This window comes from Phragmites australis, chromosome 23, assembly GCF_958298935.1.
Source record: "Phragmites australis chromosome 23, lpPhrAust1.1, whole genome shotgun sequence".
Classification (NCBI taxonomy): Eukaryota; Viridiplantae; Streptophyta; class Magnoliopsida; order Poales; family Poaceae; genus Phragmites; species Phragmites australis.
In genome coordinates this window covers 19635743-19696690 of record NC_084943.1, presented here as the reverse complement: position 1 = coordinate 19696690, position 60948 = coordinate 19635743, and the positions used below count along the sequence as shown (strand labels likewise).

Sequence of the window (60948 nt, the reverse complement as noted above, 5' to 3'; positions counted from 1 at the left end):
ACTGAATAATGACCTAATGCCCTCACTGCCAATGAAAATTTCGAGTTCCTTCACTGCCACATGATCTAATTTCCATGCCTTACGTACCATTCTATCCACCTCCGTCACCAGGGTGTGTCAGTTTTTTTTATAATAGCTATAGTGCCCTTGTCCCATGTTTAGTACTGACCAGTGGACCCTCTCTTTTTTTCTATCTGAAATCGAGGTCCGCATCTCGCATCCTCCAAAAAACAAATAGATGGAGCGAGCAGGAAGTGGAGGTCGGGTGGCGAGCGGCTGACAGGAGCAAGGCACGCGGCTACCAGAGGTCAGGCGACGCACATGGCGGCCGAGAGTGCGCGGGCGGCGCGCGGCTGTCATGGAGCTCGGGCGGTGAGCGGTTGACGGGAGCAAGGTACACGGCTGCCAAGAGGTCAAGTGTTCAGGAGGGTGTGGGCGGTTGTCGTGGAGCTCAGTCGAAGGGGGTGGCGAGTGCAGTGGGTAGTCCTCGGCATGATGGCTCCCTGAAGGTGCTCAACCATATCATTATCCCCATCATTAGACATTGATTGTTCAGCTCGATTATTAGGAAACACAATAGAAATGTATGAAACATGTGGTAGTGGTAATGAATTTAGTATCGTTTTGAGTCACAGGATGGATCCAAAAATGAGCTTCTTATTGGAAATCAAACTTATTGGTGACCCTAAAACCTGTAGGATGGATTGCAGCTGTTTTTGCATCGAGAAGGTTTTAGATTCTTACACCACAAATTTTAAAGACTTTGTGCAAGAGATCGTAGATCATTACCCACCGGGTTATAATGAAGCTGTAACTGTTTAGTTTTATGATGCTGGTTTGTAAGCCTTTCCACAGGTGTGAATAGACCAACAACTGCCTGCAATGTTTGACATACACATTGAGACAAAGGTTGTGCCCATGCTTATTACATACTTTGATCCGTCACAACCATCCCCCACTTATCATGAAGTGGCCTATGTCACTAGCTGAAATGGGGCATATGACTGATGGTATTGATCTACCAAGCACCTCATGTCCTTATCAACCTCATGGCCTCGGGACTCGGGAACCCCCCGGATCCCATATCACCGACAATCGTCGATATGGATGATTAGCTCATCCTCCTCTAGAGGGATTGGAATACCATCAACCTCATGCTGCAGGTCGAAGATACGGTCTTGCAAGTGATGAATGTACTCTTGGATGTTCTGTTCAGCAGGAGGATCAACCAATCTCATGTAGTGGTAGCTCTCGTCGTCTTCTAACTCCTGCAAATACCTAGAAATTAAAGATTAAAATATCCTACAATACGATACTAAACTTGTTGGCAATCTCACCCTCCCAAGAGGACATCGGAAGAATCGATAACCACCATTAATGCTACCATCATACATCTACACAACACAGTCGTATCCAAGGGAGCACTTCAGTCACTTCTCTTTCAGGTGGTCGTAAGCCCTCAGATGATGGGATGGCCGAAGCTCACTCTTCCCCTACAAAGGGAAGCTCTCGAGTGGCTCCTCATACGCACTAGGACCAAAGGAACTTGGCCATATCACCGGTGCCCTCCATGCGTCAGTAGACCATCTAGTTCTCCCTCTCCCACTTCTAGCATCCATTGTTTCGTTATGCCTACGGTTCGAACTATGCGAACCCTTTTATAGATGCACTATCGTGAATTAATTATGTTAACATTACTGTTAATCCTTACGTACGACGCTAATCATAACGTTTAACCCTAATCCAATGATTTAAGATATAGCCTTTTCAGAGATAGACTTTTCAAAAGTTGATGGCTTTTCAGAACTAGCCTTTTCAGAAGAGGCATTTTCAGACGTAGCTTTTTCAGACATAGTATTTTTAGATGTAGCCTTTTCAGATATATGCTTTTTAGACATATAGTTTTTCAGAAGTAGACTTTTCATAATTATCCTTTTCAGACTCAGGTTTTCAAACAAAATCTCCATGGACTCAGTCTATGAACCAGCACTAGTTTTCTATATAAATAGTAGCCTATGAGGCAACTTGTCCCAACAAACCAAAGCTTTCTCCTCTTACCAAAATGGCCTCTGATCCTCGCTTGAAGAAGTCAATGTCGGATCTTTTGCCTGCTGGGGTCAAAGTTCCGATGTGCTAGTGTGGAGACCTGAGTAGGGTTCGGAGGTCCAACGACTTCTCGAACACCTACATCATGAAGTTTTTCATGTGCACCAACTATGAGTACAACCCACTGGAGAACAACATCCATGGTGGCCACCGTAACTAGGTACTCATATATTGCAAAACTAAAACACAACTATTTATTATTTACCACTTACAAATTTTTCCTTCTTTGCTAGTCTCCGCCACCACTATGCGAGTTCATACAGTGGATCGATACTGAGCAAAGTGAAGAAGATGTGTTCCTCCTGCACACCCAACACCGGGTGGCATGGAGACGATTCCATGAAATGAAAGCCGACGAGAGGAGAGAGGCGACCCGCAAACGCCTACAACAGGAAGAGCAGAAGAGGAGAAAGGACCAAAACTGCCTCAAAGCTGATGTGCGTGAGGCTGATAGGGAGCAGAAGCGCTAGAATGCACATCGGAATCGTGAAGCTGGACCTGTGGCAGCGAGAAAGGGTAAGTACACATGCTGCACTCAGTAGAGTGTCAGTAGTAATTGACTAGTTTTAATTTATTAAGACATGTTAGATTTAGAATTAGTATATGTCTGTGTTACTTTCATAATTGTACTGTGTATGCTAAAGTCATAGTTACTTTTTGTATGTGGTTTATTTAAATTCCCTGTGGCATGTTATGTTTCTCATCGGTACATGTCTATAATGAAGTGAAAAATGTACCGAACATGTCACTATCGCTGTTAGAGTCGGTGTATGGTCTATGGTGATTTCCGCACTTTAATATTTCAATATTACAATAGGTATTGTTTAGTGTTGACATATATATACTGACTTTTGCTTTGGTTTTGCCTCATTAAATGACTATTTCCAAATTTCAAAATAATATTACTAAAAAAATGAAAAAGTTATTGAAATACCACATGTCGGCACTCTGTTTGTTGATAGACCTATCGGTATTCCATGTACTGGTAGGCTTGTTGGCTCTCCCATGACCGATTGTTTTATCGGTGTCCAATCGGGGGCTTGTCGACACGCAAAATGTCGATAGGACCCTGGGCCTATTGCCAAGTAGGATGTCGGCACGCGGAGTCCCGACAGGTCCGTAGTCGGCACTTCGTGTACCGACAGTTCACTATTTTTGTAATTTTATGAATTTAACTATTATTTTATAATTTTCTAGTAAAATAATATTATTACAAAAATTATGTGCGAGACGGTTTCCGCTTTTAATACTATTGTCCGCTTGGTCATAAGTTGTTGCCGAATCCTGCTGTTTGGCATCACTTTAGCTTTCTTCTTTGTGGTAATTGAAGCAGTTTTTGCGCTAAACAGAGCCATAGCTTATTAGTCGTTGATCGGGGTTACGGAGCCATAGCTTTCTTTTTGTCGATACGTTTCAGAAGGTTTCATAGGAATTATAAGGAAATTTGCTGCAAATCTCCATTAGATGTAGATGGCCGTGCTGAGTTGCTGGCCAGAAATCAGTGTCCACTCTCTACCAAATCAAAATAGAAAGCAACCTGTGTAAGATCGGCAACAACTGTTGCTCGCATCACATGTACGCAGTCCTTTCAATCTATACTACCTAAATTGCTTTTAGTCATCTAGCTCGACTTCTGAACAACTCTGCAAGTGATGTCAGAACTTCCATTGCAAATTATTATTATTTTTCTCTTCCTTTTTATCCCATTCCAAAATCGATACCATTATGTGAATATTTGAACTGCAGCAAAGTCATTCTACCTGCTACCTCAAATCATAAGCTAATTATAGTTTTATATTTTTTTTCAAAACGACCCAAAATTGTAATACGAGCATGGATTTTTCAATTTCGTTTTATATTTTTTTTCACCGTGAAAAGATAGAAATTCATGAAATTTCATCAAAATTTCATGAATTTTTCGTTCTCTGATTTTTAAGTCCCACAGGTCAATAAAGAAGATTCTAAAATTAGATATTTTGTTTCCCTCTGAAATTTCTAATATTTCAGTAAAATTTTAATTCCCGGTAGAATAGTGTGAACTACTTCAACAGGGTTGCTTTCAAATACAGCAGCGACCGATCTGAGCTCGCGTAGTGAGCAATGGCGGCAAATGGTACAGCATCTATTTAAGAACCTATCCGCCATGGCGATGGCGATCCAGCAACGAATCCAACCGATTCAATGCGCATCCAAACATGCAAAGCTGAGCACAGCGACTGCTCCAGCTCCAATTTAATTTCTCATTTGCCGCTCCAGTTACGCCGATTCAAGAATGCAGTAGGAGCGTTTGTAGCTCACGGCAGTAATTAGTCTCCATAAATATCAGTAGAAAAACGTAAGAACACACTCTGATCAGATGGCACAGATTGATTTGATTCGTAGTTTTTAACAAAAGAGAGAGATGGTACCAGCATCGTGCACGCGCGATTGGAGCAAGAGGTTAGAGAGATTTTTAACCGGTATGGATAGATTTCTAGCTTCTGGATCTTAAAGTCATCACAATAATTTCTTTAACCGGCATGGACAGGCCTCTGGACTTAGGATCACTAATCCACCATCATAATTTATTTGTTTCTTTTTTCTCTTTTTCAGATAATGTTTTGCAGGGGTTTAGTTTTGATGTACTTTGGACTGTGTACGCACTAGCTATGCAAAGATCGAGAATAAATTCTTATGCAGTTATATAAACTTAATGTAACAATAAAAATCAATAACACTAAAAAAGATATCATTGTAAGTTCCAAAACACTATCACTACTATTTTTAATTCTTACTTGACAATGAAAATTGGTATCTATCGCTGCCAGATCTCGGCTACCACCCCGCTGAGCTACGCCGCCGGCACAACAGCCGATGATGACGAACACCAACGCAACAAGAAAACACGGCGGCTCAAAGGCCACCGCCACAGCGTAAGTACAAACACGGCCGTCCCGAAGCAGTCGTCTTCTCGACCGCCCCGGCCCCCCGCTGGGCCATCCCCGCCCCCGCTGCTCGCCCGGAGCCTCGCTCGCAGCCGAATCGAGCACAGCCTTGCCTGCAAGCAGAACTCGGCGCGGTCGATGGCGCCGCTGTGGTCGGCGTCGAACTGCTGGAAGACGGCGCTGTAGAGCGTGGCGACCTCGGCAGGGAGAGGGGCGGGCTCCGCAGACTCAAACTCGATGCCGTCGAAGAGGCGGAAGGACTCAAGCGCCACGGCCGCGGCCTCGGCCGTCACGTGCTCCAGGCGGTAGGGCTTTGGCGACGACGCCGATGCAGCGGTAGGGGAGTAGGAGCAGGTGAGGGCGGCGACGGCCGAGGCGAGCGCGAAGATATAAGGTAGGGGAGCGGGAGTAGGTGACGGCGGCGACGACATGGGAGCGGGAGCAGGTGAAGACATAAGGTAAGCGCGAAGAGGTAAGGTAGAGAGATCTGACGACCGAGCTGATCGGATGCGAGAGAGCTAAAATCTTATTGAATGAAAATTTCGGATCCAGATTATGTATCAATGCGGATTAGTATTACAAAACTGCTCGCAATGATTAAGAAATGGCAGTATTCTGTAGCAGCGTAAAGCTTAAAAGTACTTGCATGCAATATTATTCTGAACATAAGTAATAGTTGATCAAAGTATCAAGCTCATCTTGATCGTCGTCGTCACTGATCTTGGCTTTCTTTTCCTCTGATGTGACTGTGGTAGACAGTGAATGGCCATGGCCATGGCAATGGATGGGTGGATCAGTTCTCGGCGGCCACAGCCTCGGCGTGCACCACCTCCGTGCTCATCTCCTTCAGCTTCCCGTCGATCTCATTAATGGCGGCAATGGCAGCGGTGTCCTCCTTCTCCTTCTTGTTGTTATCTTCCTCGGCGGTCTCTTTCTTGGTCTCCTCCTCTTCGGCCGTCTCTTTCTTGGTCTCCTCCTCCTTCTCCTCTTCGGCAGTCTGTTTCTTGGTCAGCTCCTCAGCAGCGACAGCGCTGCTGTTGCCGTTGGCGACTGCGTCGGCAGGCTTGGCGGGCGGCGGCGGGCCGTCGGCCTCGAAGGCCTCAACGGGGAAGCTCCTGGACAGGCCCCCAATAGCCTTGCACGTCAGCTTGCCGGTGGGCGGGTCGTCGACGCAGATCTCGTGGAGCGTCACCCAGATGAGCATCTCCTTGGCCTTGACCCCGGTGATCTTCTTGAGCCGGCCCTTCTCGGCGAAGGCCGAGACCTCGGCGCCGTAGCTGACGTGCCGCCCCGCCTTGGCGAAGTAGTGGTCCACCTTGCGGCGCTGCTTGAGCCACACGAACCCCGTCTCCTCCACGTAGCCGCACTCGATGATGTCCTTGAGCGGGAGCAGGCCGCTGGGAAGGCCCGTCTCCTCCAGCAGGAGCTGCGTCTTCTCCTGCCCCGCCGCGTCGCCCACGTACACCTCCGCCTTGGCGCGCACGTCCTCGGGGATCGTCAGCTTCATCGTCGCCGGAAGCTAAGGCTCGCCGGAGAAGAGCTGATGTGCGTGTGTGGAGGGGAAGGGGTTGGTTGGAGGCGAGTATTAACTGCGTGCTGGGATGGTGCTGGAGAGGAGAGCACGACGTGCGTGCTTTATATAGGAGAGAGATGGAGCTAGGGTCGTCCAAGGTCACTTACTCGCTTTGAGTAGATCAAAGAATGAATTCAATTCAGTTTGATTTGGTTTCGAACTAAAAGGTTGCCAAGTGTCTGGTATGCTACATTCTGGGTTTTTTAAAAACCGGGTCTCTTATCCGGGGTCTATATTGAAGACTAAATCGGGGTATGTGACACCCAAAAAGCCGAACTCAGGTGGACGTCCACACCTGTGGCTTCCGATATTAGGCTAGTCTTTGATGTGATCTTGTACATTGTTGTTACACACATGGGCGTATGACTCCTGATGTACTATCATCTTAGTCGCATGAGTGTCGTTCTGAATTTTGACACAGTAGAGTATTATTATAGGCGTCGATATGGTACTAAGACACTATATGCCAATTTCTACTGTAACATCTTCCTGAGTCTAAGTAACAATTCGAATACCATGCCGATGCAATCTTACTACATGAATCATGGAGGCATGGATAGTCAAAATTCGAAGGCCCCACTCACTGCAAAACGGGCTGTCTCTTCCGAGGAATTTCAATTTTGTTTTATAATTTTTTTATTCACTGATGAAATGATCGAAATTTCAAATTTTGTTGAAATTTTGGTTATTTTTCGTTCTTTGCTCTGTGGGTCCTAGCGATTTTTTTTTCAGAATTACATATTTTGTTTTCCACCAAAATTCACAAAAATTCTCCAAAAATTGGGCGAAATTTTAAGGAAGGCCGCTGTGACCGTTCGTCCCCACGAAGGCCTGGCTGTCCCATAGAGTGCAGTTAAGAATCCAGCTGGGAATGATCACGACCGTTGGTCTCCAGTCCGACGGCCGCGGGCGCATGCAACCGCTCATCCGCCGTCCACCTGTCCTGGCATAAATGGGCTACGTGCAGTACGTTGGGAGAGGTAATCAAGCAAGGCCGGTGCGCACCTTAAATTCTACCTACCCCCATCTAATCGCAGTGGAGTTGCATCATCTCTCTCTCTCTCTCTCTCTCTCTCTCTCTCATGAACAGTTGAGCATCAATGTATGAGATGATCTGATCGAAACAATTCGCCTGGTTGTTCAGGATTCTTCGTTTGAAAATACAGATTTCTGTAGAAGAGATCAACAGTAACAATGTTTCAGTTGCCGAGACACTGATTGACTAGCGCTCCCTCCGGTCACAAAAACATAAGTTTAGCTACTAATTTCGACTACAATATATTTATAAAACTACTACAATTAATCAATTATACAGTAAAAAATATTTTTTAAGATAAATCTACAGGTGCAAAGTGTAATGACCATGTTTCTAATCTAAATATTCCCGGAGATACCGATAGTTAAATTTCCAAAAGGTTGACCGGATTTATGTCCGAAACGACGAGGTAGCAGTTTTTTTAGCCATTATATTGTCTATATGTGCTTCTAAGTTATGCTGCATGGTTTTGAAGGAGCTTTTTATTAAATAATATTATATTATTAGAAAATTGTAAAAATAATAGCTAAATTTGATATTTATAGAAATAGTTACCTTCATACCTATTGGCACACGGAGTGCCGACTAAGGACCTATCGGCACTTCCTGTGCTGACATACTAAGTAGCAGTGGGTCTAGAGATTATGGACACTCCTATATCCCGCAGATAATATTTAAAGAAAAATTCATATTTTTTATATGATTTTGGATAGAGATTATCTTTATATTAAAATTATACTTATCGATGATATCTACAACTTTACAGTTGAATATTTTTCATTTGAATCTGTTTAGATTCCCAAAAGATTTTTCATATCTAAAATTTACAACTACTTTTTAGGTATCTAAACTGATTCAAATGTAAAAGTATTAAATGACAAATTTGTATCTCTTGTCTATTGACATAATTTTCATATAAAGATCATCTTCATCCAAGATCATATGAAAAAATTATAAATTTTTTCTTTGAACATCATCTGCGGGACAAGGTATCTATCGGTACACGGAGTGTCGACTGGCCCACGAACTCACCACCACGTAGCATATGGATACGTAGAGTGCCGATAGATATCTATTTCTGCAAATATCAGATTTTACATATTATTTTTTATCGATGTAAAGAATATAAGGGTCCCCCACCGAGATGGCCCGCAACGGTCAACTTTGGGCAGTACCCACTTTCGTTCTTTGACCCATGACCCCTGCGCGACCAATCGACGCCAACGCGACCACGACCAGTCCTTTCTGGTCACGGGGCAGGTACTCGTCTAAGCCAGTCAAACCTTATTTAATGCATCTACTCACATCATTTCCTTCCCCAGGTAGTCCACTCCGGCTGAGGCGGTATAGTCGGCACAGAATTACCTTATCCTGTCCCGCAGATATTAATTGTTGTGGGACGGGCCCGCAGACGTGACACGGGGCGCAACAGGCTCGCGTGGGAAGCCTACGATAGGATAGGGCAGGTTGGGCACTTTGGACGCGACAAACGGGGGTGCGACCGATAAACGGGACGGCCACCGCAGGGACCTAGGGCAGGCACAGCGAATGTAGACTTGTAATGATTACTTATATCGTTTCTCTAGGATAGGTATGGATCTTCTTGTTGGGTCCACTTGTAAGACTTCTCTCCCCTAGAATATAAAGGAGATATCTTATGTAAAAAAGAGGGATGAAGAAGAATACACAAGATGTAGAGCTATTACCTCACGAGGGGTCTGAACCTAGATAACTCTGGTGTTCCTGAGCAACAAACACACATATATTCCATAGGCACACCCGGAACGACGATCACGCACCCACTGTCCAGCATACCCAGAATTATTGTCATGGATTTACTCTCGACATTTGGCGCGCCAGGTAGGGGCGCGTTTTCGAGTTTTGGTAAGTGCCGTTAATTTCTTGTGGGCTATCCATGTTTGAATCCCTGACGACCGACGAGTCCCACCCGGAGGATCCGAGTCGCTGCGAGGTGTTCTTCATGGGATACGACCTAGACAAACCCGATGTTTCAGAGTCAGCATATTGGACCGGGATCCGAAGGCTTCAGAGGTCAACGAAGAGCAGCAGAGGCATCCATATCCAAGGCGCCGACGGGGGCTCACGGACCGCAAGTCCCGAGGGAACCAGCGCCATCAACGGCAACCCCACCCGGAGAAACGCTCACTGCGTTAGGACGGTCAACACCCAGCCCTGCGACGCAAAACGATACTATCGGCCAGGTATGATCCCGATCAGGTAAAGAGTATACAGAAACTAATCGGGGGTGTTGTTTATTCGAGCAAGTTCAACCCGAGGACGAACGAGGGGTCCACACTTCGCACTTCTAACATGGGTAACAACCACTCCCCATTGGAGACCAGGACCTCAGAAAGGTAACCCTCTCCTCCCCCAGTACTGATCACCCATCCATAGGAAGGGGGAATCTTTATCCTACCTTGCAGGATTTTAAGGCGCCATAGGCGCAGTACTGGTCCCTAAAGCGAGACATGCTTCCACCGACCACGAACGAGCACAAGACCCTGCGTCGTCAGGTACATGGTTCAATTATGTTTCTCCAATTAATAATAGCATTATGGAGTATAAGGGCCTCTTACCTGGAACGCGAGCAGCACCTGCGCGGAGGGTGTAAGACCTACTAGCGATGAGGGACTCGTTACTGGGTGTGACCCTAATGCTAAAGGGTTTTCCAGTGCTCGAACCAGATGACGACGACATACCACTCTGAAGTAAGAAAGCTAGAGCAACACACCATCAACCAGGAAGTCACTCACGTCCCTCGCAAGGACTACTTCCTTAGCCGATGGGTTGGTCCATTCGACCTCTTCTTGCGAACCCTCCCTGGTCGGAGTCTTTGGGAAAAAGGTTCACACGACCACCCACCGCGGTCTCGGGCCAACGTGGAAGGGATGCTCGGTTGGGAAATAGAACACCAGAGGCAACACCTTTGGAGGCAATGCTTCCCTCGGTACCGTCGACCTCGGGTGGCCATCATGTGGTCGCCCTGCTCGATTTAGGTACGACCTGGAAGGATTAGATCTTGGAATACCTTCAAAGTCAAGCATACCCTGATGACGATGTGTTAGTAGAAAGGGTCACGTGGGCAGACTACGAGAATCCTCCTTGGTAGAGGGACGCCTCTGCCACCAAGAGAGCAACAACTTTTTACTGAAATACATCACTCATGATGGGAAGAGCACAGCGTTCCCTAACATCCTTGGAGGGATACGTGGAGGCTGAACCTCCTACCGCCCTCCAGGATGCTTGCGAGCAGGTGAAACGGTGCGGGTCGTGCCAGTACCATGGCTGAAATACCAACCTACCAGCCCATGCACTGCAAACCATACCACTCTCTTGGCCTTACGCTGTCTGGGGGCTCGACACCATGGGACCCTTCCCTAAAGCCCCTGGCGGTTTTAATTTCCTACGTGTGGTAGTCGACAAGTCCACGAAGTGGATCGAATCCCAACTCGTTAAGGAGATCACCGCCAAAGCAGCGATTAAGGTCTATGCAAGCGTCGGTAGTGCGACTTGGCAATCCAAGTCACATAAAATCGAACAACGAAACTCAATTCGCCAGTTAGGAATCGCACGTTGGCCGCCTCAAACGGCCAGCCATCCGGGCTTGACCAAGTGGCTGGGTGGGAACGAAGATAAAAACTAGGCGAAGAGTTCCACGAACGTGCTCTAAGGCTCGAGTAGCCCAGTCCCAACAAGGCCTTAGGCACCGCCACGACCACTAGGCAGGGGAAGAGCACTGGTCATAGGTGACCTCGACCTGGGTTCAGTCCAAGGCTGGGCAGGTCGTAATAGGCTACCTACAGTTCCCCGACCTAACAAGGTTAGGTTTGCTAGGATGGTCGGCCACAAATTACACAACCTACGAAACGCCGGTCCTGTGTATAAGGCTGCTCGATGACGAGCCGATTTTTCTATTTTTCAAGACCTTCCTGACAAGTGTGGACATGACTTGTAAGTGTTTTCAAATCCAAGAAACCAGGCTTTCTGTGTTGTCCACAGAGTCGTTGGTCGTGAGGTAGATCCATTTGTCCCTCTAGCCCGACCACGAAGATTTGAGGTTCATCTCCAGCTAAGAGCTCGCGACACCGTCACGGAGATGAAAACCACAGCTCCTAGTGGCCGGCCTGGGCTGTGCCTAGACCGTGTAAAAATACCGGAAGAGATCAAGGCATGGCTCGATCCCTATGAAGTTTTCACACATGTGAGAAAATATGCACAACATGATGACGGAGTTGGGGTTGAGGTGGAGGTGGAGGTGGCAGATGTCGTTGAAGGAGATGACGGTGAGGATGAACTCAGAGAAGGAGGGGACAAGACCCGCCAAGAAGAACGAGGCAAAGATCACGATCTCCCCCTGGCGGGGAGCATGGACATCTCCCTAAAGCGATATCCCGAAGACAGGCGGCGCGGAAGCAGGCAATTCTCATACATCTGCTTTAGCTTTGTGACGATGCACTTTGACTTGGGGAAGTCAGGCTCCTTTCCGGTGCACGACGTCATGGGAGCTCAACAGTGGTTTTCGCAGGAAACACGGGATGTGGTTGGAGGCGATGGGCTTAGGTATAGAAGCTTGGAATGCGAAGGGGTTTCCATGGTTTCTGCCTTTCGATTTATAAGATCGGCTCGGTCCCGTCGCCTCAGAAACTGAAAGCCGTCAAGGTTTCTCTCCCTCACGATCTCTCTCTCTCTCTCTCTCTCTCTCTCTCTCTCTCTCTCTGACGGTTAACCTCCCATCGGTATGCGGTTTCCCAAGCCAAACACGGTGGTGGGCCATGTCGCCGGCCATTCCCTGGGCAAAGCTCTTGTCCACCCAGGACCTGAATGGTACGACTAGTTCCGATCTTAACATGATGAAAAACAGCTTAGATCATCACATCCACGAGAGAGCTTGGGGCTACTATCGATGTAAAGAATATAGGGGTCCTCCATCGAGATGGCCCACAATGGTCATCTTTGGGCAGTACCACTTTCGTTCTTTGACCTATAACTCCCGTGCGACCAGTCGATGCCAGCGTGACCACGACCAGGGCCTCCGCAGGGTTCCCCGCGATCAGTCCTTACTGGTCGCAAAGCAGGTACTCATCTAGGCCAGCCAAACCTCATTTAATGCCGCTACTCACGCCGTTTTTCTTCCCCATGCAGTCCACTCCGGCTGAGGCGACATAGTCGGCGCAAAGTTACCTTATCCCGTCCCGCAGACATTAATTGTTGCGGGACGGGAGCGCAGACGTGACAGGGGGCACAACAGGCGCACGTGGGAAGCCTGCGATAGGACAGGGTAGGTCGGGCGTGACAAACGGAGGTGCGACCGATGGACAGGACGGCCGCCGTAGGGACCCAAGGCAGGCACAACGAATGTAGACTTGTAATGATTGCTTATATCGTTTCTCTAGGACAGACATGAATCTTCTTGTTGGGCCCACTTGTAAGACTTTTCCCTCTTAGAATATAAAAGGAATATCTTCTGTAAAAAAAGGAAGAGAGATGAAGAAGAATAAACCTCACGAGGGGTCTAGACCTGGATAACTCTAGTGTTCCTGAGCAACAAACACACATACATTCCATCGGTACACTCAGAACGCCAATCACGCAACCACTGTTCAGCATACCGAAATCATTGTCAGCAATTTACTCTCAATATTTTTATATTTTTTTAATAAAATAATATTTTTTAAAAATCGTTTTGAAGCCCGTAGTTTCACCCTCCATAATTCAAAGTGGTGCAAGTCAAACAGTTTTTCGACTCAATCTTTTGGACAATCTCCGCCCCTGTGGACGGCTGTTTTGGAACATACGATGATGCCACAGATGGATAGATCATGACCTGACCAGCTGACCTACTTTAAATCCTCTGTGCTAACGGTGCAACTCGGCGCAATGCTCCCACGGCGAACCCTCAAACAACCGGAAGGAAATTCTATAGTACTAGATTAAAAAAAATTCTTTCTAATATAACACGTATGTTTATCTTTCTCTTATCTACACGTATCAACCATTAAATTAAAAAACCGATATATATCATCTTATATTTTTTTTCCTTCCCAACCAACCCTGCATTCAAATTCTCATCCAACGGTGGTGTCGAAGAGCTGTTGGCGCCGTTTTCAAAGCTCGGCGGCACTCCAGAATGGTTGCCATGCCCACGCATGCACCGCCATGCTCGGGCGATCCAGACAGTCCCTGCGTGATCCGGTCGCATCCGCTGCAGTTGGTAGCTGTAGCAGGCAGGCGATTCAATGGGAGGTAGCAGGCGACGCGTCGCATGGTTGAGAAAGGAGGAGAGCGGAGGCGCCACGCCATGCGTCTCTCTGCTGCAGTGCAAGTGCAGCCGATTCAATGGGGGAGACGGTCAAAACCGCCTTCTGGTACGTACCTGTGCCGCAGGCCTGCAGCTGCATGGACGCGGTTTAATTTCTTCACTGGATGCAGCTGGACCATGCATGCGCATCCATGTGCTGCACTACTTCTGTGCCGGGAGGGAGGCAGTAGTGCAGGTGGCACCACGCGTGCCGGACTGCGTGCCGGACCCATTTTGCCGTCCGACACTATTAAATCATCTCCAACGAATACTTAAAAATTTATCCTTTATAATATTATTATAACATCATCTAACACTATTACAGTTCTATTTATTTTTTCTATCTCCAACAGTTACCCTATTTACTACCCTATACTACTTTTTTTCTTTCTCCAAACCCACAGTCAACCTCTCTTAACAGCATTGCGGCTGCTACAGTAATTCGACAATTTTAGAGCACCAGATTCTCTCACTCAACACTGTAGAACTGGATACAAAATCTGCTTGATAGAGAATTGCAGTGCTACAGTGTTTGGGGTACTGTAGCACTAGATACAAACTCTGCTGGAGATGGCCTTGTAAAGGTGTTTCAGCGGGACGTCTCTTTTTACACGGTTATGTGAAGTTATTTGTGCAAATATTATTACAACGGTTTTTTAAAAAAACAGTTTGTAATGATGAAGAAATACGTTCGGAAGTGATAGGACACTTTTAATATAGACGATTCTTAATATTAATATAAATGACTCGTATTTGAAGCTGTCTATAATAATACAAATATTACATATGGCTCTAAATATGAATATCTGAGAAAATTGCACGGTGGTGGGATACTTTACATTAGTATAGACGATTGTCCGCTCCCTTGCTCGTGATGGGCCCGCGGATCGCACCCCTAAAATCCAATCCTTACCGTTTGCGACGGATCAAATCGAACGGTCAGCTTCACACATCACGCGGATTGCTCCCTTAAAACCCTATAAACGAAGCCCATCCAAATCACATCGCACAAAGAAAAAAACCAATCCCCTCAGATCCCACCAGATGGACGGTGCTGACGACAAGTTGAAGAAGGCAGCGGCGGTGGGGAGGAAGTTGGGCACCGACAGGGAGGAAGTTGGGCGGGTGCAGCAGGCATCGCCCTCTTCGACACGCCGCTCACCACACCGGCCTTCCGACTCTTCGTTAGCCAGCTGAGCGAGACGGCGCGTCGCTCGTTGGCGGACCAACGGCCGTGGAAGGAGTTGCTCAACCGATCAGCCATCTCCCGGTCGGACTCCCTCTCTGAGACCACCTTGCGGCTATGCCACAACCTCGACTACTTCTGCATGAACTACACCGCCGTGGTCACCTTCTCCCTCACGGCATCGCTCCTGGCCCACCCCTTCTCCCTCCTCATCCTCGGCGCCTGGTGCTTCCTCTATGTCTTCCGCACCTCCAACCAACCCATCGTGCTCTTCGGCTGCACATTCACTGATCGCCGCCTGGATCCGGTCGTCTTGTTGCTAATTTCTTCACAGGAGTAGCATTTGGTCATCTTGGTTTCCGGAGAGAAGGATGTGTTGGGAGGTAGAAGATGGTAGTGGTTTCTTGGTTAGGTGCTTTGGATTGAATGGATGTGAATACAACCAAGTTTTTGGGTTGTTGATGTTTAATGTTTGAAGAAATGTGAAAGAAGATGAAACTTTAAGCTAACTCTGTAATGTCTTCTTATGATTTTGACGTCTCCTTCACAATTCTATTTTGAACTCGTAATGCTCTCTGATTTTTCTTTGGTGAATTGATTTGATTGGATACATGGTCAGAATTTTGCGGGTGCAAAATCACTGCTCCATTCTTACGCGCGAGATGACAAGCTATTTTTATAGGCAGCTCGAAATACGAGCCGTTTGTACTATTCTAAATTCACGAACTGCTCGAAACTTCGAGCCATCTGTGATATTACCCTAGTACATTCGGCTCCAGTAACAAATCACCTGTATAAATATGATTTGTACAACATATTTATACAGATTTTTTTTATAGACAGTTGAAAAAATCGTTTGTACTAATATTTTCTCTGGTAGTGCGAGGTAACCAGATCCCGAAACGCCGTCCTCCGCCATCGGGTTCGGTCCGGAAAAAGATGGACGGACGGCCAGCTCAGACTTGATAGATACGACGCTGGCCAGGAGGAGAGATGGACCAGACGGTTCATCGGTTCCAGATTTTGACGAGGCGACGCGCCATGAACGGTGTAGTGTAGGACGGTAGGAGATTAAGCTGCAGTGCACTACCACCTGTGACTTGCTCGTTTTCGTCCGAAACGTGAAATCTTCGATCGCCCGGACATCACATGACTTGCTCCTTCTTCCGCGATGACGAAAATTCCAGTTATGTCAAAAAATAGGTAAAAAATCACAGAAAAAAAAAAGAGAGAATCAATAGATGAATAAGTATTATGTGAGAGATATGATCACCGCACAGTAAGTACGCAAAGCTGTGTGCATTTCTCTCTATGAAAACGAGACAAGGACATCCTGTCCTGATGCTGCCTGTTCCGGACTGAACTGAAAGGCGGAAGTTCGAACAGTCCGGAAGATATAACGCGGCACTGCGAGACCGGGGAGTGCCTCACACGCAAGAGTAGTAGTAGATCTCTCTCTCCGTGGCCCATGAGCGCATGCACGTCAGGGTCGGCATCCGGAGCCCCGGACGACGCGTCTTCCCTGTGCCGCATTCAAAGCGGCAGGTCGCCATGGATACGGCCGTGCTGCGCTGCCACTGCACCTCGCTCGCAATATTCTTTCTCCAGCTCGCTCCCATCCGTGCATGGCGTCGTCGTGGACGAACGCATCCAAACCGAGAAAGCAACAGCACACGGAAAACTAACAGGAGGGCAGGCACATTCATGGCTGCCAGGCTCGCAGGTCGTCGCCTGCCACCCTGCCTCCGGGCACCCACCGGCTGGGTTCAAATGGTTGCATGATGACGACATGGCCCTGTGGTCACGGCATGGTTATGTTCAGCCTTCGTTCGGCTAACCGGACGCGATGACGACGGTTAGCCGTGTGAAAGCTGAACCACAATGCTGCCCCGTTGCTTTTAGGTCTCAGCCTACAGCTTTCTGGCCTCCAGAAATTTACATAAATCGGGTCTTTTTCTCGGCGATGCAAACAACTTTTCTGAATTCTTGTTCTTGTAATCATACATGAACGGATGGAATGGATTTTCTGCAGTTTTTGTATTCCGACGTGCCCATATCAGGTGAGGCCTGCAGCACGGCTCGCCATCTGGCTACGACAGAAGAGTGAATGCGGACGGGGCGCAGATGCGGCGATCCTCGGTGGAAGATGGGCGATCTGGTCAGGATGGGCGAGCCTCTCAGCGACACGCAGCTCGCAGCTCATGGCCGTCCATCGCGGCGTCGCTGCCTCCCATGCTCATCAGGGTGGTTAAGTGGGGGATCTCCTTCGGCACCGACGCCGTCAGGACCTGCGATGAGATGACCACCGTGAAATGAATCTGTGATGGCAACTCTTACCATCCCAACACCCAATCTGTCCAGGATGAATGATGTTATACCTCGTGCCCGTTCTCGGTGATGAGGACCTCATCCTCTATCCTTATTCCAATGCCACGGTACCTGTCCGGCGCATTCTCGTTCAATATCGGGACCGGTGGGATATAAATCCCGGGCTCGATCGTTATTATCTGCGCACATGGAGAACATCCTGTCAGTGCCGGAACTTGAAAATGACCTGGAGGTACACTGATTCAGGCAAAGCATGAACACAGCTAGGCAGGAAGGAGGAGGACATCAACTTACCACGCCGGGTTCCAAGGGTTTGTCCTTGGTGAGTGTTACGGAGTCATGAATATCCATTCCTAACGAATGACCTGGAAACCGGGACACAAAGGGTTATGGTTGTCCCCAGGGCCCAATCCTTGCATTGAAGAACAAATCTAAAGAACAGACAGAGGGAAAGTGAAACCTATTGCTGTTGGATTCAAATAATTGTACTGGATGGATTTTCCCTTCTCCAGAATTCCAAGTTCTTGGAATCCTTTTATCAGCATCTTAACCTGCAGTTGCAGGATTTGAGACATGGATCTTTCGAAATTTCTCATGACATGTAAAATGCTTATTTCCAGGAAAAACAAAGAAATCAGTGCCAACACTGAAGACGTACCGAATAATTGTGTATCTCGTTAATGCTTGCGCCTGGTTTACAAAGCTTTATGCATTCCTTATTTGTCTCCAGTATTAGGCTGTATAGTTCTTCCTGGGATCAAGGCGAGGGAAACTCTGAGCTCAAGTCTTGAAAAGTCCAAAGTAAAGCTTTTTTTCTGTAGTATACAAGTATTGCATATCCCTAAAAAGGACAACAAGAGTTGAGCACTTACCTGAGCAGGTGAAAATCTGCCACAGGGTGGCCATGTTCGAGTCAGATCGCTAAGGTAGCCATGATACTCGCAGCCAACATCCATGAGCAGAAGTTCACCTGATTTGATCTGTCAACAAGCTGCATTAACTTTACAAGAAGATAGCGCTGAGATGTGCAATGAGCCAATGAGAGAGAAAAAAGTCTACCTTTCTGTCATTTCTTGAGTAATGTATAACACTACCATTTGCTCCTCCACCAACTACTGGATGGAACCTAAGATATGGCAACAAAACACCAGGTAAGTAATCTGAGACTAGCACCTTGCTCCATCAATAAACAATAATTAGTTCCTTGATCTAATATTGATCTCATATTGCCCATGTATAAGAACTTCATTCAACTACCAATTAACAAATGAATGGATAAGAAGAATAGACACAACAGAATGCTTACGCCATTCTTTGGGCACCTCTCATTTTGCACTCGTATTCAATCTTAGCCGCCAACTGGCTTTCCTCCTTGTGGGTCCTCGATAGCAACATTGTTTGTAAAAGAGACTGGTCAAGTAGAGAGAACAAGTCAGTACTCTGAAAAATTCGAGTTGTGGCACATATTTAAGTCAACCGTTACACCATTTGATCATTATGTATGTGTCTTGCAGAAAGTCAATCACTTGGTCTTGTGTTTTAGCCTTGAAACTTGTGTCTTGTATACTGCCAAGTCCCTACTAGAACTAGAAATTCCAGACGTAGTATATAAACAGAGCTATTTCCAGTGGCATCTTGTTGGAGGTCCAACCAATGGTAGGGAGATGTATTATGTGGGGTGTCGGAGTGCAAACCGTGAGTTATGGAGCCAACTAGGAGGCAGGGAAATATGTGCAGGATGGAGTGGTATGCACAATCAATAGGGAAATTATGCTTCATTGGTGAAGCGTGTACCTTTGGGTTTACCAAACGAAAAAGGACTACATATTGGTCCACACCTATCTCATTAGCTAAGGTACCTTGTGCCCCCCATCTAGTCCTCTAGCAGCGGTTTTACCTGCATCAACCACCATGGTCTAATTAAATACCCCCCTGGACCCCTTCAACCAGAATAACTCCATTTCCTCTTTAACTGTACCACCTGCAAGTTAGACTGATATTCTGAACTGGAATACCAACCACATTTCTCTACGCAGGGTTGAACTGAGAAAGATTCAATATGTCCTAACATCACGCGATACCAAAGGTAAAGATTTAACAAAATACCTGAGAAACAATAGATGCTGATTCCCTCATCAACCTAGTTTCCGATTTTGACTTGATCCACCGTAATTCATCGGTGTAATATGTAAGATCTTTTACTCTATTGTTGAGCGATGCCCTACGGAAGGCATCCAAGTTCCTATAAGAAGAAGATGATGTCTTCACATTGTGATACACCACTTTTGACCGCTCAATTATTTCAGGAAGGATCTACATTTCAGTAGTAGTGGTGTTAATGGTGGAGAATTCAGTAATCGACAACTAACAAAGTAGTATCACTAGCAGGAAGTAACAACTAGTGATCAAAAGTGATGGAATAAATAACGCTGAGAGAAAATCTGAGTGCTGACCTTCTGCATCTGACTAAGTGGAAATGCTTTATCTGCTTTAAAAAAATCCACGGCTGCCTCAACTCCAGCAGTCTGACCTTGCCAAAGTACATCCTAGCACAATAACACATTAATAAGAATTGTGTGCCTCATCTAGAAAAGGTATCAGAATAAGAGCTCATTACCTCCTTATCTGTATCTGGCATGAACATACATAATCCAGTTTCTTCACTCAAAACTGCTACACCACCGGGTTGTATACAACCTGTAATGTACAGGTAATCACCACTCTGTCTGAATGGATATGGCACTACATCAGTCATCATCTGCTGATCTGCAGAGGCAATAATAGCCAAGCTCTTTTCAGGCAGAACCTCCAAAAGCCTTGTTCTTCTAGAGATGTACTCCTCACTTGGGATGCCTGGTGTGATCTCCCCATCAGCTAATAACTGGTTCACAGTGTCACAATGCTTAAGAAAATACACGCCCAATTGGTTTATAAAAAACAATAATAAGAGTGAAATTTAACGAAATCTGCACAGAAAAAAAGTATATTTTAGTGTACTAGATTATTGCTCTTGTAACTTATAAGCTGGATTAATTAGTTTGTTTGACAAATAATGAAGTAGTTTGTGTAGATCCAGCTTATAAGCCTATACAAGATCGTAAGCAATGAGGACAACCTGCTACCCCAACTTCAACTTTTCTGCATGAGGATTATGGGCTCATGGCTAAGTCAAGCTTGAAAATGAACTGAGGTGCCAGGCCTTAGTTATAGATATTAGTACAGAGCAAGAGGAACATAAGGTGGCAAGATCCTATTTAGAGTGGCACCAAAAATGGCAATGTTACTATGTTAGAGATGCATATGTTTCCCTGGTGGTCCTGCAGCATATCTCACATAGAAACTGAAGTTTCCATTACAAGATGGGAAAGTATGCACACGAACTGAGTTGCACTGCCTATGTATATAAACTGATATTGAAATAGCTAAGAGGCAACATATTGCAGCATTCGGAAAACGGATGCCTTAAACATACTTTAAGAATTAGCTCCTACTTAAATCTACAGAGAAACACATGACTTGAAGCAGTGTCTAAACTCTAAATACCAAAGTACAGAGACACTAAACTGTCAGCAACTTAGCATGCCTGCGAAATTTGGCACCACCACAAGCAAGAAATGAGATTGGCAATACCTTAGGATGAGACTGGGGTGTTGGCTGGCCAACATCAACTATTCCTCCAGAGGTGTATGCAGCTCGCTGAACCAAACCGTGAGAAGCAGATAAAAATCGAGATGCTACCTGGGTGCAACATTGCAAGAAAGAGATGAATCACTATCCTGGTAAACAATGATAAAAGAGAGGTATTTGCTTCGTGTCCATACCATCTAACTGCGAGTACTAAGTAAACAAAAAGGGTCATGCGTAGTGACTCATGAGAAGAATTTGCCACTTTGCATCAGGAAAGAAAACCTATACGGCTATATCTAACAATAAGCTTGGGCACCCAAACTAACCAACGAAATACAATCATTCTAGCACTGTGGCAGTACTCTGATTCAGCTGACGATCAGGAAATACAAACGTAGCTAAGAAAGAAGACAAAGCTAACAACGTCCTTTTTACAAGAAAAACGACGCACATGCAATCCGCATAATTCAACACAAATTTAACCAAGAACAACCTCGAAATCAAACCTGGAAGGAAGCTTTACTGACACAGCACAGAGGAATTTTCATCAACAACTACTAATCCAACCGAGGCCAAAGCATCCGAAACTACCTCGCCTATAAGGTAACACCACCAATCTTTACCCAGCCATGCCACGCATCACCAAGATTTCTAAGGGCCAGCAACAAATTGAGCAAGGAGCTCCCTGCTTTGGACTGAAGCATACAACTTGTAACAGAATAGTAAAACTAGTGCCTTCAAGCTACACGCGCCCAATTCAAGCCTCAGGAAACTACCTTCAAGAATTATTTCGCTAAGAAAGCGTCCGGGAGATCCGATGAAGGGATAAGGAAAGCAGCAGCCGGAAACCCCCTTCACCTTCTCTACCCGGGAAAAAAACAGAAAAAGAGGAAAAAAGAAGGGACGGGACTACGGGAGTGGGCTGCTCCGACGATCTGGTTACCTCGCTTGCTAGCGCCGTTCGTCGCAGCAGTCGCGCCGCCATGGCCATGGCAGCAGCCTAAAACCTTGCTAGAGTTGGACTCGCCTCTTCTTCTCTCTCTATCTGTCACCAATCTTAAAGCATATGTAGCAGTCCAGATCGTTGTGCCTGTTTTTTTAATGGAAAAAAAAATCCATTGGTGTGTTTTGGTTGCCCGAATTTAGCCCAGCCTGTCCGGAAGATGCGTATAAAAAAAAAAGCATAATTGGTTATTCGTATTTATTGTTATAGTCTGATTTGGTTGATATAAATATATATTTTTATTCTAACTTAAAGCTTTACTCTACAATTTGGTCCGACGAATGTAGACTCCTGCATTCACTCATACAGATGAATCTATTTGTTATTATCACAAAATCATCTTTATATGAGCAATTAATAACAATTTCAACTCTTACATTCACTCATACAATTTTAAATTCAATCAATCATACAAAAACTTAACTTAAAAAAATAGATACAACTAACTAAATATTTTTATTTTTAATAAATATAATCCTACTCAATTAAACTATACTATACATCTATATTAAACCCCGTCCGAAGACCGAACACACCTTTAATCATTGTAAAAAATTCTAGGGATTTGCATTTTTACCGCTGGCTCAAATACTTGACACAAATGCCCCTTTCTGTCAGCCTCAGCCGCTTTCTCTTCCTCCCAGCGGCCACCAGCCCCGCCTCCCTTCTGCTCCGGCCGTGGCGCTCCCTCGTATCCCACGCCCGCCCTCCAGCTCGTCGCCCGTGGGCTCAAGCTGGACGACCCTCCACTCAGCCGGCAAGCAAGCGCGCCGCCTCACGAGGTCGGGCAAGCTTTCGTACTCACCAGTCGCCCGCCTGCAGCTCCTCCCGCATCACGGCCTCCGCCTGCGCGTCCTCTCGCCGCCGATTCACCCACGCTCCAACGGTATATTTTGTATCACTGGAACGTGGGCCCTGACACATCTCATATAGCCAGTTTGGCTTGGAACGCACGAGTTTCAATTAGTATTTTTCTATTAGAATTTGTCCAAAATTTCGTAAATAACAGGGAAGGCTTGCGTGGACGGAGCCGCAAGTTTTTTGAATTCAGAATTTGTAATGTCAAAGGATATGATTACGCCGCACCGGCGAACAACTCAAAATATCACAAATTGGTTTGCGCAATTAAACGCAAAACACAGGCCATCAAAAACACGTTGAGTGATCCAGAACGCATCTTATAAGTTACAACTTAAGGTAGGGCACCAAAGCAGGTTGCAGCTTATAAGTTACAACAGAATACAGTCACTTGCAAACATTTCACTGGAACTTACAAAGAAAATCTTTAATCTGATCAATGTAGGGCGGCCGCGTGGGGATTATGTGTCCCATGTCATGCTCAACAATGGAGCAGCAATCCTGCGCAAACAGACCAGCAAGTTCAATGCTTGCCCTGTTTGCTATCTGCCTGTCATGGCCTTCCGCATTGCCGAAACAATGGAGTGAGGGGAGCTTGATCCATTCGCTGTCGAAATCACCAACTGGTGCTGGATATCCAGAGCAGAATATACCGAACCTGAATTTCAGAGAACCAGTGGTCTTCTGTTGCTGCTTGCAGAATAAGGCAGCCATTGCTGCACCCTGAGAGAAACCAAGAATTCCATCGAAGCTCCTCACCTGAGAGATTGCATTTTCAAGGTACGCATATGATTCCTCAAAGCCTTTGGTTTGTTGCTGATACTGAAGAGGGTCAAATGGCGCATCTGCAACCTTCCAATCTTGCTCCGCATTGCAGCTAGAGTTCGGAGAAATGAGCCATGCAAATTTTTGTTTTGCTGTCACAGACGGAGGTGAGGGTTTGTCAGAGCAGTGGCCCTGGATTGGATGGTATACAAAGGAAAGCTCATGAGGAGCATCTATAAAAACAAGCTCAGCAATATGCTTCAGTTTCTTGGCAAGTGCAGATGTTCTCCCTTTAAAATTGGATGCATTCTGACGGAAACCATGCAAGCAGAGGATCCTCAACCTTTTCAGCTGCTCACTACCTGCCCAACGTCTCACCAAGTTAAAATTGCATGCTTAATAGCCCAGACCACAGCAAATTGAAGAGCACAAATGATTGGGTGTGAAACGATACAAATGGACTCAAACAGCATGCAATTATGTTGTCAGAGTTGATAGATGTCTCATGAAGTTAATATTGATCTTATGACTTGTGATTACCAAATCAAATATTTATCTGTCTGTCTTGTTCAAGCCCCGTGCTTCAATTCAGTAATTCTAGCTATAGCATATGACTGGAAAGAAGACATGGTGTAAAGTCAAGAGGCTGCAAAGGTAAACTGATACAGACCTTACCATTACTCCTGGGAAATTTGGAGGTTGCAAAGTCATTGCTTATGGATGTTTTTTCAAAGTCAGAAGATTCAGATAATCCTAACTGTATTTCACAGTCTTGCGTTGGTGATATTCGGCAGGATTCTTCTCCATTCTTCTGACATAGCTCACATACATATTTCTTAGTAGAATCCTGGAGCATAAAATGAGAGGATTTAGCCCATAAATTCAGTTGCATGGAGAAGATGTTGAAAAGAGCATAATTATAAGGTGACAATCACCAGGAATTTTTTCAAGAGGGTTTGCATTTGAGAGACCTGACATGTAGGACACACTAAGACCAACATTCTGCAATGGCTGCAGCGACAACAGGCTGAATAGTCATCGTACGAAGAACCGCATATCAAACACGTTCCAAGTATGTTTTCTTTCAGGCTTCCCACTGAGATTCTGTTAAATGACATTGTATGAAGTAAGAGCTAAGGAAACTGAGGAACTGCTACAGGGATATTTTGAGGTTCGAGAAGACTGTATCAGAACACTACAGACCTATGGTCAAATACAAAATTCTTTCCATCAAAATAGCCACCATCTGGGAATTGCTCTAGATATCTCTGAATGCCACCATATAGCTGATAAAACATAACAAGAAACTGTCGTAAAAAAGGCAAACTACTCAACATGGACAAGAACTAGAGATTAAAGACAAATTTGTCAAAGGGTTGCAATTTACCTGAAAAACATTCTCAAAGCCTTCACCTTTTGAGCGAATATAAGCTGATGCCATCTCACAGCGTATACCTCCCGTGCAGTACCTATAAATACCAAAAAGGTAGTTAAGCAGATTGCTTGCCAAATACATCAGCCTAATTCAAAAAGTTATGTCAGAGATCTTGCCAAACATACATCAGAATTGACTTCCCGCGGAGCTTCTCCGTATGGCCATCTATCCACGATGGCAAATCACTGTACTGCCTGATTTCCGGATCTAATGTCTCTACATTTGGTACATTGAACTTGCCGATCCGTGTCTCATACACATTCCTCGCATCCAAGACAACTACTTCATTCTTCTCCGCAGGTGCCTCAGCATCCAAACTATTTCCCGCTAAAAGAATAGTCCAGCTTTGCAATTATGATTCGCTCCTAAGCCAAGAATCAGCAATCCATACAAACATGGACAAACTTTGACAATCCACTCACCGACACTTTGTAGTATCGAGTTGAACTCAGCGGCCGACAAGTGTCTCCCAGCGCTCGAAATCTCTGGGGGTGCCACCGTCGGGTTGGAACACAGAGTAACTAGCTCCTGCCAATGCGGCAACAATTCAAAACCAGCTGTAACGGATAACTACTAAAGGGTGACCTTCTACTGGATGGAAAGGCAATAACCTTCACGACCCGAACGGAGAGCGAGGTGAAGCCGCACTCCCTCGCGACCCTCTCGTCGACAGGATCCTCGCAGGACGCCAGCTTGAAGTCCGTGCCCTCGAACAAGGTTTTGGAGCTCATCTCCGCAATATGCTTCTCCAGCGCCGTCATCCGCCCCCCAAGCTACCAACACCAAACGCAAGGCCCGCGAGGTCACCATGAAAGCATTCAAGAACACTACAAATCCACAAAGCTCGATATTTTCGCTCTCAAAGGCGCCGCCTTCGATGGCGAGAAGGGGGAGTGAGAGAGAGGTGGGGGGAGGGGGAAGGTACTACCGTGGCATTGACGCCGTCGGGGCCGACGCGGACGCGGCCGACGAGTGCGAGGCCGCGGCAGTGCGCCTCGTAGAACGCGGCGAGCGAGGCGGCGTCGGGCACCTCGGCGTACTTGTAGTAGAGCAACACGCCGCACCGATCGCCGTCTCCAACCCCGCCTCTTCGCTGCTGCTGCTGCGGCGGCGTCGCGTCCATCGCAAAACCCTAGCGGCGGCGGGAGGAGGACGAAACGAAGACGACTAGGTGGCGCAGTGGTGGTGGGGCCTTCACAAGTCTTCAACACCCTATGGGCCGGCCCAACATGCAATGAGACGGATCATTAGGCCGAACCAGTTACGTATCCGTACGTTGTAACGAGAACTAAAAATTTACACATAATAATATTATTAACTTATTTAAAATTAGTCATAACAAGCTGACAATTCAAAGAAATCCAAAAAAGCGTCTTTGAAAGAGCGTCTCTGAAAAAAATGTCATGAGAAAACGTGTTTGCGGACGTCAGAATATGAAAGAGCATATGAAATACCAATATTTGGGATGAAAAAAGAATCCAAAATCCATTACCATGTTCACAAACTTTTTTAATATGATTCTTTATTTAAACAAAATTATGTTACGCTAAGGGCTTTATGATGATAACTTGCAGATAACTACTCAGATTTGAAAGGCAAATAGTGCAAGTAAAACAAAGTCCCTATCTTATTATTAGCACGTACGTAACTAATTAGCTGCTTTGTGTCAAATCCAGGAGCACCCTTAGCGACAATGGCTACGACTCTTATTGTTGGTTGCTTCAAAGCAGACATTGAAGAAGCTGCTGCACTGCAAATTTCGCAAATACAATGACTATGTAATTTCTTCGGATCATGCAGCCTTTCCAAAAAAATAATATTGAAATGCTAACTAACCTCCGGAAGGACACAAAGTTGATAAATACATCAACAGTTGGGTGCGCATTGCAGATAGCTTCAATTTTGCAAGAGGTACATAGGTAAAAACCTCATTCAAATATGAACATTGTGCTAGCAACTCGTTAATGTCCTCATGTCTAATGAATAAAGAACTCCTTTCTTGTTTAATGATATAGCTTATATGATGGAGTAGATGACCCACGTATGGTGAACCGGAATAGCAATTTATTCTTGTCTAAAGAAAAGTTTCTAAAACCCATCAGAACCAGGATTGATTATTCCAGCAACAGATGGTGTTTCTCTCCCTATCAAGAAACATATAGTCAATAATGAATAGAACAACTATACAATACATGTTAATTAAGAATCCAAGAATATAAAATGACACACCACAGAGGAAGTCAAAATAAGCTTGGGGCCATGCGTTGGATGGGAAGTTGCTTATAGTTATAGAATAACGCTTGGGTAGTTTTCGAGAAACTTTGGTCCATCGCTATGATTTACTTCGCTTGTAAATAAAACAAATTAGCGCATGATACAAAAGAATAGACCTTGTACAACAATGTTTTGCACTAATACTACTACAACAAACTGTAATCATGTTGCAAAAAGACTATGGAACAAGAAAAGATTCCATGACTTTATAAATAGCAGGCGACTTTTCAATTTAATATTTATTATGCCACAAGTGTATAGCAGATGACACCTAAATGCCATGATGATCGGATCCATTTTTAGTAACTGTAACATTGGGCTATCAAAAGGACAAAAACCAAAGTAACAGTGAAGTATTATACTATTATCAATCCCAATACAATAAAATGCTACAGGAATATGCTCAAATGTTAGAAAATAGGAAAGATGAAAGCTCTATACCTGCTAGAGGTTAATTTATTTGATTAATTCTGGTAAATACTTTTTAAAAATCCAATATTAATTTAGGGAGAGATAAATCATCAAGCTAATAAATATCAGGAGAAGTTGGATCACACAAAAAGTAAAAGTTCACATAGCAACTGAAACACTAAATCAAGGAGCCCATATACATTACGCAACATGGTAATTCGGAAGCATTACAATGGAAATTGTACCAGGGGAAATCTTTTGAATAATCTCAAATTGATGATTTACAGACATGACTTATAGCAGATGAGAAATATAGATTTGCAGTATACATCTATAGCCTAGGGAACAAGAAATATAGCATCATATCAACTATCGTGAAGTCCTAATATCAATGTAACATGTTCCAAAAGATATCTTCCCTTATGAATTCAATGTGCTCATATTATTTTTATAATCATTCATAAAAAATGTTTACGGTTAAAACCAACTTACAAATATTGATGTCTTAATCACTCAACTCACACAAACAATAATAGCATGGCATCAAAAGGGGACACTTAGTGACGAAAAAAGAGAGGGAGGCAACCGATCAAGAGCGGCAGAGGGAGGTGGAGAGGGAGGCGACGGGGTCGAGAGCATGCGATCGAAGAAGGAGGCTCTACCGTGACCCAAATTTCGTGGAGAGGAGGCAGCGGGGAGGCGAATGAGATCGAGAGTGCAACCAAGGGGTTATGCTTCTTGTCATCGAGCCCTACGAGCACACACTTCTACTTCTTGTCACCATCGTTGAGTTCGGTGAGTGCAAGCTTTTGCTTGCAGTTGACGTCGTCAAGATCGTTGATCGCGGCTTCGTTGGCTCGAGCGCACCCACGAACATGCGCATGGCGTGGCGATGCCATTGCTTGTTGCGTCGCGCCTCTCCCACGGACAGCTCACGTTGCTCCTCTCCCAAGCTCTCCAAGTGCCGTGTTTTTAAAACGAACCATGCATGCAGATGGGGGTAGTTTCGGGAGAAATCAACGCAAATTGTTGAAGCGCCATGTATACTTGGACACTGGCAAAAATTTAAAATGCCCTATATACTGGGAGTACCTTAGTAACATTTTTACTAGGGAGTAGGAGATACCATTTCCCGCTTTATTTACTGGTGAAACTTGGATTACTAGGTACTGACATGGCATCATTGAATAGCTTACATGATTCAAACCATGTGATGACAAATTGAAGATGTGAAAGATAGATTTAAGGGGGACCTTGTCTAAAGTTCATTAATGATCCAAACCTAAGGAATGTTCAACAGTTGGGTGTTGGTTGTCTCACAAGTCCTATAAAGGTTGAGATGAATGATTTAATCAATAACTAGCATTAACTTAGGGAATCTTGTTCATGTCTCAACTGGCTTTTTGTGTGTCACCTGCAGTGTTGCTACTTAATAGACTTGATAAAGATTTGCATTAATCCAACCAACGAAAGGTCATCTTTGCATAATGATGGTGATCCCTCTTCTCATGTACTTGGTTGTATAACATCTAGCTGCTTCCATATTTTCATGACCTTTTACTAACAAAATAAGAGCCAGTTACACCTCATTTTTTTTTCTGCCATAGCTTGCTTTTTGTTTCAAATCCATTATAATCTCAAGTAGTGAGGTAGATAAGAAATCCCTGGGAATCCTTCAAAAGTCCTGCTCATGAAATAATCTGAAATGGATAGCCATGAATTTCTTAATCGTACATCATTACTAGACATTATCATGAATTTGCTATTAATGAGATGAATGTTCTTGATTGATTAGCCTATTTTCGCCATAATCATCTGATTTATGTCATAGTAATGAGCAGTTGTTTAGTCATCCTCAAGTTCACTATGCTGCTACAAATTATCTACATATTCTGTACCTGAAAAGATCTGTATGAGAAGTAACAGTTCATTCTGCCCAACTGTTTTTTGCAAAGAGAATCACTACTGCAGGATATCTCATCAGTGTTGGTTCAAAATCATCATCAGTAGCGGGTTTTGAACTAACACTGATCACTGGACACTAATAGTCAGTGACTATCAGTGTCGGGTACGAAACCGGCCAAAATGCATCACATGCACATGCATTGATCCATTCTTCTAATGTTTAAGTCACGATAAACACTTAATACATTAATTCAAACTGCATGCATTTTTAAAATTACATCAAATACCATTACATGCATAGTTAATATCTAAAATTTCAACTCCAAATATTACATTAAAATGATTCAGTGCATAAATGAACGTGCTAGCTGTTGCTTGAAACAGAAGTTCCATTGGACTTCCATAAATAACGAAACAGTTACTATCACACTGAAACTTAAGGTTTGACTGGTACTTTCCTTCCCGGACCTTTCTGCATTGAGGACCAAGTAATGTGTACCCCCACTGCTGGATAAGAAGATATAAGATTGAAGTCAAGCTACAATCCATCCACATCCGAGTGTTCCAGTAAAAATCATATAGACAAAGAGCAACAATATAGAGGAAAATTTTAATATTATTGAAATAATCCTAGCTACAAACTACAGGTTCATCTCACCAACCGTTTCAGCTGCATGTAACCATAAGAGCCTATGAGTCATTGCAAGCACATCCTCATTCTGTTGAAGCGCTTTCAATTTGAAATAGCTGTAATCCAAAAACATGTATCTAAGTTGCAAATTAACCGATTGTAGAAGTGCATGAATAGCAGATCTTTCAGCTATAAGTCTTTGGTCTGTTTCGGAGCTTGATGCTGTTAAAGTGATATATCCTTCTGTGCATTGGCCTTGCAGATACGCTACACACCCTGGCGCATCACCTTGATCACCTCCCATGCCTCCTTTTTGCTGTGTTCTTTGTCGCCAATGCCTGCAACATCTCCTATGAAACAACACGCAAGATCGCCGCCAACGCTAGCCGATCTGTGTGGCACTCTGTAGTTCTCGGCCAAGGCATGGTAGTAGAGGCTGTAGTTGTTCGAGGAAAGGGTGTTGGGCACCCCATTTGGGAGGTCGGGGAAGGGCAGAACGTTGCTGCGACTGGTGGCGAGCCTCGCGTGGACAAGCTTGAGCGAGTACATGGCTTCGACCACATTCTCAGCTCGTACGTACTCTTCCTTGGCCTCGCGCAGGACGCGGGAGATGCAACGGCCGGCCCATTCAACACTCTGTAGAATGAAAGAACGATTAGTTCCTGAGGAAAGACGATCTCACTTAGGATAGGAGTAGTGTTTGGATGTTGCCGAACTTACAGGGACGATTTCGCTTGAGAAGTAGGGTTGCATGCGTCGTAGATTCCGAATGAGAACCATACCCTGCTCGGCGCTACTCTGGAACTTGGAGACATGTAAACCATCACGGTTGGTCATGCAGGTAAAGTGAAGCTCTTCCTTCTTGTCCCCCGGCTCACCGGAGGTGGCGGCCACGATGAGGCCACCGCGGGGGGAGTGCCCGCCTGCGCCGATCAGGCCGGCCACCACCGCCACAGACGCGATGCCGAAGCCGGCAGTGGCGTGACCCCTGCGGGAGGTGTGGCTACCCGCACCGGCCAGGCCCGCCAGGGAGCGGGTCGCCGCTGGCACCGTAGCGGGCACGACATGACCACCGCAGGTGGAGGTGCGGGTCGCGACGCCACGAGCGACGGCCACCGTCGCCACGAGTGGCAGGAGGCGAGCCTCGCAGGGGCCACTGTGATGAGAGGCGGCATTGAAGCAGCCCGTGGGGAGCACCAGGCAGCCGCCGGAGAGAAGTAGAGTGATAGGCATAGCCATGGGACCAACGGCAGGTGTGTGCTTGTGCGGTGAGAGCGGAGAGATGAAAAGTGGAGGGGGTTTCGGGCTGGGAGCACGGGAGAGACGACGAGAGGGAGTAGTGGCGGGTTATACAGAGGCTTGATTCGATTTGCATGCGCTCAGGTCGGGGAGGTGAGGGACAACCATGCAGTTCGAGCGCATGGGTCTATGGGCGTACCGCGTACGGCGAGCCGAGTGCTTTGCCAAAAGCTAGGGCAGCTTGGCAAATGCATGGCAAGCCAACCATTGACCTCCTAATGTCAAAGGAGAGTCTGGCGTTCCAAGAAATTGTTCAGCAATAAGTATTTGGGATTGGAAAGTATATATATTTTTGACGTTTGGACGGCTATTGTTAACCAAATGATTCAATATGTAAGAAATCAACATTGTTGACACAACATTAGTGACGGGTCTAGTGGCGACACCTGACTAATATAACCTCAGGCTGGGATCCAACCAAGATCCATCACTAAAGATAGTAGTGACGGGTCATTTAAAAACTCGTCACTAATGACTATAGTGATGGGTGTTTAAAAGACACCCACCACTAATGTGAATATCATGGTCTTTCGTGTATAACCTTTTAGTGTAGAGTACAACTTGGGCCTGGACCGCTGCGGCCTTTGAGCTGGCCCATGGGCTTCTTGTTGCCATCATCAAGTTCATCGAGCACGACTCCATTCGCTCGGACACGCTCTGGAACACGCACATGGTGTGGCATTGCCATTCCTCCAAGCGTCAAATCAAGCATTCCGGGGAGAAGTAAACCAAGTGTCGCGCATGTGTCGGTGTCGTCGTCGTCATCATCGAGCCCTACGAGCACACGCTTCTGTTTCTTGTCACCATAGTTGAGTTAGGTGAGCGCAAGCTTTTGCTTGCGGTTGCCATCGTCGAGATCGTTGATCAAGGCTCCGCTGGCTCAAGCGCACCCACGAACACGCACATGGCGTGGTGGTGACATTACTTGTTGCGTCGTGCCTCTCCCCCGGGCAGCTCGCGTCGCTCCTCTTCCAAGCTCTCCAAGTGTTGTGTTTTTAAAACGAACCGTGCATGCAGATGGGGGTAGTCTCGGGAGAAATCAACACAAATTGTTGAAGCGCCTTGTATACTTGGACACCGGCAAAAATTTAAAACGCCCTATATACTGGGACCGAAGGAGTACCTTAGTAACATTTTTACTAGGGAGTAGGAGATACCATTTCCCACTTCATTTACTGATGAAAGTTGGATTACTAGGCACTGACATGGCATCATTGAATAGTTTACATGATTCAAACCATGTGATGACAAATTGAAGATGTGAAAGATAGATTTAAGGGGGACCTTGTTTGAAGTTCATTAATGATCCAAACCTAAGGACTGTTCAACAGTTGGGTGTTGGTTGTCTCACAAGTCCTATAAAGGTTGAGATGAATGATTTAATCAATAACTAGCATTAACTTAGGGAATCTTGTTCATGTCTCAACTGGCTTTTTGTGTGTCAGCTGTAAGTGTTGCTACTTAATAGACTTGATAAAGATTTGCATTAATCCAACCAACGAAAGGTCATCTTTGCATAATGATGGTGATCCATCTTCTCATGTACTTGGTTGTATAACATCTAGCTGCTTCCATATTTTCATGACCTTTTACTAACAAAATAAGAGCCAGTTACACCTCTCTTTTTTTTCTGCCATAGCTTGCTTTTTGTTGCAAATGCGTTATAATCTCAAGTAGTGAGGTAGATAAGAAATCCCTGGGAATCCTTCAAAAGTCCTGCTCATGAAATAATCTGAAATGGATAGCCATGGATTTCTTAATCGTACCTCATTACTAGACACTATCATGAATTTGCTATTAATGAGAGGAATGTTCTTGATTGATCAGCCTGTTTTTGCCATAATCATCTGATTTATGTCACAGTAATGAGCAGCTGTTTAGTCATCCTCGAGTTCACTATGCTGCTATAGATTATCTACATATTTTGTACCTGAAAAGATCTGTATGAGAAGTAACAGTTCATTCTGCCCAACTGCTTTTTGCATAGAGAATCACTACTGCAGAATATCTCATCAGTGTCGGTTCAAAATCACCATTAGTGGTGGGTTTTGAACTGACACTGATTACTCGGCACTGATAGTCAGTGACTATCAGTGTCGGGTACGAAACCGGCACTGATACTGATTATCAGTGTCGATCCAAAATAGAACCGGCACTGATAGATCTCGGCAGTAAAAAAAGTTGCACAATCCAAAATGCATCAGATGCACATGCATCGATCCATTTTTCTAATGTTTAAGTCACCATAAACAGTTAATACATTAATTCAAACTACAGACAATTTCTAAAATTACATCAAATATCATTACATGCATAGTTAATATCTAAAATTTCAACTCCAAATATTACATTAAAATGATTCAGTGCATAAATGAGCGCACTAGCTGTTGCTTCGAACGGAAGTTCTATTGGACTTCCGTAAATAACGAAACTATTACTATCACGCTGAAACTTAAGGTTTGACTGGTACTTTCCTTCCCGGACCTTCCTACATTGAGGACCAAGTAATGTGTACCCCCACTGCTGGACAAGATGATGTAAGATTGAAGTCAAGCTACGATCCATCCGCATACGAGTATTCCAGTAAAAATCCTGCAGATAAAGAGCAACAATATAGAGAAAAAATTTAATATTATTGAAATAATACTACCTACAAACTACGTGCTCATTTCACCAACCGTTTCAGCTGCATGTAACTGCGAGAGCCTAGGAATCATTGCTAGCACATTCTTATTCTGCTGAAGCGCTTTCAATTTGAAATAGCTGTAATCCAAAAACATGTATCCTTGCAGGTTAACCGATTTGTAGAAGCGCATGAACAGCAAAGATTTCATTCATAAGTCTTTGGTCTGTTTCAGAGCTTGATGCTATTAAAGTGATATATCCTTCTGCGCATTGGCCTTGCAGATACGTTGCACACCCTGACACATCACCTTGATCACCTCCCATGCCTCCTTTTTGTTGTGTTCTTTGTCGCCAATGCCTGCAACATCTCCGAAGAAACAACACACAAGATCGCCACCAACACTAGCCGATCTGTGTGATACTCTGTTGTGCTAGGTTCTATCGCCTCCCATGTTCCTTGCACTTGCAAATTCACTCTCATCAAGATAGCCCAATCAACATAATTTGTGCGCGTCAGTATGGAGAGTGATAGCATGATGCTTGATTCTCTCACCACCTTCTAGACCATCACCTGCTAGCTCCCACACGGCTCTGTATGTGCCTAAACCATCGTTTTCGCCAGCCGTGCAGCTGCCGGACCAACCATCGTTGTCGGTGCGGATCCTGATCGAAGGAGGGGATGTTGTGGAGAGAGAACCATCACCGGACATTGTTGATAGTTAACTGTGGCTCTAATACCATTTGTTGGGATCAAATCATGCTCGTGCTCAAACGTCCGCTCTCTTTCTGATGTACTTCAGATTTGTATCGGATGATGAACAGTGAAATCAGGATTCAGAGTTTCAGAGTTCGTAGTAGAGCGGAAGCGAGGAGTTTTTTGGGGGGTCTGAATTGATCCCCTCTTTTTGGTCTTTTCTTTTATTCATATATAGCACTTAGGCTTCACACAATTACACAATTGCACGACCGATGCTACCCAACTCCCACAAGGGCCGCTAGACTCGGCATGCTCTCACTGACTCACTCACCAACCGAAACAAACGTTGTCAGGTGAGCACACACTCAGCCACGAAGGCACGCACACGACCATGAACACATACACACACATATTTTCTCGAAACACCACTTCACTCAAAGAAACTCTAGACGGCGCGCTTCACCGCGACGATTGCCTCGACGAAGCTCTCGGCCAAGGCATCGTAGTAGAGGCTGTAGTTGTTCGAGGAAAGGGTGTTAGGCACCCCATTTGGGAGGTCGGGGAAGGGCAGAACGTTGCTGCGACCAGCGGCGAGTCTCGCGTGGACAAGCTCGAGCAAGTACATGGCTTCGACCACATTCTCAGCCAGTACGTACCCTCGCATGGCCTCGAGTAGGACGCGGCAGATGCAACGGTCCGCCCAGTCAACACTTTACAGAATGAGAGAATGATTAGTTCCTAAGGAAAGACGATCCCAAGTAGGATAGGAGTAGTGTTTGGATGTTGCCGAACTTACATGGACGATATCGCTTGAAAAGTAGCCTTGCGCGTGTCGTATTTTCCCAATGAGATTCATACTTTGCTTGGCGCTACTTTGGAACTTGGAGACATGTTCACCATCACGGTTGGTGATGCAGGTAAACTGAGGCTCTTCCTCCTTGTCCCCCGGCTCACCGGTGGTGGCAGCCACGATGAGGCCACCGTGGGGGGAGCGCTCGCCTACGCCGGTCAGGCCGGCTGCCACCGCCACGAACACGATGCCGAAGTCGGCAGTGGCGTGGCCCCCGCGGGAGGCGTGGCTACCCGCACCGGCCAGGCCCGCCAGGGAGCGGGTCGCCACTGGCACCGTAGCGGACACGACGTGACCACCACGGGTGGAGGTGCGGGTCGCGGCGCTACAAGTGACGGCCACCGTTGCCATGGGTAGCAGGAGGCGAGCCCCGCAGGGCCACCGTGACGAGAGGAGGCGTTGAAGCAGCCCGCGGAGAGAAGTAGGGTGGTGGGCATAGCCATGGGACCAACGACAGGTGGGTGCTTGTGCGGTGAGAGCGGAGAGATGAAAAGTGGAGGGGGTTTCGGGCTGGGAGCACGGGGGAGACGACGAGAGGGAGTAGTGGCGGATTATATAGAGGCTTGATTCGATTTGCATGCGCTCGGGTCGGGGAGGTGAGGGACAGGCATGCAGTTCGAACGCAGGGGGTCTACGGGCGTACTGCGTATGGCTCTTTGCCAAAAGCTAGGGCAGCTTGGCAAATGCATGGCAAACCAACCATTGACCTCCCAATGTCAAAGTAGAGCCTGGCGTTCCGAGAAATTGTTCAGCAATAGGTATTTGGAGCTTGGAAAGTATATATATTTTTGACAGTTGGACGGCTATTGGAATGCCCAACACCCTTTCTGATATGGAGCGCCTGATTTGAGATGTTTGGGTGCCACTGAAGTGTTAAATTTTCCTCGTGGCTTGCATTCTAGAATTGAATTTGGATTACGGATAGGCTCATAACAAGGGGATGGCCGAACCAAAAGGGGTTTGCCCATCCGCCCGCACAAGAATAAAAGGGGAACGAATTGTGGTTAGGTTTAGGTTTCCCCGCCGAGCCGTCGCCCCTGCCACGCCACTGCGTCACCACCCTTGCCTTTCCTCGTCGCAACACCGTCGCACGCTCCTCTCTGACCAGTTCTGCTCCTCTCTCACTCCCTCTGCGGTTGCCAGCCAGATCTCCTCCTCGCGCACACGGTGGTGGTCTGGTCATCGCCTTGGAGGGGAGCAAGGAGGAGCCAGCAGCATTGAGGGATGGGGAGGGAGGTGGCAGAGAGCTACATCAATGGGGTGGTGATGGAGACGGTGGCAGCCTACTGTGGCCGCTTCTACGCTACCAAGCCGGAGCTCACCATCTCATTCCCCCATTCCCCCGCTCCGCGATGGTGTTGGCGTCACGCACGCTCCGCTTCGCCAGACTCTCCTTGCTCCTCCACGGCCCCGTCGCCTCCCGCCCTCTCTGCCAGCTTGCTAGCGCGGCGGGGAGCCTCCTCCCTGCGGGTCATGGTTGATTTGGTTTGTTGCTTGATAATTGAGGGGGTACGGAACCAGGTCATGGTGCGTGAGTGATCGAAATTTGTATTGATTGATTAGAAACGATGATTCAGTGCCGCTCTAATCACAATTTTAGGTCTATTGTGATATTTGATTATGTTTAGACAAGGATTTATTAGGGATTGTGATTGTATTATCGGTTCTTCTATTTTTGTTGTGTATGCCATAGACTATTGGAGTTTCCTGTTTATTAGGGATTGTGATTATTAGGTTTGACTAAATGTTTATCTCATGGACGATCTTAGAACCTGTTTGAAATAGGCCAGATCTTATTAACGATATGTAGGACTATATTCTTAAGTCTTACATGTATTTTCTTAGTTGATTTCTTTGAAAGGTAGATATTTGTTCCTCTCAGGTACAAGTCTTTTTCCTAATTAATTTATTGATAGCTGCTTACCAAAAAAAAATTCAGGTGGTATTATGGTTGATTCATCCATTGTCATAACGGGCTAAAGAGAAGGTGAATCTTGCTTAGGTTGTTCAAGTGCTCGTTATTCCCCAGACGATGAATTGCTCATTCATACATATGAATTTAGACATGTCTTTCTATTTAGGAGTAACTTTCAGCTATATGATTTTTCTCGAGGAATTTTATTTCACTTAAGTGAGGACTATGGGTTTATTATTCAAGTTTATGATGACACGATGGATTTTTTTTTCTTATCTTTTTTCAACAGGGAAATGTTATTCCTACTCCTGCAATTAAAGGAACAATATTGTCTAGTATAACAAGAAAAAGTATCATTGAAGTTGCTCAGAGCAAAGGCTTCAAGGTATATTTTACTCATAAGTCTCATGGATTCAAAGGAGGAAGAAATGAGTGCCTGAAAAGTGCATTTTAACTGCAAGTCTAAGGTGGTCATATATATAGTTTTCACACCTCAAGCGCTTTGTGTCTAACTTTTTTTATGGGTTTGTGTCGGTAACTTGTTAGCATATATAGGTAGCAGGATATGTGGTGTAGGCTCAACTTTATCTATGCTATTAGCTAGGTCCTATTTTCTTATTACATAAGCTAAGCCTTGAAGGCCTGTTGTTGGCCCATCGTAGAGAGATTGCTCAAAGGAAGTTAAACTATTTTTTAAACATGTTAGTGCCATATGTTGCCTTCAATGTTATGTTGAGGAGCGCCTGGTGTCCGTAGATGGGTTACTTGACGCTGAGTCACTGATGAAGTTTTCTGCATGAGAACTGCTGTTGTGGTGTCACCTATGGGCAGTATAACATATATGGGGAAAAGATGACACTCCTTCCTTGCTTGCTAGTCTATCTATTACCTGGTGTTCGTGTGCGACGCACTGGAAGTTTGAAGTTTTTAGTTGAAAATAGATGTTGATACAAATTCTTGAAATACATGTCTTGTTTCATGAAACAACACCAAGAATCTTCAACGGCATCAAATGTCATGTGATTTTAATGGTAATTGCAAAATATTCTTAGTTGAAGTTACCCATTAGTTTTGCATTAACTCTTGAATTGGCTTTCTGTTGTATATTGTAGCGATTCGAATAACCTAATGATGTACTATATTTGTTCATTAGTGGCTTTCAGGCTTCTGTATATTATAGCCATTTTCTCTTCTTTTTTGTTGGTTTTCAAGTGCTCATTAGTGACGGGTATGGACCCAACTCGTCACTAATTTATAATCATTAGTAACGGATTTGGATCTGACCTGTCACTTATGTATAGTCATTAGTAACGGGTTTAAACTCGACTCGTCTCTGATGTATAGTCATTAGTGATGGGTCTGGATCTAAATCCGTCACTAATATGTTATTAGTGATGAATTCAAATCTAGACCTTTCACTAATGTGTGTCATTAGTGACAGATCCAGACCCATCAATAATACGTTTAGAGTGACGAGTATGAACATCACTAATGACGTTTATCGCCCGTTACTGATAACCTTTTCTGAGGTAGTGATGGTTGTTAATTTAATGATGTGCGTATGGTGTGAGCTAGGTTTATACTCAACTTAGATACCATCAGTTGGTAAGAAGATAAATTTGTTTCTCCACCAATTGTAGCTCTATTATCTTTCTGGAAAATGCACTTCTCTCATTTTCCACTCTTGTTTTAGTGTAATTCTCTCCTTTACCATCAGGATCCGGTCAATGCTAGTTCACTGTCGATTTTTTTCCATTTTTAATGGATGTGACAATTCCTTATTTGCTTTTAAAAAAATATTGCAATCCCATATTTACCATTGATGTGTCAATGATATGTGGGACCACCTGTGTCAGTGACAATGGCAAATAAGGAATTGTGCAAAATTGCAATGGCATGAAAAAATATTCCTTAGAAAAATAGTGCCAAAATTTCCCAACAAACTATTATGGACTTTTAAATTCATAGGAAACCTTTTAGTGCCAACCTTTAAGTACAACTTATAGAGTTCCAGAAAAGTTAGAAATCCGTATGCTTCTCTTTCAGTAGCTCTTCGTTTTTTAAGCTACCTATCTAAGATCTACAAGTCATGGCTTTTCCATTGTCCTTAATTTATGTTTAATGATAACAATACTAACGAGTACGGTAAATCAAAAAGCGTTTGTAGTCCAACGGTTAGGATAATTGCCTTCCAAGCAATAGACCCGGGTTCGACTCCCGGCAGACGCATACCTTTTTTAGTTCGGAAACTGTGTGTGGAACATTTATCTTTTAGCCACTTGAAAGTTTGATATATTACGTACTGTTAGAAAGAACAGGGGTGAAGTATGAATGTGTATGTATTGTTAGCAAAGGATGAAGTTCAATTTAAGCTATATATGATTCGGTAGCAGAATATTAACTAAAATGTACTTTTTAATGTATAACCTGAGCGTTTCTAATTCAAAAGGATATGATCATGCAACCATCCAGAGCCTACAACTATTCATCACCTTCTTCAGCTTGACACGCGCTCTAGACTCTAGTTGCGCATTGCATACATTTTCACATGCAGCTCATATAATATAACAAATCACCTAAACAGTTAGTGGGAGTCTCTCCGTTTTTGAACCGCCTATAGAAGTAAATTACCACAAGTAGTTACGTATGACAACTTACTTATGATAATAGAATGATTACTACAGATAGGTCATATAAGGAATTGTTTCTGAAAATAATTATTATCATAGATATTTTCTTATATGACTCACTTGTATATACAGCAAACATCGCCTCACTCCCCCACCCCACCCCGCCCCACTATCCGGTCTCCACACTTTTATGATTAAATATTACCTATCGAAAAACAAGGAATGTAGTTTTGACAGGAAAGTTACTTTTGATTTTTTTTATTAAGTGTCACCATTAGATATGCGATGCGCCTTTGATTTTTTTTTTCTTAAGTGTTACCATTAGATATGCGATATGCGGTCTCTCGATAGACAAGGATTGCAGTTTTGACGTGAAAGTTACTTGATTTTTTTTCTTATGTGCCTTTCATTGGACAATCTCCGAAGAGGTTGCTAGATTAAGGTGACTAAATCTTGTAAAATTTAGAGAAGGGTTAAGTTTAGGAGAGGGGCGGGAGTAGGCGTTGATCGGGATTGTTGACTTTTTTTAACCCAAAGGTTTAGAATAGGTGACTTAAGGATATGCAAATTCTAAGTCTCGACTTAGAACTAGATGCACTCTTGGCCAAACGGATAAAAGAATACAAGTTATGGTTTAGAAAAACACACTTTCTAATTATCAAGCGCTTGAAAATGAGCCTAATATCTCAGACGATGAAGAATGATAGCCGGTGATAAGGTTAGGGGAGTGGGGGCTTCTTTTGTCGCCGAGCTTAGAAGAGCTCCTATAGAGAAAGATCAGTTCAATTGTGCCACCATCTGTAGGCGAGGGAGTACCACCAGATAGGTTAGTGTTAGAGCGAGCTAGGGGAGCTCTAAAACGGAGAAGTTACTATGGTGATAAATTGTGAGTGCTGATTCGATAGTGGAACGCCGCTGGAGATGACAGGAGGAGGGGTGAGATAGGGGAGCACGATATCCGCTTCATCAGGGTCTTGTCAGTCTACTGGGAGGCTGAGAGGTTTAAGAAATAGCTCAACCTTCATATCTCCATCAGATGGTCGCGATTTGTCATTAGAAACAATTATAAAATAGATACATGTAAAATAGCATTACCTTAGAAAAGTAATTAGGCATGCACACGTGTATAGCCCTACTTAATTAGGCAAGCACATTTCAAATTTTCCTTGTTTATATACATGGAAAGATGTAGCTAGCCAGGTGCAACAGTAGTAGCAGAAGCTAGCTCTTCCTTCCTTCATGGCCAAGAAGACGATGGCGGCGGCGGCTCACGAGCTCTTCTCCACACTCTTCCAACCCCGCACCACCGCTCCTCGGCCGCCGCCCCGGCTCTCACCCACCGTACACAGGTGCGCCCCTCCGGCGGCGGGGGTCGCGGGCGCCGGGACAACGCTGGTCGTCGACGTCGACGGCGCCCTGCTCCTGTCGCGCTCCCTCTTCCCCTACTTCATGCTCGTCGCCCTCGAGGCTGGCGGCTTCCTCCGCGGCCTCGTTCTGCTGCTCCTCTGCCCGGCCATCTCCAGCCTCGCCGCCCTCGCCGGCCGCGACCTCGCCCTGAGGGCCATGGCCGCGGTCGCCTTCTGCGGGCTGCGCGCGTCCTGGTTCCGCGCCGGCCGCGCCGTGCTGCCGCGGTGGCTCCTGGAGGACGTGGCGGCCGAGGCGCTCGAGGCGGCGCGGAGGGTGGGAGACCCGGCAAGGGTAGTGTGGGCGAGCGCGATGCCGAGAGTGATGGTGGAGCCGTTCTTGAGGGAGTACCTGCAGGTGCCGGCGGCCACCGCCGTCGCGGCGAGGGAGATGAAGACGGTGTGGGGGTTCTACACCGGCCTCATGGAGGAAGACGGCGAGACGATGTCGGAGCTGAGGAAGAAGGCTGTTGAGGGCGACGACGACGTCGTGGGGTTCTCTGGAGGCTCCATGGAGTTCCTTCGGTCTCCTCTCCCGTCCGTTTGCAAGGCATGGTTCATTTGTTTGAATGCTGCACGTGTGAAACCCAACAAAAGGCTGCACGGTTTTTAAAGCAACCACCGGAAGGAATTTTGCATGCATTTTACATGTTTTTTTCTTGAAAACGGTGTGGAATTTTGCATGCATTTTATATCTCACTCACCGTGAAAATTCAAAAATATTAACGTATCTCAAACACAGAGTATCAGTCAAATATATACAAAGTGGAGATCGAGGTTTAAAATGAGGTTGCCAAAATCGACATTACATGGTCGTCTCTTTAGGGATATCCGATAAAATTGAAATGATATGATGTGACATTTCGGTGTCATTGTCCTTGCTAAGTACTGCATGATGTCTCCAGGAGCTGCATGTGGTGAGCCAGGAGGAGAAGAGCAAGTGGCGGCGCCTGGCGCGACGCGACTACCCCAAGCCGCTCGTCTTCCACGACGGCCGGCTCGCCTTCCGGCCGACGCCGCTCGCCGCCGTGGCCATGTACACGTGGCTCCCCCTCGGCGCAGCTCTCGCCGTCGTCCGCCTCGCCGTCGCGCTCGTCCTGCCGTACCGGCACGCCACGGCGATCCTCGCCGCCACCGGCCAGTCGTGGCGCCTGCGTGGCGCGCTGCCGCCGGACAGTCGTGGCGCTGGCGCCTCCGGCCAGCTCTACGCCTGCAACCACCGCACGCTCATCGATCCGGTGTACGTGTCCATCGCACTGGACCGGCCCGTGCGCGCAGTGTCCTACGGCCTGAGCCGCGTCTCAGACTTCATCTCCCCGATCGGCCGCACCGTGCACCTCGCCCGGGACCGCGCCCGCGACGGCGCCGCCATGGCGCTTCTCCTCAGCGGCGGCGACAGCGTGGTGGTATGCCCCGAGGGTACCACCTGCCGCGAGCCGTACCTGCTCCGGTTCAGCCCGCTCTTCGCCGAACTCGGTGGCGATGGCGGCGTCGTGCCCGTGGCGCTCGCCGCCGAGACGAGCATGTTCTACGGCACGACGGCCGGCGGGTGGAAGGGCGTCGACCCGTTCTACTACCTGTCCAACCCCAGGATGTGCTACACGGTACAGTTCCTTGACAGGGTGGACACGGCGCCGCTGAGGGAGGGGAAGGCGGCGAGCACCGACGTGGCCAACCGCGCGCAGCGGATGATCGCAGAGGCGCTGGGGTACGAGTGCTCCATGCTCACCAGGAAGGATAAGTACCTCATGCTCGCCGGCAACGATGGCGCCGTGCGCCACGGCGCCAAGTGAGCGCTTGCGGACATGCATGCATGTACATGTATGCAACTTTTGTATTTTCTAGTCCTATCTACTTTAAGATAGGCCATTTGTATTAGGAATCTCTAAAACCTTCGTAATCTTATCACTATATGTACTATACGTATGTGTTCTTACAATATTTATTGAAGATCAAAGATAGAGACCTTGAAGATTGAAGAAATCATCATAATCAAACAGACGTATTATCTATCACTAGAAAAAAATTCACCTTAATAAGACATAAAAAAGCAAACATCCGGTTTAATCTCTAATGGTTAGGATGTAGTGACTATTCAAGTCAATGCTTGGTTCTTATATTTGCATTATTTACTAATCATGGAACACACTTTTGTCTTCCACGTTGTAAAATTTGCTTGTACTTTCGACCTTCTATCATTTCAAAGATGTGCAGTTAAGTACCCTCAGCACTCTGTCCGTCCTCTCACATCTAACCAGGAGTCAAAAGTTTAAGCTGACAACAAAAATGTCTAATAAACCACTCGTACTTCAACACGTAACCATTGGCTGGACGAAGAAAAAAGATCCCATGTGCCTGGAAAATGCACGGCAGAGGAGGGATTCTCACAAATTTTGTTTTCCCTTATCATTCCAAGAGTAAATTCCATTGCTGGATATATAGCAACATGATATAGATCTCAAGGTGGGAGACAATTATTTATAACGTTTCTTGGCGAGATAAGAAATGCCATAAATATAATGTATGTGACGTTGGTGTGAACTGCAAGTTCTTCCACTCAAAAAAGAAAAGAAATATATATATAAGTTCTCTTTATCAGAATTTGTGATAGCATTGCAATGACCTGATCCGAAGGCAGTTTGGTTTAGTTCCTAGTTGGTTACTGACACTGTATCGTACAAGTTTCTCAGTTCTTTCGACTGAGAAAATTGTACAACAACTTGGAGCAACATCAAAATGAACCTAAAACACTTCTATTCTTGGTAGGAATATTGGATGGCATTCACGTCAAGAAACCCATAAATCGTACCTGCAAAGAAGAACAAATGAAATACCATGATTGTGTGATCATCCTATCTAGGTAAAACTTCTCTCTAATCTTAATTGAAGACAACTCTCCTACCAATTCACGTCGAAAATTAACTGCGCGGTCGTCCTTTCTATGTAATGATTCCAGGAATTCAGAATGAAAACTCCGATACTAAAACTGCATTTTACCAGATTTTTTTTGCCTTTATCCACCTTCAGTTCCTGATACACATCTCGCAGATTGTGATAAATTTGCTGGTAAATGGTCAGCTACTGACTACTGTAGTTCAAACATTCTTCTTGAAATGTTTGGAAGTAGGTTAGCATGGTCACTAATAAATGAGTTAGATAAGATTCTTTTCTTCCAAGATTTTCCATTCAAGGTTTCAGAAAATGCTGACTCAATTTCTGTAGCTCATAAAGAACCATACTGTTGGACTTAATCATCCACGGCGATCAGATCAAACAAAAATTGCAACAGGGATGCCGATATGCCATGAATGGATGCCAACCGCCAAGATGCCAATATTATGTTACGTCCCTCTCAATCACCATTGGGTTCCACTCGATATCATCACAAGTTCACTGTACTGGATACAGATTCTAAGGAGGAAGAAGGCTCTTGGGAAAGAAGAAAGAAACGGGAGGACGGAAAGAGTTCAGGTTTGTTAGCTTTCTTCACACCCGCAACACTTCGACCTCATCTTCATATAGTGCCAGCGCTCGATCATTTGGCCCAGATATTTGGCAGGTACAGCACCGTGGGCCTTCTGGCCAGTTACCCAACTCCTTGGGCCTCTTTATCGTTCCTGCCTTCCTCTTCCGCTCTTCCCTTCCTGACAGCCGAATGGTTCACCGCCATAGATGTTGTGACATTCCCCCCTCCATCAGAAGCAGCTTGTCTGCAAGCTGGCACGTGAGGTAGACGATGATGAAGCTTCGGGAGACGCTCCCAGGTCGCTAGATCCGCTGGTTGTCCCTTCCATTGGACCAAGGCTTGTTCCGTCACCTTTGACCTGTGGCGGTGTAGTCGCCGTGCGAGAATTGCTGCTGGTTCCGCCGGTGATGTCCCATCCGATGGTTCTAGCAACTTGTCATGATGCGGCATTGACGGAGGCAGTGCCTTGTGTAGCTGGGAAACATGCACCACCGGATGGATACGACTCGACTTCGGCAGCAACAACTTGTATGTGATCGTCCCAATGTGCTGAATCACCTGAAAGGGACCAAAGAAATGGAAAGCTAATTTGTGGTTAGCTCGATCCGTTACTGAGGTTTGCAGGTACGATTGAAGCTTCAAATACACCCAATCACCCTTCACAAATGAGCGTTCCAATCTTTTTTTGATCCGCTTGATGCTTCATGCGTTGGCAAGCTCGGTGCAAATGCTGTTTCAGCACTTCAGTGTGAAGCTGGCACTCTTCCATCAAATCGGCCATATCAGGAACAACGCACACTGATGAATCCAGAATATCAAAATGGTGAGGGCTATGACCATAAAGGGCTTCAAATGGAGAACAACCAAGAGTAGAGTGAGAGGACGTGTTGTACCAGAACTCTGTGAGCGCGATCCAATTGTGCCATTTTGTCGGACAAGCATGAACAAAGTAGTGGAGATACGCTTCAAGGCATTGATTAATGCATTCGATCTGCCCATCCATTTGTGGGTGGTATGAGTAGCTCATGTTCAATTCTGTTCCTGACAATTTAAACAATTCTTTCCACAAGGCAATAGTGAACAAGCGATCGCGATAAGAGATAAAAGTTTGGGGCAAACCATGAAGCTTATACACCTGGTTGAGATATACTTGCACAATCTGCCAAGCGTGTAAGGATGTGAGAGAGGGATGAAATGGGCATACCTTGTAAGTTTATCAACCACAACTAGAATGCAATTGAAGCCAGCAGATCGGGGAAGCCCTTCAATAAAATCGAGAGAGACGATCTGCTGGGTATAATTGGGTACAGGAAGCGGTTGAAGGAATCCAGGATACCTCACATGTTTAGATTTCGATTGCCAGCAGATTGTACAAGCATTCATGAATTACTAGACTGATTTCTTCAATCCAGACCAAGCAAAGAGTTTGCGCACTCGAGAGTATGTCACTTGAATGCCTAAATGTCCCCCAATCACACTGGAATGTAGTGATGTACGTATGTGTGCTTGTGTTGTCGGATTTGAACCAACACATATACAACCTTGGTAGCGCAAAATGCCGTTAGTCATTGTAAAGGATGATACTGCTGTAGGATCAATACTTAATTTGGCAATCAACTACTGTGCATTGGTGTCTTCTTTATTGTCACGTCCCAAACTCGTAATCATGTATTTAAGTATAATAATGCAGCATTATCATCATGTTTAATTTTGAGCAATTTTATTTTTGGAGCACTAGAGCACCTCGGTTTGGGTAATAAAAAGAGAGAAAGAAAATGAGAGAGAAAGAATAGAATTTGCAGTTGAAATATCTTGTTTCTCTAACGCATAGGATCCACTAGAATTGGCCAACCACCCCTCCCTCTCCCTCAGCTGCAGCCCCACCCCCTCACTCCTCCCCATGCCTCATCACCCTCTCTCCCAGCCGAAATAGCAGCATGAGAGATTCTCCCCCTCTCCTTCAAGCTCTCTCTCATTCTCCGTTGGATTCCTCCTTCAAGAAGCAAAATCGAGGTACATGTGTGGTACCCTCACGGTTCCTAGCTTCTAGGTTTCCCATCTATCCAAGTATTTTGTGCATACATGAAGGATTTGAGCCATTCCTGACCCCTTTTGGTGTTCTTGATGTTTGGATCTAAAAGAGGGTTTTGGATGGGTATGAGCTAGGAAATCGTGTTGTTTGGTTAGTGGATGAAGTGTAGAACCTATGTGCTAGTGCAAAACCCTTAGTCTCTTTGAATTGGTGAGGTTTGAAAATCAAATCAACCAAAATTTCTCATGAAACCCGTGTTCAGCCTGAACCCGGAGGTTCCAGGTGCAACCTAGAAGTTCTAGGTACCACTGGAAAATCCCGTTGAATTGTACTCAGAAATCGTGTGGGTTTAGTGTGTAAATTGAGACTAGAAACCTTGGCCTAGTGCATACATGTTTATGTGGGATAGATTTAACATGCAAGATGAATCGGCAAAGAAATCAATGAGAACGTGTTTTTTCTAGAACCCGGAAGTTCTGGGTGATCCTAGTTAGAGTTAACCGAGAACCCCCACCTGGAAGTTCTGGGTATAGCCCAGAAGTTCTGGGTAATTCGATTTAACTTTAACTAAGCACCCTCGCTCGGAGCCTCACCTGGACAATTCGACCCAACCTGGAGGTTCCGGGTATAACCCGAAAGTTCCAAGTTAAACCGAAAAAAGCCTAAACAAGAACCCCTGCTTGGAGCAACACCCGAATGTTCCGGCTCGACACGGAGGTTCTGACCTCAACCCAGAACCTCTGAGTCAACAAGAAATGTGTATTTTTCAAGTAGGGAAGGGATTATGAGCGATATTTGCTCCAATTGGAGAAAGTTGATATAGGTTGTAGGTCGTATGTAGATGGAAAACAGTAGGGTCCAATAGGTGAGTTAAAGCATTAGCTTTTGCAGATGAAGCAGGAGATGAAGCAGCTAGTTCTGGAGATGAAGCCAAAGAGAGGATTTGTACTAGACAATGCCTGTGCAGTTGCTGTATTTGTAGGTGTAATGTTTGGAATCATTATAAACTCTATGTGTAATGTTGGTAGATGAACAACCTCTGTTTGTTGTCAACATGTTTGGATGAACAATCTGTGTTTCAGTCAGTTGATCATATTTGTGCTCCCTTTGTTCAGTTATGTAAACATGTTCAAATGTTCATTTTGCTACATATGTGTGCTTTTGTTCGGTGAGGAGACTAAGATTGTACATATCTGTGCTAAATTCTGAACATATATGTGCATATATGAGATTGTACATATATATGCTCACTTCCAAAATTAAGATATATCTTGTACAGAATTTTACTATATATGTGCTTCTAGAGCATTCTTGTACATAATTTTAATGTTGATGCAAGAACTGTCACACACAAACACATGTCAAAATAGAGATGGAAAGTATACAAAGTACTGAATATGCATTGAACATTCATATTTATATGTCCATAACATGCACTGCATAGAACTGGCATCATACCATAACATATGTCCATACATCTATACACACCATAACATACCAATAGATTCGGATGTCCATACATCCATACACACCATAACATAACAATAGATTCAGATGTCCATAAATTCATAACATCATAAAAACAGCACACCATACATCCAGATGGCACAAAACATTCACATGCTAAGCCATTCTGAGAGCTTTCTAACTACTCGCACAGGAGGTGCACTTGCAGTAGCTTGAGCCTTCCTCTTCTTTGGCATATTCTTCTTCTTTGTAGCATGGCTATCACCCTCCTGAGTGCCACCTTGTCGCTTCGTACACAGTTGGAAAGTTAAATTTAGATAGTTATAAGGGCAAAAAATTAGTGATTTAGACAGGTTTTTTTTTTTACAATTTACCTCTTGTTTGGTATTGATTGACTAGCTACTTATCTTGTATTAGGTGCTTTTGCAAGCTTTCAGGTTTTCTCAAAGTGACCAAAACCTCCACATCTTTTACACATCACCTTTCTTGCCCCAGGTTCAAGAATCCCCTTATTCTATGAACTCTAAGCCTCCTTGCTCCTCTTTTTTGTTTAGGTGTAAATACCTTGAAGCCCAGGTCAACCACAGGCCATTGTAACCTATCTGGCATTGGTGGAATCATAGCAGCATACGCAGCTCTAAATTTCTAGATAGAGTAGTATTTATGAACAAAATCTTCAATTTTTACACCTCTGTTGGTACATATCCATCCCAATACATGGTTACAAGGTTTTCCTGTTAGTTGCCACTATTTGCGTGAACATTTGTGGTTTTCCAAATCCACTGTATGCCTTCTAGTGATATTGTAAGGATCAACCAATGTAACTTCTGCAAAATCATCATCACTTCTTGCAATTTTCACTATTATGAGCATGTTGTTAGCTTTATGCAGATCCTTCATAACACTAGGAAGGATCCCCTCCTCCATCTGTCTTCCCACCCTCGTTCTTAGAGCCATCTTTTCCATAATCATCTCCCTAAGTGTATCTACTAGCTCATGAAGATGCAGGCCCTTGTATGATTTGATTTGGTTGTTGAAACTTTCGGACACATGGTTTGTCAGGTAGTCACACTTGCTGGCTTCTGAGAACCCACACCTATACTGTCGGTGTATCAGGAACCAGGGGTCCCCGAATCCCGAGGCCAGGCTAGCCATCCGCCACATGGCGCCATCCCGAGAGGTCTCTCCTGTAGGATGAGAAAAGATCAAGTCCCGGGAGAAGGTGCTCGGGGCCACGGTCGGTGGCCCCCGAGTACCTTAGTTCCCCGATGATTCACGGAATCCAAGTACCGGGAAGAAAGTGCTCGGGGAGGTGTCCGGTCACCCCCGAACACCCTAGTCCCCCGACGATCAGAAGAGCTAAGTTCCGGGAGAGAGTGCTCGGGGCTGCGCGCGGCGGCCCCCGAGCACTCGGTTCCCCGAGGATCCGTACAAGAGTGCCCGGGAGAGAGTGCTCGGGGCTGCACACGGCAGCTCCCGAGTACTCGGTTCCCCGAGGGTCCGTGCAAGAGTGCTCGGGAGAAAGTGCTCGGGGAGGTGAACAGTACCCCCGAGCACCCGGCACCCCGAGGACAAGGATATGTATTCTCGGGAGAGAGTGCTCGGGGATGCGAACAGTACCTCCGAGCACTCGGTACCTCGATGACCCAGAAAGACCCCCGAGGGGCCTACCGGTGAGGTGTCAACCAGTCAGAGGCCCGAGGCCGCATTTAATGAGCGTGCGTGGCCTGACACCTCCAACTGCTCCCGCCGCGCTCAGCGTCAGTTCCTGCCATGTTTTGGCAGAGAGGCGTGGGGTCATTAATTGCACGGGTCCCGTCCCGTGCCATCCGGCTTGTCTCGGGATAGCGTCGTAAGGATCAAGGTGTTCCGTCTGCCGCGCTGCTGTGGCAGGGGAACAAGACAGGGCGAGCACGCCGGGTTGCCCTGCGGCTGCCCGGTGGGCCCTCTCCATGGCACCCGTTGCCAGGGCATTTATGGTGACGGGCGACCAGGCGTGCGACCCATTTTCCACCCCCGGTCACTTTGCCCAGAAGAAATGATGACGCCCTTTCCATTTATGACGTCTCGGAACTCGAGCCCCCTCCTTCACGTTCGGGGCATGTCGCGGCCGGCGGGTACTTAAAGCAGCCGGCGGCACAGAAGCAAGAGGACGACGAGAAATAGCAACAGAACAAGAGACGAAGAATAGCACAACAGAGACCGAAAGCGGACACGAAGAGTACCGCACAAGAGAAACACTGTGAGGAAGGCTGAGCTTAGTCCCAGCCGAAGAACAAGGAGCCTCAAGCTCTTAGATAGACCCACATTCTTGTAACCAGCAACATCCTTGAAGGACTTCCTCAGGACAGTTATAGCATCCATACAGGAGTAGGGTATTACGCCCCCGTGCGGCCCGAACCTGTCTAAATTCCGGCGCATTTACTTCTTGTTGCACTAGGTCAACACCCCCACCACCGGTCGTTGCATTCATTCCCATTTATTTCTCCGACGAACTTATTCAGAATCATCCCCCGGCCGAATCTCTAAAAAGGGGTCTCTCGAGATCCCTGCGACAGGAGTTAATCCTCCGACATATACCAAATCCTAGCATGATTTTTCTCTAGCCACTCAATAGCATCTGGACTTATTTCAAAAATTTGCTGTATGTGCCACCTGAACTTGTCTTCTATGTAGCTTCTTGCAGCAAGATACAAGTGTTGAGTGAAGGTTGGGCCATGAAATTTCTTCATAGAATTTTTATAAAGATGCCTCATGCACTCTTTTGTGAGTCAAAGATACCAGTGAAACTATGTTCATATGACCCATCCAAATACTTTTTTTAAGTCAACGATCAAAGTTAAAAAAATCTTTGACTGCATAATTTTAGGAAGTCATAAAATTTATGAAACAGAGGGATCTTTCCTGATGGAAACAATAAATTCCCTGGACTTCAGAATTTGGAAGAAGAGAAGACGATACTGATTGATTGCAATGGTGTTGATTGGTAGATAGCAACCGTCCACAGAAATGTATATTCTGCACTAACTTCTCAAACTAAACTAATGGTGCCTTTTAAAAATATTAATCGCGCCTTCACTAAAAATCAAACTACATTCATGAAGGCGCCGATTAGCTGATGCATCACCACAGATTCATCTTGAAAACGAGAATGCGTGATCCCTGACTGAATTACATTTGACTAGCAATCCTGATTCCTAACCACAATATCTGGCAAGCCGAAAAATCTGGACCAAGCAGATGGAAGCCCTAACCAGCAGCAAAATACTCACCAGATTCAAGAGCATGTTAACTGCATAAAGATGCAGAGATTGCCACAATCAGGCCGGTAGCTATTAATTGGTCTATTGCTGTAATGGTCCTCATGGAGTAGAATTCAGAATGCAGAACAACAGGGAACTGAGCCAGCCCCGCCACCCATGTCTGAGTCCTATTCGACTTGAATTTAGGCTTGAGTCCTGTGTGCTATTAGGGCAAGTAGTGCTTGTGAGGTTCAGAGTTTGGGCATGAAATGCAAGCACAAGATCCTGAAAATTCTGCTGCATCATGGCAGCAAGAGAGAGATGTCGGGCCAACTGACACCTTGAAGATTGCATGATGTTTTTCCAGTTCGTCTGGGAGATGGGATCTTGACAGGGGGCGACCTGTCGATGCCGCCGCCTTGTCGGCGTTGTGGGCGGCTGCGGTGCAGGAACATCGATGTACATTGTAGACCCTGCTCAAGTATTTATAAGGCTAGCTTTCGTCAGATTCAACTTGGCATTATAAGCTGTCAACGTTTAACATCATTAACTACTCCTTCCGATCTCAAATATAGATCTCCAAATGCACCAAATATAAGTCCGTCATAACTCCAATTTATTTTTTTTCTTTATTCTTCCATGTATCTTCCTACTTAAATACACCATAATCAATGAAGTAAACTTACTATTCACCTTAACTCTAGCAGTAATTGGTGGACAATAGGGTCATTGTATCACCACCGTAATTCTTGTGCCCAAGTCCGAATGGACTTATATTTGGGATCATATGGAGTAGATTAGAGTCTTAAGCATGTGGTTTGTATGGTGTCAACTGCCAATTTGCTGCAACATATTCCTCGCCAAAAAAAGTTACTGCAAAAATCATAAAGTAGATTAGAGTCTTAAAACTATGTTTCTCTGTTGGTTTTACTAGATTTGGCTACTGAATAATGATCGGTGGTCAGTTGGTCACTCCAGTGCTCTACCAGATGAAGATCATAGGAAACAGAGAAATGTCGTCTGGGAGTTGAAGATATGTACTTCGTTAAACATTACAAATGTCGTAGCCCTCGGTGACACGGAATTACGTGTCACCTGCTTTCCATTTACAAAAGTTTCCTCTTCAGAAATTTTAAAAAATGTGAATTTTCGCTCCCCCCCCCCCTCTTTAATTTCCATACGAGATGCAGTGTCCACAGAATCTTATGTTCTATAGTATTACTAATTTCTCAAACTAAATCAATGGCGGGTTTGGGAAAGATCAAACTGGATTGATTGCGCCGATCAACTTATGTAGAACCACAAATTCATCTTGGAAACGAATATCTGTCGCCTGGCTGAAGTACATTTGACAAAGCTATCCTGAATTCCTGATCCCCGACCACTGCATTTGGCGAGCTGAAAAATCTAGACCAGGTCAAATGGAAGCTCTAACCAGCAACAACGGAACATAGTGACCGAATTCAAGAGCATATTAACTACATAAAATTGCTGGGACTGTGACCTGTAATTAGCCATAACTCAAGATGTGGTTTCCATGTGAACTGTTGCTGTCATGGAGTAAAACTCAGAGTTGCCGAGCGAGAGCAACACCGTGTGAGATTCAGACTTCAGAGCATGCAAGTACAGGGGTCTGAACTCTGAAGCTTCTGCTAGCTCCTTGTTGACAGCAAGAGTGAGAAGATGGTCCAAGTAGACAGCAAGATTGCATGATTGAGTTCGGTGGCGGCCGCCCCTACCTCGTTGGCGTTTTTGGCTGCGGGGTGGAGAAAGATGGATTCATATTACAGAGCCTAAAGATGGTCAAATAGGTCAGTCGTGCCGGTCCCGCCCGATAGGCTCAGATACTGTAACGGGCCGTACCGTGTCGGCCCGTGTGCCGCGTCCTTGGCCCACGACACGACCTGTGAAGCATAGTACCGTGCCGGGCCACTGGGCGATGGGGCCGAGCGGCCGACGGGCGGCCAGGGCGGGGCGGGGCGGTGAGGTGGCGTGACCGGGGCGGTGAGGTGGCGCGACCGGGGCGGGGCAGGCGGCCGAGGCGGGGGCCGCGTGACCGAGCGGTAGGTCGGGGCCGGTGGGCGGCGCAGAGGCAGGGCAGGCGACGAGGAGAGGCAGGGCGGCATGGGCGATCGGTGCGGAGCGGGGTGGGCTGTGCCCGTGCCGGCCCGTCTAAATTGGGCCGTACCGTACCGGCCTACCGTGCCGAGGTGTCGGCCCAGGCATGGTCCGTCTATCTTCGTGCCTGAACCGTGTCTATAGTGCCGTGTCTCGAACTGACTCAATAGGCACGATTCAGTTAGCCATCTTTAATAGAACCTGGTCTGCCACGTATTTATAGGCTCAGCTTTGGTCAAATTCAAGCTTGTCAAAGCTTAACATCATCAAGCAGACTAGAGCCTAAAGCATGCGATTTGTTTGGTGTACTGCGAGGCTGTGATAGGTCAAATCAGGCAGTTAACTATTGTGAGTTGTGACTGAAGAATCAGCTCAGTCAAATTTATTCATCTCTTGTAATGACAGTAAAAACGTTGTAGCTGTCAGTTCTTAATTACTAAAGCTCCAGAACACCACCATGTCGTTAGTATGGTACGATCATGATCATGACCATTGACCAGACACGTAATAACATAGGTATTAATCGAGCAATAAAACATCGTCGATGTAAAACCTAATTACTCATCTCATCTGCTCTCCCTTTTCAAAGTTTTGGTCAACATGACAAAGGAGAGTTTATCTCGGAGAGGATTGCAAACCAGTAAACATCTTAGAGAAAGTTTTATCTTGCTCCAACTAGATGTTGGGCAAGTGCAAGACCTCTCTCTGAACTCTGAAGAACGGTAAACTAGTTTGTAGAGATGTTATCTATCAAATGCAAGATGGGCAAGTAGTGAAAACTGAAGTGAAATACCATCTTCTACTCAAGAGTTCCAAACCAGTAAACAGAATAAATTGATACATTGTTACACAGCGAAAGCAACATCAACAACACTGATGGACCAATCTGCCAGAGGTAGCAAAAGGTACAAAAATTGTCCCAATCTCATTGCCTGATCCCATGAAATAGCTGATCAAGATTCCTTTACAGCCTGTTTGCTTCTTCGTTGGTGCACATCCCAGTTGAATACCCGAGCAATTGTAACCTGAAGAAGATATTCCACGGTATAGGTTATGAGATCACGCTATGCGCATTGCTTAATCTTTAAGACCATTTCAACTTGCTCATTGCTCGATCACGCAAATTTAAGACCATTTAAGCTAGTAATAACCATTTTACCTGAGTGATGGTTTGTTGGTCTCGCAAGAACTGAAGATCAGCAACAAGGACTTCTAAACTGGACTTGGCATTTTCCAAATTCTTTTTCAAGAGGGTATTGGCCTGCAAAATTTCAGGAAATTAGAGGGCTGGAATAAAGCAAAAGGAAATGAAAATAAGGAGGTCAATATAACCTCATCGCAGGAATATTCCAGCATCACATTGGCACCTAACCATAGGCACACTGAGTCGGTATCCTCAATTTTTGCACGTGAGTAGATTCCCTCGGATAGTTCAAAATCAGCTATGAGCGCCTGCATTGATGTACATGGTAGAGATGATTGATCTGCTCAAACAGAACTCCAACTAATGTTCAACATGGTTGAGCTTTAAGAAACTATCAAGAAACTAGTGCCCAGTTTCCCCAAAAATGTGCACTATGTAATGTTTAAATGGTAACTACAGGTAAAACAAGTGATCTACAAGCAGAACATAGGTCCAAAAGAGTGATAACCTACTGCCCTCAAATAAGATAAAGTAATCCATGAAGCATGCAAAACATCAGTCCTAAACATCAAACCCCTGTTTAAGGGCCCCTCAAAAACATACGGGTCTAAGTGCTACAGTACATATTTCAACAATAACATCATCATCATGATAGAAAATGCAAAAGTTGATTCATGATTTCTAAGAAATTATACAAACCTCACCGAAAGCCTTTTTAGCTTGTAATGTTGCAACAATGTCCAAGCACTTCTCTATATCTGGAATTTTTGCCTGTAGCAACAGAATGGAAGCTAATGTTACATCTGCTAAGTTGCTAATATTACTACATTAGTACCCACAACTGACAACTGCTAATATAAGTTATTTAAATCAGATTGGTTAATCAGAAATTCAGTACAAGAACAATAAGTCAACTTTTCTATATCACTAATTCAAAAACCTTAATTTGTACTAGCTTATACTTGTGTCTGTATCTGTGTATCATGAAGACATTAAGGACTTTGGCGATATATAATCAAAGGACAAAATCCTGAGATGAAAAAGCAAATCGCACTTCCACCCATAAGCTCAGTGATAATGTTAAGCAAAACTAAGTTGACTAATCATAAAACATAATCGTACTTCATATTAGCATCCCTCCATAAATCTAAGCAAAAAAGTAGGAGCACCTGAAGATCTCTCTGTTGTGCTAGAAGTTTCATCTCCACTATCTTGTACTGCTGTAGCCTAAAAAGAAGGCAAAATACGGGTTATATTTATCCTCAAAATAAAGCATAGCCAAGGAAGAAGTAAAAAAGATACACATGCACAAACAAATAAGATTTTGCCACAATCTGCTAGATATTTGGAAACAAAGAAATTATCGCAATCATGTTTTTTCCGATCGCCCCTAAGATTTCTCCAATTGACTTGCCATTTTCCATAAGAAAAATTCTCTGTTTATTGTCTCGGCTTTATGCAAAAGTGCTGCAGGAAGAACCAGCTTATGAGAGGATGCTTTTAAGCTGTCTTACCAACAATTCGCACAGATCTTGCAAACATAGTTATTCTTGGGGCAGACTAGTACAATATTGGGCAAGGTCCAAATCCTAGGTCTATGTCCAACCTCGAAACAGTTATGTATATAAACCAATAACCCTATTTCATGCACATTGCAAGGAAGCCAGAGCCAGTAGCTAGACTGTGCTTTCTTGTTCCACTACAGGATCAACAATTCAACACTATCTCCATGCAGCTGCAGCAGCATGACCATAATCAAGTCCAGTTGGACACATGCTATCCTCATCTCATGGCACTTCATCTTGTTTTTGTTTGACATCCAACGATAGGCACTAGTTCAACATGGGCAGTAATGGAAATAGAGGGGAATCGATGAATGGGGTATATATGGGTCTTGATTCTTTCAAAAACTTACTTACCATTTCTAAAGGAAGTACTAAAGATCCCATAATCTCAGCCTCTCATTCGCTTATAAAGTTGTGCAAAGTTTTAGCATAGGAGAATAGAACCACCACCACGACCCCCCCCCCCCCTCATCGCACACGCCACCACCACACACACAAACAAAAAAAACTGTAAATTTCCATGACAAAGTACAATATACAACAAGTAAGAATACTAACAGAGTGTCAACCTAGAATGACATTCTCGATTAACATCAATGGAAGCATGGAAAAACAAATTCATTTACTGCAAAAGAGAATATATAAAGAAACAACTAGGGCATAGTGGACATATATACCACTGTATCAAAAACCATCATTTCAGTGCAAACATGTGAATTCCCAGTGTGAGTCATTCAGCCAACGTGGGAATGAACTGCGTCCCATAACTGAACAGAACACAACCCTTCCTCACATTGATCGGACAACTCACGGCAGATTTTGCATGGTAGCATTGACTTAGGGACTATGTAATCGCAGACCTCTCAGAGATTGCCTGAAGGGGCTGCTATAATTAAAAAAAAAAAAAAAGCCCACATGAAAAAGCCAATGTCCACCTCAGAGCTACAAAGGGGTAAAATAAGTGGTGTTGTCCTCCAATAACGTCTAATTAGAAACATAAAATGAAGTACATAAGATCACAAAGAAGAAAAAGTGTTTCCCAGATGAAGCAAAATCTAAGTCTACGAGGAACAAGAAATGCAGTGCAAGCCATAATAAATCTGGCTTCCAGCCGTAAGCAGCTGGATTCATGGTTTTCTCTTCTACAAACAATAGGGCCAATTGCTTGGTATTCAGGTGCGTAGGAGTGCAATCGTATCGAATACGGATGGATATCGTTGATCCTATATCTTATCCCACATTTTTTTCTCAAAGTCGGATCGGACACGGATAGTGTCGAACAGTGTCGGATACGGATATTGGTCAGCCCATATTTGCTTCGAACCCCTTCGGGCGGTCGAATGGTCGGATAGATAGAAATTTTTCACTTCATTTGCATCCCCATACATCACATTAAACAGTATAGGGGTGCAATCAAAGTGAGCACAATGAGAGAGTGATCGGTGAGATGTGAAAACAAGAGCATTCAGTATTACTGTCTACGGATGTGTGATAATCTATCTATATATTATCATGTTTTTAAGTGAAATCATAGTAGGTTTTCTCGTAACACGTAACATTCAGATACTTTAGATATCGGATCGGATACGGACAGATAGTATGGAACACGGATATCGGTTATCCCATATTTGCTTTGAACCCCTTCGGGCGGTCGGATGGTCATGAAATATCTGTTCCATTTGCGCCCCTAAGTGTGTCATCAGCATTCAGCAAGATTGGATGACTGAAGCAACAAAGTCACCTTCACAATACTACAGCAACCTCAATTTCATTACAGTTAGTCAAGGGCCAAGTAATATCAGCAAGTCATTACACCAAGCCCAGCAGAACGAGCTAGGGTGCAAGGAGAGGAACTGAAGCACCCCTCTTGGGCCTCCACGAAGGTGATGGCATGGAGACTGGATTTCGCAGAGATCCAAGCACAGGATCAACCTATGAACCCAGCAATACCTCCAAAAGCCCGCGCAAAGCCCTGAAGGAAGCTCCCAGTTCGTCAGGTCACCGAACAAGCCGCCGGCGCAACACCCAAGGATCCAAACAACAAGCAGCCAGGATCCGGACAAAGCATCCACCTTCCCGCAAGCTAAGGCACGCGTCCGAGGAACTCGCAGAGAGCTAGAGCGTGGATCCAAGCCACGGACCCTGACAGCCCCGACGCAAAACCTCCGATACCAAGATGCGATTCCCGGATCAAGCGCGCCCCGGAACATGCCGATATCCCTAGGCTACCAACCAATTCACCGCAAGGGGAGTGGAGAGGGGTACCTTTCCTGGAGGAAGGCGAGGGCAGAGCTGACGTCGAGCCCGGCCTGGCGGAGGTAGGCCTCGACGTCCTCCACGAAGGCCGCCGCCGGGATGCCCCGCCGCTCCGCCACCCCCTGCGGCGTCGACGCCGCCGCCATGAGAGAGAGAGAGAGAAGGCCCAAGTGGGAAGGAGAGCAGGCCCAAAGAGGAAGAAGGTTTGATGAATTGGGTCTCTGCCTGGTGGGGCCAAGTTCTGTGCTTTCGGCGCGGGATAGTGGAAGAAAATTCCACGAGACCCGACCTGATAATAATCTGATAGACCTTCGCTCTCTGCATGACACGTGGCTAGTTACAATCTCAAAGTAATATGTCTCTAATCTCATCTCAATTCTGCTAAACGACATCTCTATGTTAGAGCCATCTCAATCCTACTAAATGACATCGTTTCTATGTTAGAGCTTTACGGCGTGAGTCGAGCACGGCAGCGAGAGGATTTCCTCGATCGTGTCGATTGCGGCGACGGGAGGATTTCCTCGCTCGTGTCACTCGTGGCCGGAGGGAGCGCTTCGTCGATCGTGTCAAACGAGTCGCGCGCTGTGGCGGGAGGCAGCAGTATCTCATCTTGGATCGAGTCGAGCGAGCTGCTTCAGCCCATCCTCGCGGCGACGGGAGGCAGCAGCATCTCATGTAGCTATCAGTGGGAGTGTCTAAAAGTTTTGTCTAGTTCTTCAAGTTATTTGATTAGCTTGGTGCTAACTCCTAATGAATCAATTACTTGTGAGGCCCATCAATGCAACGTGAGGTGTATTTTGGTTGCTGTTCTTGAGCTACACCAGTGGGGTATACACAAGAACTTTGTGGCAGATCTTCAGAATGTACATGATGGTGTAGGGCCTAGTTCAAAATGGGTTGATTTCCAGTTGTCAGATATGTTTCTTGCCTGCCTTAATACAGCAGGTTTTGTTGCCATTTGTAATGTGAAAACTGGAGGTGCCTTTGAGAGCACTATGCCCATTGTAACAAATTCTGTATAATTGAAGATTTTTTTTGAATGTATAAGTAAAGATAGTCGTCTCGTACTTAGTATAGAACATAAAGGAAACGTCTGCTAGAAGTTTACAATAACCAAAAACGAAAAAGGGTACAAACAAAGATGCTCAAATGATTTGACCATGTAGCTTTAGCAATGAACCAGCACACATAGCTCCTTGCTTCCATCGAGCTGCAAAGTGCAGGGATCATTTCATTCATCAAAATGTAAGCGTCGAGAAGCGGGCACTTCATGTTGAGCTTGAAGAAAGAGATTTGTAAATTCTCCTCCGATTGGTGGAACAAACATCATAGAATTATCTCCAAATGGCATCATATTATTTATCATTAGTGGAGCAGCAGTAGCAGTAGCATTTGAGTTGAATGGTCCCTGAACCAATTCAGATTGCTGTGAAGTTCCAGATAAATTTTTGTTTGATGATTGCCTTGGATCCTCTGCTGTATACATGTGAAGGAAATCAATTGGACATAGCAGAAGATGGAATATGCCAAACAATTAAGCATACATACCTTTCTTTCTTGTGTTTTTAGTAGCATTTTTCTTTCCACCTTTGAGTACATTTTTCTTTCTTTTAAGGGTTGGACCTCCTTTATGTGGAGGCACTTTAAATGATATGCGCACTTCAGCAACCTCTTTTGTACACTCAGAAAATATTGTGGAGCTTCTTTTTCATTCAACTTTACCTGGCTCAATAAATTTTCGACTTCTACAGTCAACTTAACGAAACCATCATCCAAATGTTGAAGAACCTTTTTCGAAACCGCACATTTTAATGCAACCGATATCATTTTCCGAGAGAGAAGTGCACTCTGAGATGAT

At 45.3% G+C, this 60948-nt stretch overlaps 6 protein-coding genes and 1 non-coding gene across 9 annotated transcripts; 2 read left to right on the top strand and 5 right to left on the bottom strand.

Moving 5' to 3' along the window:
• Positions 1-5530: 5530 nt before the first annotated feature.
• LOC133906753 (uncharacterized) lies at positions 5531-6664 on the bottom strand. Its single transcript, XM_062348742.1, has one exon. It carries the CDS (start codon positions 6535-6537, stop codon positions 5824-5826), a length of 714 nt encoding a protein of 237 aa, XP_062204726.1. The 5' UTR covers positions 6538-6664; the 3' UTR covers positions 5531-5823.
• A 10414-nt stretch (positions 6665-17078) lies between these two features.
• Positions 17079-22171, bottom strand: LOC133906537 (intermediate cleaving peptidase 55, mitochondrial). 2 transcript variants are annotated; one of them, XM_062348481.1, is made up of 13 exons: positions 22043-22171; positions 21103-21210; positions 20090-20353; positions 19926-20018; positions 19579-19785; positions 18779-18882; positions 18532-18598; positions 18345-18452; positions 18131-18223; positions 17933-18023; positions 17767-17837; positions 17482-17651; positions 17079-17432 (listed from the first exon to the last, which is right to left on the bottom strand). In XM_062348481.1, exons 1-12 carry the CDS (start codon positions 22088-22090, stop codon positions 17517-17519), a joined length of 1389 nt encoding a protein of 462 aa, XP_062204465.1. In that variant the 5' UTR covers positions 22091-22171; the 3' UTR covers positions 17079-17432; positions 17482-17516. The 2 variants fall into 2 exon arrangements, with proteins under 2 accessions (XP_062204465.1, XP_062204464.1); XM_062348480.1 differs by having other exon boundaries at positions 17523-17651.
• Positions 22172-23193: 1022 nt separating this feature from the next.
• On the bottom strand, positions 23194-26343 carry LOC133906506 (rhodanese-like domain-containing protein 6). 2 transcript variants are annotated; one of them, XM_062348427.1, is made up of 9 exons: positions 26089-26343; positions 25772-25933; positions 25583-25688; positions 25286-25487; positions 25113-25194; positions 24929-25011; positions 24661-24829; positions 24401-24572; positions 23194-24087 (listed from the first exon to the last, which is right to left on the bottom strand). In XM_062348427.1, the coding sequence occupies exons 1-9, from the start codon at positions 26281-26283 to the stop codon at positions 23363-23365; spliced, it is 1896 nt and encodes a 631-aa protein (XP_062204411.1). In that variant the 5' UTR covers positions 26284-26343; the 3' UTR covers positions 23194-23362. The 2 variants fall into 2 exon arrangements, with proteins under 2 accessions (XP_062204411.1, XP_062204412.1); XM_062348428.1 differs by having other exon boundaries at positions 24697-24829; positions 26089-26342.
• Positions 26344-30648: 4305 nt separating this feature from the next.
• LOC133906047 (uncharacterized) lies at positions 30649-31620 on the bottom strand. Its single transcript, XM_062347840.1, has 2 exons — positions 31102-31620; positions 30649-31017 (listed from the first exon to the last, which is right to left on the bottom strand). The coding sequence occupies exons 1-2, from the start codon at positions 31618-31620 to the stop codon at positions 30649-30651; spliced, it is 888 nt and encodes a 295-aa protein (XP_062203824.1).
• An 8304-nt stretch (positions 31621-39924) lies between these two features.
• Positions 39925-39996, top strand: TRNAG-UCC (transfer RNA glycine (anticodon UCC)). The gene has a single exon. It is a non-coding gene; the product is annotated as a tRNA-Gly (tRNA).
• Positions 39997-41602: 1606 nt separating this feature from the next.
• On the top strand, positions 41603-43600 carry LOC133906633 (probable glycerol-3-phosphate acyltransferase 3). Its single transcript, XM_062348587.1, has 2 exons — positions 41603-42350; positions 42706-43600. The coding sequence occupies exons 1-2, from the start codon at positions 41637-41639 to the stop codon at positions 43591-43593; spliced, it is 1602 nt and encodes a 533-aa protein (XP_062204571.1). The 5' UTR covers positions 41603-41636; the 3' UTR covers positions 43594-43600.
• Positions 43601-54895: 11295 nt separating this feature from the next.
• On the bottom strand, positions 54896-59325 carry LOC133906647 (prefoldin subunit 3-like). The gene is made up of 6 exons (XM_062348600.1): positions 59100-59325; positions 56439-56496; positions 55969-56040; positions 55458-55577; positions 55285-55386; positions 54896-55150 (listed from the first exon to the last, which is right to left on the bottom strand). The coding sequence occupies exons 1-6, from the start codon at positions 59234-59236 to the stop codon at positions 55079-55081; spliced, it is 561 nt and encodes a 186-aa protein (XP_062204584.1). The 5' UTR covers positions 59237-59325; the 3' UTR covers positions 54896-55078.
• Positions 59326-60948: the final 1623 nt, after the last annotated feature.

Coding starts and splice junctions, on each gene's coding strand:
- LOC133906753 (XM_062348742.1), bottom strand. CDS start 6,537: ATGAAGCTGACGATCCCCGAGGACGTGCGCGCCAAGGCGGAGGTGTAC.
- LOC133906537 (XM_062348480.1), bottom strand. CDS start 22,090: ATGGCCATGGCGGCGCGACTGCTGCGACGAACGGCGCTAGCAAGCGAG. Junction 20,019..20,089: donor TGCCAGATACAGATAAGGAG/GTAATGAGCTCT, acceptor TTATTGTGCTAG/GATGTACTTTGGCAAGGTCA. Junction 18,883..19,578: donor CAGCATCTATTGTTTCTCAG/GTATTTTGTTAA, acceptor CTACTTGACCAG/TCTCTTTTACAAACAATGTT.
- LOC133906506 (XM_062348427.1), bottom strand. CDS start 26,283: ATGGACGCGACGCCGCCGCAGCAGCAGCAGCGAAGAGGCGGGGTTGGA. Junction 25,934..26,088: donor CCGACGGCGTCAATGCCACG/GTAGTACCTTCC, acceptor TGGTGTTGGTAG/CTTGGGGGGCGGATGACGGC. Junction 24,573..24,660: donor CCCTCTTGAAAAAATTCCTG/GTGATTGTCACC, acceptor TTTATGCTCCAG/GATTCTACTAAGAAATATGT.
- LOC133906047 (XM_062347840.1), bottom strand. CDS start 31,620: ATGGCTATGCCTATCACTCTACTTCTCTCCGGCGGCTGCCTGGTGCTC. Junction 31,018..31,101: donor TCTCAAGCGAAATCGTCCCT/GTAAGTTCGGCA, acceptor TTCATTCTACAG/AGTGTTGAATGGGCCGGCCG.
- LOC133906633 (XM_062348587.1), top strand. CDS start 41,637: ATGGCCAAGAAGACGATGGCGGCGGCGGCTCACGAGCTCTTCTCCACA. Junction 42,351..42,705: donor CTCTCCCGTCCGTTTGCAAG/GCATGGTTCATT, acceptor TGATGTCTCCAG/GAGCTGCATGTGGTGAGCCA.
- LOC133906647 (XM_062348600.1), bottom strand. CDS start 59,236: ATGGCGGCGGCGTCGACGCCGCAGGGGGTGGCGGAGCGGCGGGGCATC. Junction 56,497..59,099: donor CTCGCCTTCCTCCAGGAAAG/GTACCCCTCTCC, acceptor CCTTCTTTTTAG/GCTACAGCAGTACAAGATAG. Junction 55,151..55,284: donor ACCAACAAACCATCACTCAG/GTAAAATGGTTA, acceptor TATCTTCTTCAG/GTTACAATTGCTCGGGTATT.